This window comes from Ursus arctos, unplaced genomic scaffold (assembly GCF_023065955.2).
Source record: "Ursus arctos isolate Adak ecotype North America unplaced genomic scaffold, UrsArc2.0 scaffold_37, whole genome shotgun sequence".
Taxonomy (NCBI): domain Eukaryota; kingdom Metazoa; phylum Chordata; class Mammalia; order Carnivora; family Ursidae; genus Ursus; species Ursus arctos.
The window spans coordinates 22,786,855-22,858,943 of record NW_026623053.1 but is presented as its reverse complement, the minus strand read 5'-3'; the positions used below and the strand labels follow the sequence as shown (position 1 = coordinate 22,858,943).

Below are 72,089 nucleotides of genomic sequence, written 5' to 3'. Positions count from 1 at the left end.
TTTTTTTCTAAGTGGGAAAGGAAAAGGAGCGCTTCACAATTTCTTGGCTGAAGGCATGTGTTTGGTAGATTAGTTTTAGGAAATGGAATTCGTGCAAGTTGAGGATGTGGCAACTGCTTCCTTTAAAGCTTTCCATGTCATTTGGACGTGTGGAATGAATATACATCTATAGCTATAATTCTAACTCTATCCATAACTCTATCTACAGCAGTTTTAACTCTTTTCATTTCTCTTGGGATTGCCTGTTCATTGGTCTTCCATGGTAAATGTCCTGTTTACTTTTCTTAATGAACTTTTCCATAAAGTATAATATAGATTAAGAAAAGTACTACCATTAACAAGAGAAAGGATAAAAACCATGTGATCATGTCAATAGATACAGAAAAACCACTTGACAAAATTCGGCATCCATTCATGATAAAAACTCTCAACAAAGTAGGTGTAGAGGGAACATACCTCAACATAATAAAGGTCATACATGAAAAACCCACAGCTAACATCATACTCAAAGAAAAACTGAGAGCTTTTCCCTTAAGATCAGGAACAAGACAAGGATGACACTCTCACCGCTTTTATTCAACACAGTACTGGAAGTCCTAGCCACAGCAATCAGACAACAAAAAGCAATAAGAGGCAACCAAATTGGTATAGAAGAAGTAAAAATTTTACTATTTGTGCAGATGACATGATACTATATATAGAAAACCATGAAGTCTCCACCAAAAAACTACTAGAATTAATGAGTGAATTCAGACACAAAATCAATATACAGAAATCTGTTGCATGTCTATACATGAATAATGAAGTAACAGAAAGAGAAATTAAGAAAATCCCATTATAATACACACAAAAAAATAAAATACCTAGAAATACACTTAACCAAAGAGGTGAAATTCCTATACTCTGAAAACTATAAAATACTGATAAAAAAAAAAAAAAAAAAAAAGAAAGATGACATAAACAAATGGAAAGATTTTCCATGTTCATGGTTTGGGAAAACAAATATTGTTCAATTATCTATAGTACCCAAAGCTGTCTACAGATTTAATGCTCTCCCTGTCAAAATGCCAACAGCATTTTTCACAGAGCTAGAGCAAAGAATACTAAAATCTGTATGGAACCAGAAAAGACCTCTAATAGCCAAAGCACTCTTGAAAAAGAAGAGCAAAACTGGAGGTATCACAATCCCAGATTTCAAGATAAACTACAAATCTGTAGTGATCAAAACAGTATGGTACTGGCACAAAAATAGATATAGATCAATGGAACAGAATGGAGAGCCCAGAAATAAATCCACAATTATTCAGTCAATTACCATATGACAAAGGAACCAAGAATATGAAATGGAGAAAACACAGTCTCTTCAACAAATGGTAGTGAGAAAACTGGAGAACTACATGCAAAAGATAGAAACAAGGCTACTTTCTTACACCATACACAAAAATAAACTCAAAATGGATTGAGGACTTAAATGTGAGACCTGAGGCCATAAAATTCCTAGAAGAAAACATAGGCAGTAATCTCTTTGACATCAGTTGTAGAAACATTTTTTAGATATGTCTCCTTTGGCAAGGGAAACAAAAGCAAAATTAAACTATTGGGACTACACCAAAATAAAACGTTTTTGCAGAGCCAAGGAAACCATCAACAAAATGAAAAGGCAACCTACTGAATGGGAGAAGGTACTTGAATAGGATATATCCGATAAAAGGTTGATATCCAAAGTATATAAATAACTTACAGGACTCAGAGCAACCTGGTAGCTCAGTCAGTTAAGCATCTGCCTTTGGCTCAGGTCATGATTTCTGGGTCCTGGGCTCCCCGCTTTGCAGGAAAAGCCTGCTTCTCCCTCTTCCTCTGTCTGCCACTCTCCCTATTTGTGCTTGTACTCTCTCTCTGTGTCAAATAAATAAATAAATCCTAAAAAAAAAAAAGAACTTATAGGACCAAACACCAAAAACAAATACTCTGATTAAAAACGGAGAGAGCACCTGACTAGGCATTTTTCAAAGAAGACATACAGATGGTCAACAGACACATGAAAAGATGCTCAAAATCACTAATCATCTGGGAAATGCAATCAAAATCACAATGAGATACTATCTTATACCTGTCAGAATGACTAAAACCAAAAATTCAAGAAATAAGAGGTGTTGGTGAATATGTGGGAAAAAAAGAAACCCTTGTGCACTGTTGGTGGGAATGTAAATTGATGCAGCCATTGTGAAACAGTATGTTCTTCAAAATATTAAAATAGAATTACCATTTTATCCAGTAATTCCACTACTTCGTATTTACCCGAAGAAAACAAAAACACTATTTCAAAAAGATATATGCACCCCTATGTTTACTGCAGCACTATTTACAATAGCCAAGACATGGAAGAAACCCAAGTGCCTATCCATAGATTAATGGATAAAGAAGATGTGGTGTGTGGTGTATGTATGTATTTGTGTGTGTGTGTATATATATATATACACACACACACACATATATATATATACACATACATACATATATATTATACATATCCTTTTATATGTATACATACATATATTTATGCATGTATATATATTATGTATATATGTATGTATATAAATAATATGTATAATATACACACTCAATGGAACGTTACTCAACCATAAAAATGATATATAGATATATTAAACATATATTATACACACACACATATATTTATAAATACACACAATGGAGCATTACTCAACCATACAAAAGAATAAAATCTTGCCATTTGTAATAACATGGATGGATCTAGAGGGTATAGTGCTAAGTGAAATAAGTCAGTGAGAGAAAGACAAATGCTGTATGATTTCACTCATATGTGGAATTTAAGAAATAAAACAAAAAGAAGAAAAAAGACAGACTCAAATATAGAGAATAAACTGGTAGTTGCTAAAGGGGAGTTGGGTGAAGGGATGGGTGAAATAGATGAAGGGGATTAAAATACACCTATCTTGAGAAGCACTGAGTAATGTATAGACTTGTTGAATCATTATATTATACACCTGAAACTAATATGACACTGTATGTTAATTATACTTGAATTAAAAAAGATTAAAAAAAGAAAAGTGTGAATAACATAAATGAGTAGTGATACAAATTTTCACATACTTGTAAACCAGCAGCACTCAGGTAAGGAACAAGAGATTATAGTATACCAGAAGGTGTTTCTCTTCATTAAATTTAGGGCTTCTCTTCTGTCTCTCAGCAATTTTTTTTTCTAGTCAATGTAGAGACCTTGCACATCTTTTTTAAAGGTTTGTTCCTATGTATTTGATAATATTTTTTTTTAAGATTTTTATTTATTTATTCGACAGAGATAGAGACAGCCAGCGAGAGGGAACACAAGCAGGGGGAGTGGGAGAGGAAGAAGCAGGCTCAGAGCGGAAGAGCCTGATGTGGGGCTCGATCCCATAACGCCGGGATCACGCCCTGAGCCGAAGGCAGACACTTAACCGCTGTGCCACCCAGGCGCCCCATGATAATATTTTTATGCTACTGTAACGGACACTTTAAATTTTTCATTTTGTATTACCTTTCTACTAGTAGATAGGAATACAAATTAATTTTGTATTCACCCCTTATCTTCCTCACATACCAATTTTATTCTTATGTAGATTATTTTAGATTTTCTATACGCATGTCATATGATCATCAATGAAAGGAAAAAAGATCCAAAGAAAATATCCAAATGGAGCTTGAAGAGACAAAATACTGGCAAATACAAAGAGAGGTGAGAGGTAATGAAGATTGAGTGTAAAAGTCTAATGTAATTGTGCTTGGATCTGAAGAGGAGGCGAAAAGGGTGCCTGGGTGACACAGTTGGTTAAGACTCCAACTCTTCGTTTTGGCTCAGGTCATGATCTCAGGGTCATGAGATCAAAACCCCACATCAGGCTCTGGAAGGCTCCCCGCCCTGCTGGGCTCAGAGTCTGCTTGAGATTCTCTCTCCCTGTCCCTCTGCCCCTCTCACTTGTGCTCTTGTTCTCTCATACATGCTCTCTCTCTCTCTCTTGCTCTTTCTAAAATAAATAAATAAATCTTAAAAAAAAATAAAGAGGCAATAGAAAATGGAGAAGATGCAACTTAACACCACATTTTTGTAAAAATGTCTCCAAATCAAAGATGGTAAAATAATCTTAAAAACAGGCAGAAAAGGCAGATAACTTTCAAAGAAGTAGTAATAATGAGATCACATTATTCAACTGGAAAGTGGAATACAGAAGACAAAAAAATGCATTATTTTTGCTGAAATATAATGTGACAGCCTATAATTTTATACACAACTTATTATTCTATATTTGAATGTAAAATAAATATATTTTTAATAAAATAAAGCAGAATTTGAAACCAGCACATTGACATAAAAGGACATATTAATTGGCATTCTGAGAGCCTAAGAAAAATGAAAAAATTATTATAAAGGAAAAAGTTGAAAAAAAAATATATAGACCAATACATACAAATACAAATGATTTAGAAAAAATACCAATGTTGGTTTGGGGGTATTAAATTATATATATCATTAATAAATTAAATTATATATATCATCATTATGTATACATCATATATCATATATTATGTATAAATATATATTTTATATATATATGTAATCCAAATATACATCAAAAATGGCACATAAATTGGGAAAGAATTAAAGTAAATTAAAATGTTCTAATGTCTTTGTAGCATTTAGGAATATAAAAAGAATAATTTGTACTATATTTTAATTTGGGGGTGTCTAGTGTAAAATTTAAAATAATAATAGAGAGGATTAATAATCAATAGAAAGGAAATGTTAGAAATGTTAGAATTAAACCAGCAAATAGATAAACATACAACCCTCTCCTCATACCTCAATCCAAAGGAGAGTAAGTAAAGACAAAAGAACATAGCACAAGGAGGAAATGCAGTAATACTAACTGCTATACTGAAATACAAGTTGTTTGAATAATTGCATTAACTCTAAATCTGTGAAGAGATAAAGGATAAAATATAACTATATGCTACTAAAAGGAGAAGTAAAAAGCTCCACAGCTGCAGAGTAACTATTTTAACCCACATTTCTCAGTATCTATTATGCTCTTCATTTTAACTGATTATATCAAGTGTGGTCACACTAGAGTCCAGAGAAAGGCAAATCATCTCTCAGTATAGTAAAATACATATCATCAGTTTCAATATATAGACTCAGATTATGACAATAGATGAATTCCTATTTCTTGTGTACAGGAGATAAGTTTTGGGGGAAAAATCAACCAAATATTGATAAAGATATATAAATAAGTTTTAAATTCACTCTCATATAACCAATCACAGACCTAAGTGGGAATGCTTATATAATTTGATTATTTCTTAGCAGAAGTTACAGATTTCTAGAGAAACAGGTAGTTTGGGAATACAGAGGGAAGAATTTAAAGGATGACAAGGAATATACATCGTGGGTGATATAACCAGATTCAAATAAAATGATTAATTCCTACAATTCAAATCTCATGCCCCATGAGAAAAAAATGAAGAGACCTATTTTAGTAATTTAACTGACTTGATTCCCCTCTCCCACCCAACCTATGAAATACATGCCTTAAAAGAAGGGGATAATTATTGCATAAAAATATGGAGAGATATATTTGTATCATGCAACTAATACCATGCTTATAATTCTAAGAAAATGTCTAGGAGACAGTCTAGCCAATGAGTATTCTATATCCTAAATAAGAAAAGTTTCAAGTTAAATCTCTGGTCTGTTCTTCTGATCTCTATCCTACTTACTCACTCATTTACTTCTTTCCCACATATCCCTCTATTCAACTAATGGCTGTTAAATGAATACTCTCACCATTCACCTACAAGCCCACACAAGCCCTGTAAGCAGCATTTCGTGTCCTCTCCTGGATTCACCCCAGTACCTTTTCATTTCTGAGTAAAATACTTCCTCTGATCATAAAATAGTGAAGCTACCAAATCTTTCCATTTATGAATAATGTATGAGACATGACACTTATGGAGAAAACAAAATTGCTTTTATCCTATTATTTCTTCTAATAATATTTTTACTCTCCACATTTAAAACTACCATATGTTCAAAAATAAAAGGAATGAATCATCCAATAAGTCTTACTAATATCTTTTCAAAATGAAAGCTAGAAAATAAAGATTTAGCAATCATTACTCTGAAATTTAAATTCTTATGTACCATTAATAGACTACATATGCTCTTATTTGGCTTGGAATTGACATAAACATTGTTACTGTCACTATGAATCCCATATTTGGCAAGTTGATTACACCACAAATTTATAAACACTAATATGTACCAAGGTTTTAGAACCACCTAAAAGTCTTATTTCGTCCTCTTTTTAGCCTTTGAAACAACTCCATGTTTTCTCTACCCTTAATCCTAAAGCTGCCCTTCCACAACCTGATTCTTAGCATATAATCTTATTTTATGGTTCACATAAAAGATAAATGTCATCAGCTAAGAGCTTTCTCACCTTCCTGAGGTTGAATCTCCAACTCACCTCTATCCATAGCTGTGTTTTCCTTCCTACTTCTCATTAAATGGATGAAATGCCTTCTTCCTGCCATGAACCAATCATACTCTATATACAGCGGATCCTCACCATTGCTGGTGTCTCAGATACTACTTAAATTGTTACAGACTCTCCTATATCTTCAACCCCTTTCCCACCAACATCTGTCCCTGAAATCTCCAATTGCCGCTCTGATCTTATGGTCGATACCCTCATCTATTTCCTTTCACAGCAAAATGTTTCGTAGGAATTGTCTGTATATGTAATCTCTATTTTTTTTTCCCAGTCATATTTCCATTCAATTTAATCTGGCTTTTACTCCCACAGAGCCACCTAAATTGTTCTCTTTTTACGATCACTGTAGGAAACACCAGGTGAGATGGCTGTTGGCTCATGGCTCATTAACATTCCTCCAGTGAAAATTTCTTTTATCTTTCTGATATTTCTTGTCTAGGTCTGATTAAGATAAGTGCAGAGTCAGCTAAACCAAAGTGAACTATCTATAAATCTTTAAGTAGGATTTAAATACTAAAGAGTGAGATACAAAAACTAAAAACTGTCATTGATCAGTACTCCGCCAGAAATTGTCCATAAAATTCTCCACTGAAAGACCTTGGGGTGGGGTGTTCTTTTTGAATAAGGGAAGGGGTAGGTATAGGCAGGGAGAGAGAGGGGCCCCCTGGATGGGCTCTGAAACTATTCCTTGCAGGCAAAAGTGCTAAGCCAGAGAGAACAGGAGATAAGAAGACAGACCACCTGGCCCTGAATGTTAGGAAATTTTTTTTTTTACTTTGGTGGCTACAGTGTAATCATAGAATATGGCCAAACCTCAAAGAATTAAGTCATTAAGGGTGTTATCAACAGTCCATGCGCAAACCAAGACAGCACAAGAAACTCAAGGCCACAAGTGTCCAGTCAGTTCTCAATAAAAGACTGCCACTAAAAGTCCCCAGTGGCAATGCATTCGGGACCCCTCTCACTCTAGAGAGCTTTTTCTGTCTCCTTGCTTAATAAAACTCTATTGCTTTGTTCACTCTCCTTTGTCCACAAGATTCACTCTTTGACTCCATGAGACAAGAACCCTGCGATCCTGTAACATTATCATTCTTGGTCTTAGATACTCTGCTCTTATTTTACTTCATTAACCAGGACATTTTTTTTTTGAAAGCTAAGAAGGATGCTATTAGTCATTACATCAAGACAACATGTGTAGCTAAGACCCCCCCCACCACCAACAAAAGAGGAGGTATGATTTTCTTCTTATTCGTCAGTCATTTTTAGTTATACGCTATCAAAAGCATGAACCAAATCATTTATAATGTCTTCTACGTTGCTAAATATAGTGAGTAATTCAGTCTTTTTTTTTTTTTTTTTTTTTGAGAGAGAGTGAGTGAGTGCGGGCGTGGGGAGGGGCAGAGGGAGAGGGAGAGAGAGAAACTTGAGGCTCCATGCCCAGCACAGAGCCCAACACAAGGCTCAGTTTCAATACCCTGAGATCATGACCTGAGCCAAAATCAAGAGTCTACCACTTAACCGACTGAGCACCCAGGCACCCTGAGTACTTCAGTCATTACATGACTTTATTTCTTAATAACATTTTCCACCACTGACTTTTCTTTTTCATTATTGTAACACTCTTCTTGGCTTCTACATCTGCTTTCCTCTTGCTTTAACCTAGTGTTCTTTTCGGTCTCTTCACTTTTGAAAAACAATTTTTCCTTGGTCTTTGCATTTGCGTGCATCTCGTATGAGGCTCTAACTCCCCTCTGTTTTATTCTTGGACGATCAGAAGGTTGTGTCACTCTGGAAGTATGCTTAATGTCCAGGAAAATAAAGGTAACCTCTCCCTCCAAAGCAAAAAACAGGAAGGCTTAATTATTATAAGATATTTGGGTTTCCTTATCTCAGGGTTTCTGACCTGTCACACAGTCCAACGCACATGCGGGGTTCAATCTTGCCTGATTATGCTCTATGCTCCTTTAGGTTTCCTTGGAGAAAGACACCCTGACTCTCAAATACAAATCAGGACCTTCATTCTTCCTCAGTATTTTTTTTCACAGAACTTATAATTTGTTACTTTATATTTATTAGTGTCTGGGAGAAATTGTCATGGTTACCATGCCTCCTTAGTTTTTTAGGCTGAATAAATTCAGGAAACATGTGTTTCCTGCCTGGTACTCTAACTTATTCTCAGTGCCAGGCATAGTGCTTGACATAGCATACTTACTGATTATTTGTTGAATGAATGGAGGCAATAATTCTTCTTCATTAAAACTCTTCTAAGATTAGCCTAACCTCCTTTGTAAACAGGAGATAGATTTGTTGCCTAATGTAAAAATATTTTTATTTTCTTTGTGTTAAAGTAATTTATTGCTGGGCTATTTAAAAATACATAGAAGCAAGAAAAGAAAGCAAACACTAGTCATTCCTTTATTCAACAGTGAGGATTGCTAGTACTTTCTTGCATATCCCTTGAGAACAGTCATAGAGGATATATACGTGTTTATATATAGTCAACACATATCTATATTCATAAAATCGAAGTAAAAGCATGTTAGTGGCTAAACAGTAAATTATAGATATATAAAATTATATGTATAATTTAATAAATCTATTATTAGCCATTTAACATTCCCCTTTGCAGTTTTTTTTTTTTTTTAAGATTTTATTTATTTATTTGACAGAGAGAGAGCGCCCAAGCAGGGGGAACGGCAGGCAAAGGGAGAGGCAGAAGCAGGCTCCCTGCTGAGCAGAGAGCCCGATGCCAGGCTTGATGATTTCTTTGAATCTTTAATCTTTATTTAAATCCTTAGGATAGTTACCAAAAATATTTGCCTAAAATCAGTTGATATATGTCATTCCCTTTATCTCTCAGAAACAAAGCAATTCATCGGTTTATAGGCCCAAAGGGTGTGTTGGCTGAGTGAAGCTGCATCCTAACACATGCTTTCCAAATTCACCATGATACTGAATTGTGTTCACTGAAAACTGCATTCAGACGCTTCATTTTTTTACTTTTTAAATTTTTATTATTTCTATTTTTAAAATTTTTAAAATTTTAGTTTTTTTTTCAAAATTTTATTTGAATTCTAGTTAACATATAGTATAATATTGATTTCAGGAGTAGAATTTAGTGATTCATCACTTTCATATAACACCCAGTGCTCAACATAAGTGCCCTCCTTAATACCCATCATCCATTTAACCCATGCCCCACCCACCTCCCCTCCATCAACCCTCAGTTTATTCTCTATAGTTAAGAGTCTCTTATGGTGTGCCTCCTTCTCTTTTTTTCCCCCCTTCCCCTGTGCTCATCTGTTTTGTTTCTTAAATTCCATGTATGAGTGAAATCATGTGGTATTTGTCTTTCTCTGTCTAGCTGATTTTGCTTAGCAAAATATGCTCTAGATCCAACCACGTTGTTGCAAATGGCAAGATTTCATTCTTTTTTATGCCTGAGTAATATTCCATTGTATATAGATACCACCTCTTCTTTATCCATTCATCGGTCAATGGACATTTCATCTCATTCCATAATTTAGCTATTGTTCAGAATACTGTTATTAACATCAGGCGCCATGTGCCCCTTTGAATTAGCTTTTTGTACCCTTTAGGTAAATACCTAGTAACGCAATTGCTTGGTTGTAGGGTAGTTCGATTTTTAACTTTTTGAGACACCTCCATACTGTTTTCCAGAGTGGCTGCCCCAGTTTGCATTCCTACCACCAGTGCAAGAGGGTTTCCCTTTCTCCACATTCTTGCCAACACCTGTTGCTTCTGTGTTGTTAGTTTTAGCCATTCTGACAGGTGTGATATGGTATCTTATCATGTTTTTGACTCCCCAGTGAGCAGGGAGCCCAATGTGGGGCTATATCCCAGGATCCTGGGAACATGAGCTGAGCTGAAGGCGGATACTCAATTGAGCCACCCAGGTGCCCCTTCTGCCCATTTCTTAACTGGATCATTTTTCTTTTTTGGATGTTGAGCTTGAGTTCATAGATGTACGATACTAATATTTTATCAGATATGTCGTTTGCAAATATCTTCTCCCATTCCGTAGGCTGCCTTTTAGTTTTGTGGATTGGTTCCTTCACTGTGCAGATGCTTTTTATCTTGATGAAGTCCCAATAGTTCATTTTTGCTTTTGTTTCCTTTGCCTCCAGAGATATGTGTAGTAAGAAGCTGCTATGGGTGAGAATCACCTTTATTTTGTCAAGTACTATTTCACTTCGTTACTCTAAATTTCCCAAAGTTTCTTTGAAGTCACAATTAAAGATAGAGATTATACTACATACCTTTTCATATTAGTTTGTACCATTATGACATTGCTAATGTTTGATCATTTTGATCTATAAAACGAATGTATATGGCTTAACCTAATATTTCTTAATGTTTTAATACTAGGATTAGTATATAGTGAATTTTAATACATTTTTATATATTTGTATTGAGTCTTCAAAATTGAGAAGAAAATTTGCAATGGCAAAACCCAAATATTTGAAGATCTAAAGCAAAACAAAACAAAACCAAAACACCTCATCGTCATCGTTTCATTCCAAAAACATAAATTAGGTAAAGATGATTAGTTGTTACAGAAATTAAATTATCATCACAGTCAAGATCTCTAAATTTAACCAGGATAATATCTACAGTATGAGAAAGACTTACTATGCAAGTGTATTGTCACTATCAGCGACTCATTAGAATTGAGTCCTTAGTATTAGAGATATTTAATTTTGTCATTTTTCTAGATTAGCTGATAATACCATAGAGAAATCACAGTTTTTACATCTACAATATTGGAGATTCTTCCATATGGGTGATAATATATATATCAAAAATAATAGTCACTTGTTTTTATTACCTGGTATTATTTTTTCTTATATATATATTATTTTCTTTTTAAAAGTCAAGCCGACCATACCATATCTATCTTACATGATCCAGTGATATATATTAATTAGTATAAGAAAAAAATTAAATAATGTTAACTATTTTTGCCTAACCAGAGAAAAAGTCTAAAAGAATGCAAAAACATTAAATACAACCCTGTATTTTAGAGTCACAAATTGTTGCTTTGAAAGACTAAAAACGTATGATGATCTTACGTACATGATTGCTCTACTCTCACACTTCCTTGAAGATTGAAAATTAAAAACTGCAAAGCAGTTTATGCCATTTAAAAGCAGATGATGTATAAGAGCCACTTCAGTTGCAGAAGTGCTACCTGTCATTATATTTCCCACACCACTGAGAGAAATTAGGTGTTTGAAAAGCTGTAACGTGCCTTTTACTTGGCATGCTCAGGCTTTAATTTCCTCTCTGTGGAGTAACTCTGATGTGATGGTGCTTGTCTCTGTTTAATCTGAATATGATACTCTTTCTTTATAAAAGTAAAATATAAAACCCTAAGAATTCTTTTTTTTTCAATCTGCATTTATACTCTTCATTAAAAATATAGTACTTCTAACCATTTCCATTACATACAAAAATATGCCAGTCTTCTGTATTTAAAGTCTTTATAATAAGACATTAAAAAGGTCTCATTCTTCCTCAGTTTCTATCGAAATGTCAATGAGACAAAATTAGATACCAAAATGATTGTGAGACCAATATGCATATGGAGCTTTTCAGAGAAACTGGTCCACCACTTTTGAGTTTTAGCGCCTCCCCCAAGAATATTAAAAAAAAAAAAAAGGATCAGAATTTGAGAAGGGGAGATTTCGTAAAATAGTTCTATAAGGCTATTACCCTACTGATTAGTGATTGGAAAAATTAGAATATGTAAATATGTCCATTGCAGTTTACATCAAGGATTCAAGTCTGAGGCACATTTTAGAATGTTATAGTGGGATTGTGGATGAAGGTCTGAATTCCAACCCCCCACCTATTCAGGAGTTTCTAAAGTGGAAAAGTAATGTCTCAAGTCTCACTGTTTTAGCAACAGTCCAGATAATTTTTCCAGAGTTTGTGAGATGGTTAAATGTTTTCTTTGGGGGCGCCTGGGTGGCTCAGTTGTGGAGTGTCTGCCTTTGGCTCAGGGCGTGATCCCGGCGTTCTGGGATCGAGGCCCACGTCAGGCTCCTACTCTGGGAGCCTGCTTCTTCCTCTCCCACTCCCTCTGCTTGTGTTCCCTCTCTCACTGGCTGTCTCTCTCTCTGTCAAATAAATAAATAAAATCTTTAAAAAAAATGTTTTCTTTGGATCTTTGGCCCATAGTGGGGTTGCCATGGACCATTTTCAATAGGGCTCCCTGAGAGGGTAAGTAAATCTTAGCAAAAGGAGGCTGGATTTATTATACCAAACACCCAGTGGCTGATGAAGGAAAATGAAGTTACAAAGATTCAGGCATTTCTTTAAGGAAACTGCTAGAAAGTCCAAGGAGGACCTGCTGAAGAGCCACAACATGCTCATGAGTAAATTAGCAGAATCCTCTCTAGTCAGTTTAGGGAGACAAGCTTCAATTATCCACCAGACCCAGGGTACTCCAGGCCACCTAGCTTGAGAAGCACTGTCCCATCTCTTATCTCCTTTTAGCCCCCATTTACTCATAGCCTTGCTAAGAGCAAAACAGCTCTTGTGAGTGCAGGAGGGCTGGAGAGGGAAAAAGGAGGACAGGAAACCAAATCTGTCGCATCCATTTTCCACTCCAGATGCACCACACAAAAGAGAGGAAGAAAGAAGAGATAATTCTACATCGATTTCTAAGATCAAGATATAAGCATACATGTGATGAGGTGTTCTAATTTCTGGCTTGAGATGTATTCTTTTGTTATTAAAATGGCCTTTTAAAATCTGTGAATTGTAAGGGAAGTTATTGTCCTGTATTAGTCTACAGTAAGGGACAGAGGAGTTTACAGCATCAAATGTATTTGAAGGGTCTGTAAGGTACCAAAATTATATATATACACATATACAAATATAGAAAATATCATATATATATATGTATATATATGTGTGTGTGTGTGTGTATATATATATGGCATTTAAGACTTTTTCATAAATGTAGAATAAACTTTGTATTTTATTTTTTCTAACACAGGAAGAATTAATTTACTGATATTCTTTCCCATCCAACTCTCCCCATTAAAATTCAATAGTATAGAAGTGAAAATTGCTCTAAAGAAGAATTATTCATTGTTTGGCAGCCTTGTTAATTACGGTTACTTTAAATATATTTCTCTATGATATCAGTGAGTAGAGAAGCCTTGCAATTGTTTATTTTAGTACTTTTGTTTCCTTTCTTGTGTCCAAAAAAGAACTTGATATGTTTTTATAACTCTTTAATATATATCCTAGTCTATATACTGGTAATGGGCTAAATAAAGGTCTCCTAGAGATATCAGGTCCTAATCTCTGGAACTTGTAAATATCACTTTACAAGGAGGCCTCCAGTTATGATATAAGTTACAAGGATGAAAGGTATAGCATAAGGAATTCAGTCAATGGTATTGTGATAGCATTGTATGGTAACATATAGTAGGTATACCTGTAGTGTGCACACAGTAACATACAGAGTTGTCAAATCACTGTGTTGCACACCTGAAATTAATATAACATGCGTGTCAACTATACATCAATAAGTAATTTTTTTTAAGTGTCATTACAGATGTGATTAAATTAAGAATCTCGACAGGGGTAGATTATTCTGGATTATGTGGGTGGGCTCTAAGTGTAATCACATGAATCCTTACAGGAAAGAGGAAAGGAAAATTGTCAGGCACAGAAGAGGAGGAGGGAAGAGATGAAAGAAGCAAGGAATAGATTCTCTCCTGGTGACTCTGGATGGAGCATGGCCTAATTGGTTTAGGTCAGTGAAACTGATCTTGGACTTCCGGCCTTCAGAAATATGAGAATACATTTCTACTGTTTTAAGCCATGAACTTTAAACAATTTGTTACAGCACCCACATGAAACTAATGTAGTCCTTTAACTTTCATTCTTTCTCTTTTTCTAGGATTCAAAGTTGAAACAGACCTTGGTGGCTATTTATTCCAATAACTTTTAAACTGTGCTCCTGAAGCCTACAGTTTCTCTGTAGAAAGCTAACTAAAGGAAAACTGCTTGAGGTTGGTCAATAAGAAATAGTAAAAGAAGTCCAGAAAAGTTAAAAAAAAAAAAAGTAGAAAGGTGGTATCTCAAGTTTCATAGCACTGGTGGTTTACTCAAAAACCCTTCTTTCCCATGTGTCATACAAGCAAAGCCCCTATTGTTTACGGTGTCCATCGTTTTCCCTCAGACTCATTGCTGGATCCTAAAAACTGCTGCAAGCCAATCATTCGCTCTGGAAGAGATGGGTTTTGAGGAGGATATATAGCTGCGTTTTAGTCAAAAATACATGAAAGGAGGGATGCTTGAGATAGGGAGCACTGTGAAAAATTTGAAAAAACGTTTTGTAAAAAAGAAATATATTTATAATTTAGAAATAAATAATCCTTCTTCTTTTGTTTTGTGTCTACACCACTACACCCACCTTGTCAAGAGAGAAGTTACTGTGAGGATTGAAGGTGACACATTGAGGATGGCGGAGCAGAAGAATGGAAAGAAGCCAGACCCATGATATGACTGAGCCAATGAATTATTGTATCAGGGGGAATACAAACTTATTTTTAAGCCATTTTGAGTGAATTTGAGTTTGACTAGGAAAGAGTATCTTCAAATGTTTATCATTGATATCAGTATATCAAAATGTTTCTTACTGCTCATTTTTTAATACGATTTATTTATTTTAGAGAGAAAGAGCGCATGAGCAGGGTGAGGAGCAAAGGGAGACAGAGAGAGAGAATCCTCAAGCAGACTCCCCGCTGAGCATGGAGCCTGAGGTGGGGCTCAATCCCAGGACTCCAAGATCATGACCTGAGTGGAAACAAAGAGTTGGCCATTCAACCAACTGAGCCATCCAGGCACCACTTTTCCTGCTCATTCTTATAGCATCTTTTCCTAGAAGTAAACACCAAATGCATGAGACATTTGGAAAAATTATTAATGTCTCCAGCCCAGCAGCATTTTCAAAACTGCATTTAAAAAAAATAGAAGGATCTTGCAAGAAGATGCTCTCAAAAATATACATAATATATATGTAATATTAATAATATACCTATTTTCAAATATGTTTGTTTACAACTTTTATTGTAAGAAGTCATCATTTTGAAAATATATTAATCTTTGTTTAAGCCCATTATTCCTTTTTATAAAAAGAATGTCAAAGGAAAATTAAATTTATTAGTAAAGCTAGTAATTTCTCTTCTCCTATGTGGGAATTAATTAACCTGTTTGTTGTAGGATTTTTTTACCCTGGAGAAGAAATGTTTATGCAACAGTAAGTTATATAAAATGCTTTCTGATGTTAGGCGTGCATGTGTGTGTGTATAAAGAGAGAGAGAAAGCAACACATTTTAAGAGACTTGCATTATACAATATTGAGCAAAAAAGTTGCTTTCAATTAAAAATGGAATGACTGAACTGTTAAATAGAGGAAACATTTGATAAGTGTGATTTTACTTAAAATTTTTTATAGATGTTTGTTACTTTAGAGTCTCAAAATGTTTGTCAAAATAAAATAAAAATATCGTCATGCTTCCTTATCTTTTGACATGCTATGGGACTTTGGTGTTAAAATGTGGATCAAATTTTACTATAATGTTCTCTCTGGAAGGCACTATTGTGTGACAGTACTTAAGGCTGCATATGAAAACATGCTTGAATATCTGACTGGAGCTACCCAAGATTTAGACAGTGGTTATATGAAAACAGCAAACTTAAAAGAGGCATTTTAGAGAAAAATCAGTTTTGACACCAAATACCTCCCCTATGGTTTTATTTGTGGAAGAGAAAATGAAAATGCATTTGTTTAGTTTCTGAGATGGTAATTTTGGTAAACTAGAAAGAAAATGGGGTTTTAGAATATGAATTAGAGCTGAGTTCAAATTCCAGATCCACCATTTATTACTAAGTGACAAGATTTATAGACTTCAAATTTTTCACCACACAATTTATAATAACTGAAAGATGTTTTATGAAGAACAAATAAGGACTTATAGGTCAACACGGTACAGTGAGTTCTCAATTCAATAGATCTTCCTATCAGAGACATATAGACTAAAAGACAAAATTCAACAGATCCCAGAGAAAACTTATTGATGCACTGGAAGAAGAAAGGTCTCATAAAACACTGAGCACAGTTAAGACCGCATGTATATGGGGTTTAGGATCATGAAACAGGCGGATATATGGAGGTGCCAAAAGAACGCCCCTGTGTTCCTCAGCTCTGAAACTAAGTTCCAAAGCCATGTTTAGAGGTGGAAGTCAGGGATTTGGGTGCGGTGTAACCCAAACCCACTGTGAAGTAAGGCTGAGAGCAGCAGGAAGGTGGAAGACAAAGACATAGTCTTGCTACTGGGACCTAAGTCAACATCCTTGGATCTGCCATAATTCCAATACCTGGCAGTCACTCAGAAACGCTAAGATATGGTATTTTTAGAGGATGATATGAATTTATTATTATTATTACAGGAAGGAAGGAAGGAAGGAAAAGAAGGCAGAGAGAGAGAGATCCTGTTCAAAATGAGCTTAGAATAAAGATTCCAAAATACATGACAAAATCTGAAACTAAGAATGTTGGCTATCAAAATCCATAATTCCAAAAAGTGATTTCAGACAGTAAATTCAAAATAAGTATTTGAGTATGTTCATAGACATAAATGCAAATATAAAACAAATTATTAAACCACTTAAGTCAGAAATGAAAAAATATATTTAAATGGATTAAAAATCTTTAAATATAGTCATTGACATAAAATTAAATAGAATAAAATTAACTATATACATAAAGAAAATGGGGAGTTGCTGTTCAAAAAGTATAAAGTTTCAGTTAGTCAAAATGAATTAGTTCTGCTCTACAATATTAGGCCTATAGTTAACAATACTGTATTACGGAAGTACCATACTGTTTTTCACAATGACGATACCTCAAAAAATTAAAAATGTAAGTACCATATGACCCAGAAATCCCACTGCTGGGAATATATCTACAAGATATGAAATCACAATCTCAAAGAGGTATCTGCACCCCCATGTTCATTATAGTATTACTCATAATAGCCAAGACATGGAAACAACCTAAGCATAATTGATGGATGAATGAAGAAAATATTGGGTATATGTATGCATATATATATAGCATATATATAGTATATATATGCTATATATAGCACACAGATATATAGCATATATATGATATATATAACATATATATGATATGTATAGCATATAAATATATAATGGAATATTATCCAGCCATAAAAAAGAAAGAAATTCTGTCATTTGCTACAGCATGGATTTAAAAAAACAAATGAAAAACAAACAAACAAAAACAAAACAAAAAAAACTGGAGGGCTTCTGCTAAATATAATAAGCCAGAGAAATACAAATATTATATGGTATTACTTAAATATGGAATTTTTTAAAATGCCAATTTCATAGAAAGAATACAGTGATGATTGCTAGGAGCTGGGGTGAGGGTAAAATGAGCAGACATAGGTCAAATAGTACAAAATTTCACTTATATGATGAATATGTTCTGAGGATCTAATGTACAACCTGGTGATTAGAGTAAATAATACATTACTGTATACTTGAAAATTGCTGAGAGTAGATCTTTGTTTTTAAAGATTTAATTATTTATTTTAGAGAAAGAGAGAGAGAGTACATATGTGCAAGCATGAGTGGGGGAACCAGGAGAGAGAGAATCTTCAACCAGACTCTCCACTGAGCAGAGAGCCCAGCGCAGGGCTCAGTCTCACAGACTATGTGATCATGACCTGAGCTGAAACCATGATAAACAACCCAACTTCATACTTCAAGGAACTAGAAAAAGAATAAACAAAGCCCAAAGCAGTATCGACAACAAAAAACAAAGCTGGTGGCATCACACTCACTAATTTCAAATTATATTACAAAGCTATAGTAAGCAAAATAGTATAGTATTGGCATAATAACAGACACACAGATCAAGGGAACAGAACAGGGAACCCAGAAATAAATCCACACATATATGGTTAGTTAATGACAAAGGACCTGAAAATATACAATTGAGAAAAGATAATCTCTTCAATAAATGGTGCTGGGAAAACTGGACAGTGACATGCAAAAGAATGAAACTGGACCATTATCTTAGATCATACACAAAAATTAATTCAGAATGGATTAAAGACTTCATTGTTAAGACCTGAAACCGTAAGACTCCCAGAAGACATAATCAGTAAACTCCTCAACCTTGGTCTTAGCAATGATTTTTTGGATTTAATATCAAAAGCAAAGTCAACAAAAGCAAAAATAAATATGTGGGACTATATCAAATTAAAAAGCATCTGCACAGCAAAGGAAATTATCAATAAAATGAAAAGACAACCCAGTCTGTCTTCCAAATGGGAGAAAATATTTGCAAATCATGGTTCTGATAAGGAGTTAATATCCAAAATATATAAATAACTTGCATAACTCAATAGCAAAATCAAACAATTAAAAATGGGCAGAGAGGGGTGCCTGGGTGATTCAGTTGGTTAAGTGTCTGACTCTTGATTTCAGATCAGGTCTTGATCTCAGGGTCATGAGATGGAGCCCCACTTTGGGCCCCACGCTAGACATGGAGCCTGCTTAAGATTCTTTTTCTCCCTCTGCCCCTCCCCAACTCCCATGTGCGTGCTCTCTTCCAAAAAAAAAAACAAAACAAAACAAAAAAAACAAAAAAAAAAACACAAACAAAAAAAAACCAAACGAACAGATAATCTGAATTATCTGAATAGACGTTTGCCAAAGAAGACAACAAGTGCATGAACACATGTTAAGCATCACTAATCATCAGGGACCGCAATGATATATCATGTAATATCTGCCAGAATGGTTATTATCAAAAAGACAAAAAATAACAACTGTCGGAAAGGATGAGTAGAAAAGGGAACCTTTGTCCACTAATGGTGGGGATGTAAATGGTATAGCAGATGTAGAGAACAGAATACAGACCATTAAAAATTTAAAAATTGAGGGCTTTCCAAGATGGTGGAGGAGTAGGAGACACCGTTTTCAGCCGGTCCTCCAAGTCGAGCTGGATAGGTACCAGACCAGCCTAAACAACCACGGAACCAGCCTGAGACGCAGGAAGACGCATCTGGATCTCTACAAATGAACATCTCCAGCGCTGAGTATTGAGGTACGAAGCGGGGAGCCATGAAACTGTGCACAGATATCGGAAGATAAACGGAAGGGGGAGGGAGCCGCCGTGTTCGGGGGCCGGGAAGCGGCAGCCACTTGCACGGGAGAGCGGGCGGGGCTCATGGTCGGCACCCGCAAAACAGCAGACTGAGACCGTGAGCCGGGTGCGCGCGCCACCAGGCATCTCGCGGAACCCCGGAATCCCGGTGTGCTCACTGGATCCAGACTGAGACCGGGAGATCCCGAGCGCGCGCGGGGCGGCTGGCGGCTGGCGGCATTAGAAACACAAAGGACAGAGACGCCGGCCCTGGAAGTGAGGGCTGGGACGCCGGGTGTGGGGCGCACATCCCGGGACGCTGAAGGGTTGAGCAGCACCAACAGAAACAGAGTTAAAGTGGCCAGAATATCAGTGGAGAACGGGCCGCAATCCCTCTGTTCTGTGACAGAGGCTGAAATTTGGCCGCTGCTGCTCTGACTCTCAGAAGAGGCACAGCAAACCGCCAGGGAAAGCCGCCAGAGAAGAAAAGCCTGGAAAAACCGGCTCAGGGAGTGCCCATCCCCATCCCCCCTCGCAGGGGACACCGAGACTCTACCCAAACAGGGTTGCCTGAGTATCGGCGCGGCAGGCCCCTCCCCCAGAAGGCAGGCTGAAAAATCAAGAAGCCCACAACCCGGGCGCCTGGGTGGCGCAGTCATTGAGCGCCTGCCTTCGGCTTAGGGCGATATCCCGGCGTTCCGGAAAGGAGTCCCTCATCGGGCTCCTCCACTGGGAGCCTGCTTCTTCCTCTCCCACTCCCCTGCTTCTGTTCCCTCTCTCGCTGGTTGGCTGCCACATAAATAAATAAATAAAATCTTTAAAGAAGAAGCCCACATCCCTAAGATCCCTATAAAACAAGGGGCACGGCCTGGGACTCAGTCAATAATTTGGGCTCTGGAAACCCCGCAACCTCTCATCAGAATGACAAGAAGGAGAAGCCCCCCCCAGCAAAGAAAAGACAGTGAGTCTGTGGCCTCTGCCACAGAAATAATGGATATGGATGTAACCAAATTATCAGAAATGGAATTCAGAGTAACGATGGTCAAAATGATGAGTAGAATTGAAAAAACTATTAACGAAAAGGTTACTGAGAATATAGAATCCCTAAGGACAGAAATGAGAGCGAATCTGACAGAAATTAAAAATTCTATGAGCCAAATGCAGGCAAAACTAGAGGCTCTGACGGCCAGGGTCGCAGAAGCAGAGGAACGGGTTAGTGAATTGGAGGATGGGTTAATAGAGGAAAAAATGAAAATAGAAGATGGTCTTAAAAAAATCCACGCCCACGAATGTAGGTTACGGGAGATTACTGACTCAATGAAACGATCCAATGTTAGAATCATCGGCATCCCCGAGGGGGTGGAGAAAAACAGAGGTCTAGAAGAGATATTTGAACAAATTGTAGCTGAAAACTTCCCTAATCTAGCAAGGGAAACAAACATTCGTGTCCAAGAGGCAGAGAGGACCCCTCCCAAGCTCAACCATGACAAACCTACGCCACGTCACGTCATAGTGCAATTCACAAATATTAGATGCAAGGATACAGTATTGAAAGCGGCCAGGGCAAAGAAATTTCTCACGTACCAAGGCAAAAGCATCAGAATTACGTCAGACCTGTCTACACAGACCTGGAATGAGAGAAAGGGTTGGGGGAGCATTTTTAAAGCTCTTTCAGAGAAAAACATGCAGCCAAGGATCCTTTATCCAGCAAGGCTGTCATTCAGAATTGATGGAGAAATAAAGACATTTCAGAATCGCCAGTCACTAACCAATTTCGTAACCACGAAACCAGCCCTACAGGAGATATTACGGGGGGTTCTATAAAAGTAAAAAGGCCCCAAGAGTGATACAGAACAGAAAGTCACAGCCAATACAAACAAAGACTTTACTGGCAACATGGCAACATTAAAATCATATCTCTCAGTAATCAGTCTTAATGTAAATGGTTTGAACCATCCCATAAACGCCACAGGGTTGCAGATTGGATAAAAAGAAATGACCCATCCATTTGCTGTCTACAAGAGACTCATTTCAAACCCAAAGATGCATTCAGACTGAGAGTAAGGGGATGGAGTACCATCTTTCACGCAAATGGACCTCAAAAGAAAGCTGGGGTAGCAATTCTCATATCAGATAAATTGGATTTTAAACTACAGACTATAGTTAGAGACGCAGAAGGGCACTATATTATTCTTAAGGGAAGTATTCAACAAGTGGATATGACAATTATAAATATGTATGCCCCCAACAGGGGAGTAGCAAGATACACAAGCCAACTCTTAACCAGAATAAAGAGACATATAAATAAAAATACATTAATAGTAGGGGACCTCAACACTCCACTATCAGAAATAGACAGAACACCCTGGCAAAAACTAAGCAAAGAATCAAAGGCTTTGAATGCCATACTCAACGAGTTGGACCTCATAGATATATATAGAACACTACACCCCAGAACCAAAGAATACTCATTCTATTCTAATGCCCATGGAACATTCTCAAGAATAGACCATGTTCTGGGACACAAAACAGGTCTCAACCGATACCAAAAGATTGAAATTATCCCCTGCATATTCTCAGACCACAACGCTCTGAAATTGGAACTCAACCACAAGGAAAAATTTGGAAGAAACTCAAACACTTGGAGACTAAGAACCATCCTGCTCAGGAATGACTCGATAAACCAGGAAATCAAAAATCAAATTAAACAATTTATGGAGACCAATGAGAATGAAAATACAACAGTCCAAAACCTATGGGATACTGCAAAGGCAGTCCTAAGGGGGAAATACATAGCCATCCAAGCCTCACTCAAAAGAATAGAAAAATCTAAAATGCAGTTTTTATATTCTCACCTCAAGAAGCTGGAACAGCAACAGAGGGACAGGCCTAATCCACGCACGAGGAAGCAGTTGACCAAAATTAGAGCTGAAATCAATCAAGCAGAAACCAGAAGTACAGTAGAGCAGATCAACAGGACTAGAAGCTTGTTCTTTGAGAGAATCAATAAAATTGACAGACCACTGGCAAGACTTATCCAAAAGAAAAGAGAAAGGACCCAGATTATTAAAATTATGAATGAAAAAGGAGAGGTCACGACGAGCACCATTGAAATTGGAAGGATTATTAGAAATTTTTATCAACAGCTATATGCCAATAAACTAAGCAATCTGGAAGAGATGGAATCCTTCCTGGAAACCTATAAACTACCAAGATTGAAACCGGAAGAAATTGATTCCTTAAACAGGCCAATTAATTATGAAGAAATTGAGTCAGTGATAAACCACCTTCCAAATAACAAAACTCCAGGCCCGGACGGTTTTCCTGGGGAATTCTACCAAACATTCAAAGAAGAAATAATACCTATTCTCCTAAAGCTATTTCAAAAAATATAAACAGAAGGAAAGCTACCAAACTCATTCTATGAGGCCAATATTACCTTGATCCCCAAACCAGGCAAAGACCCCCTCAAAAAGGAGAATTACAGACCGATTTCCCTAATGAATATGGACGCCAAAATCCTCAACAAGATACTTGCTAATAGAATCCAACAGTACATTAAAAGGATTATCCATCACGATCAAGTGGGATTCATACCTGGGATGAAAGCGTGGTTCAATATTCGCAAATCAATCAGCGTGATACATCATATCAACAAGAAAAGACTCAGGAACCATATGATCCTCTCAATCGATGCCGAAAAAGCATTTGACAAAATACAGCATCCTTTCCTGATTAAAACCCTTCAGAGTGTAGGAATAGAAGGTACATTTCTCAATCTCATAAAAGCCATCTATGAAAAGCCTACTGCAAATATTATTCTCAATGGGGAAAAGCTGGAAGCCTTTCCCTTAAGATCAGGAACACGACAAGGATGCCCACTCTCGCCACTATTATTCAACATAGTACTAGAAGTCCTTGCAACAGCAATCAGACGACAAAAAGGGATCAAAGGTATTCAAATTGGCAAAGAAGAAGTCAAAATGTCTCTCTTTGCAGATGACATGATACTCTATATGGAAAACCCAAAAGAAGCCACTCCCAAACTATTAGAAGTTATAGAGCAATTCAGTAACGTGGCAGGATACAAAATCAATGCTCAGAAATCAGTTGCATTTCTATACACGAATAACGAGACTGAAGAAAGAGAAATTAGGGAATCCATCCCATTTACAATAGCACCAAAAACCATACGTTACCTTGGAATTAACTTAACCAGAGACGTAAGGGACCTATATTCTAGAAACTATAAATCACTCCTGAAAGACATTGAGGAAGACATAAAAAGATGGAAAGATATTCCATGCTCATGGATCGGAAGAATTAACATAGTTAAAATGTCCATGCTACCCAGAGCAATCTACACTTTCAATGCTATCCCGATCAAAATACCAAGGTCATTTTTCAAAGAACTGGAACAAACAGTCCTTAAATTTGTATGGAAACAGAAAAGGCCCCGAATCTCCAAGGAACTGTTGAAAAGGAAAAACAAAGCTGGGGGCATCACAATGCCGGATTTCGAGCTGTACTACAAAGCTGTGATCACAAAAACAGCATGGTACTGGCACAAAAACAGACACATAGACCAATGGAACAGAATAGAGAGCCCAGAAATGGACCCTCGGCTCTTTGGGCAACTAATATTTGATAAAGCAGGAAAAAACATCCGGTGGGAAAAAGACAGTCTCTTCAACAAATGGTGCTGGGAAAATTGGACAGCTACATGCAAGAGAATGAAACTTGACCACTATCTCACACCATACACAAAAATAAACTCCAAATGGATGAAAGACCTCGATGTGAGACAGGAATCCATCAAAATTCTAGAGGAGAACATAGGCAACAACCTCTACGACTTCGGCCAAAGCAACCTTTTTCATGACACATCCCCAAAGGCAAGAGAAACAAAAGATAAAATGAACTTATGGGACTTCATCAAGATTAAAAGTTTCTTCACATCCAAGGAAACAGTCAGAAAAACTAAGAGGCAGCCCACGGAATGGGAGAATATATTTGCAAATGACACTACAGATAAAGGACTGGTATCCAAGATCTACAAAGAACTTCTCAAACTCAATACACGAGAAACAAATAAACAAATCAAAAAATGGGCAGAAGATATGAACAGACACTTTTCCAATGAAGACATACAAATGGCTAACAGACACATGAAAAAATGTTCAAAATCATTAGCCATCAAGGAAATTCAAATCAAAACCACACTGAGATACCACCTTACGCCAGTTAGAATGGCAAAAATAGACAAGGCAAGAAACAACAATTGTTGGAGAGGATGTGGAGAAAGGGGATCCCTCCTACATTGTTGGTGGGAATGCAAGTTGGTACAGCCACTCTGGAAAACAGTGTGGAGGTCCCTTAAAAAGTTAAAAATTGAGCTACCCTATGACCCAGCCATTGCACTACTGGGTATTTACCCCAAAGATACAGACGTAGTGAAGAGAAGGGCCATATGCACCCCAATGTTCATAGCAGCAATGTCCACAATAGCTAAATTGTGGAAGGAGCCGAGATGCCCTTCAACAGATGACTGGATTAAGAAGTTGTGGTCTATATATACGATGGAATATTACTCAGCTATCAGAAAGAACGAGTTCTCAACATTTGCTACAACATGGACAGCACTGGAGGAGATAATGCTAAGTGAAATAAGTCAAGCAGAGAAAGACAACTATCATATGATTTCTCTCATCTATGGAACATAAGAACTAGGATGATCGGTAGGGGAAGAAAGGGATAAAGAAAGGGGGGGTAATCAGAAGGGGGAATGAAACATGAGAGACTATGGACTATGAGAAACAAACTGAGGACTTCAGAGGGGAGGGGGGTGGGGGAATGGGATAGACCGGTGATGGGTAGTAAGGAGGGCACGTATTGCATGGTGCACTGGGTGTTATACCCAACTAATGAATCATCGAGCCTTACATCAGAAACCGGGGATGTACTGTATGGTGACTAACATAATATAATAAAAAATCATTAAAAAAAAAATTAAAAATTGAGCTACCATATGACCCTGTAATTCCATATCAGTGTATTTATCCAAAGGAAAGCAAAATGCTGAGTCAGAAAGATATATGCACCCTCATATTCACTGCAGCATTATTTACAATTGCCAAGATATGAAAGCAACCTAAGTATTCATTGCTGTATGAATGGATAAAGAAATTGTCGTATACGAACACAATGGAATATTATTCAGCCATACATTATAAGGAAATCTTAACATTTGTGACAACATGAGTGGACCTCGAGGGCATTATGCTAAGTGAAATAATTCAGACAGAGAAAGACAAATGCTATATGATCTTACGTGTGGAACCCAAAACACAAAACAACAAAAAAATCTAACTCATGGATACAGAGAACAGATCGGTTGTTGGCAAAAGTAGGGAGTGGGAAGTGGGCAAAAAAGAGTGAAAGTGGTCGAAAGAAATAAACTTCCAGTTGTAAAATAATAATTCCTGGGAATATAATGTATAGGTTAATCACTACAGTAATAATACTGTATTGTATATTTGAAAGTTGCTAAGAGAGTACACATTATATAAGTGCTCATCACAAGAATATAAATTTTCTAACTATGTGTGGTAATGGATGCTAACTAGCTTTATCACGTTGATCATTTCAACATATATAGAAATATTAAATCATTATGTCGTACACTTGAAAGTAATATAACATTGGATGTCAATTATACCATAAATTTAAAAAGTCTGGTCATTAAAAAGAGTTAAAATTAATTTATACTATAAAATTTGGCATCGAATTAACATTAAAAAGATAAAAAACATAACCAAAATATTTGATTCTATATTTCCAATAGAACAGGCAAAATTAACCTAAAACATAAGATTTTCATTCAAAGAAACTACTTTGAGAAATCAGCCTCTATTGAATTTTGTCAATTATATTTACCGAGTTATATGATATCAGAATAGCTATTATCTAATATTAACATTATTATTATTGTTATTTTTAATTTAGTCATTCACCTTAAACAAAACTGTACTGAACATTTTAGGGCTATAGTACCAAACAAATGTACAAAGCACCTAAAACACTAAGATATATCAAATGTGAGTTTTGATTGTGATGGTGTTTTATATTTATTTGCTTCTTAGTCATGCAAAAAGAATGCCACAATTCATAGCTTTAAGAAGAAATAATTTCTTTTTTTTACTAAAGTCCAAAAACATTTATCTCTGGCTCCTGTATGGCTCTTTCTTCCATGCATTGTTGTAATTTATGTTGTATTATTATCTCCCCCAAAAGATGGCAAGTTTTTTGACAGTAGGTAAGTTCATTGTCTTATTCATTATTTCCTTCTCTCAATGACTATCACAGGGTAGGAGATATGCTAGACATTGATACAAATTATATATTTTAAAAGATGAGACTATAAAATGAAGTACCAACCAACAAAACATTAATAATCACTTATTTGAAGGCCATTAATGCCATTTGATTAGTATTTGAGGGATATTTAAACAAATACCCTGGAACAGCAGTCAGCATTTTCAGGAAAGCAAGAGTAACATCAAACTTACAAATATATTTTTTAAATTGCCTAGTTACATTAATTTAGATATTAGTTATTAGTTTTTCTCTCTTTTTCCCCCAATATTATCTTTTCTGTTATCTTTTTTTGGGTGGAGGGTATCATATATGTAATCACTATTTTGTTAGATGTGAAAAGTGAAATTGTTTTAGATATACATATATTTCTGAACCTTATTACATATAATAAGCACTTTTTAAAAAGGCTAATATGGGGTGCCTGGGTGGCTCAGTTGTTTAAGCGTCTGCCTTCAGCTCAGGTCATGATCTTAGAGTCCTATGATGGAGCCCCACATCACATTGGGCTCCCTGCTCAGCGGGGAGTCTGATTCTCCCTCTCCCTTTGCCTCTCCCCCTGCTTCTTGTGCATGTGCTCTCTCTCTCTGGGTCAAATAAATAAAATCTTTCAAAAAATTTTTTTTAAATAAAAGGGTTAATATATCGTGTAACTCACAGTCTTTGCTCCTACGCTTACCTCTTTCATACCTGTTCATGTGGTCATCTACAATTTTCAGTTTTCACTGTTTATGTAAAGAGAATGTAATAGCTTAAAGAGTTTAAGAGCTTAAATAGGCCAAGTTTATTAAAAAAACTGAAGGAAATTAAAATTCTCTAAATCATAAAATAAGGCATAGTATAATGTTCAACTCTTCCTTTGATTTTGTTTATGGAAATTCAAACTTGACTGCCGTTGACCACATTTTTCAGTCTTAATATTACAAAGAGATTTTAGAGTGGTTTGTGTCATAAAATTGGAAGAAATTGAATTTTAGACCTTTATGTTGACCCACTTTTCAACTGCTAATGAAATCATTTTCCTCCATATTTGGATCTCCTTGCAACCTTATCATTTACTACATGAAGGTGAGATCACTCAATCGTATTCTCCATGACTTCCTGCAGGTTTCCTGGCCTGTCACCTTTAGATCATCCTCTTGGTTAATGGAAATTATATGAGATCATAGGCTCCCAGGGTGTAATGAAAGCTAATGAGGAGTAGGACGTCTCTAAACTAACTTGAACTCCTTTTGGGAAATTTGTGTTCCTCTATCTTGCCCCTTAAAATAGTACTGATTTTGTAGAGACTTTGTGGCTTTTTGATATTCCTTGTAGAAAAAAAATCCTTGAAATATTGTTGTATAATGGTGAAATATTTATCTAGTTAAAATGTAAACACAAACAAAAAAACCACCTCAGCAAAAACAACAAAAAACCCTCAGAAGTATAAAAAAAATGGCATGAGAAGATCTGAAAATAAGTCAGAAATAAAACAGCGTTTAATACTTTATAAGAGAAGGAAATAAGTGACACTGTTCAAAGGCAAAAGGACACGTTAATATAGAAAATCTTGATATCACCAAGAGCATGACTGATTCTTTAGCCTTAGTATTCATTGGAGAAATTAAATGGTCATGCAATACTTGCAGACTTCTAGATGTATTTGTCTGAAGACAGGTGTATAAAATACTGAAATACCATTGACCCTTGAACAATACAGGTTTGAACAGCATGGATGCACTTATATGCAAATATTTTTGATAAATACAGTGCCGTACTGTAAATGTGTTTTCTCTTCCTTATGATTTTCTTAAACATTTTCTTTCCTCTACCTTAATTTATTGTAAGAATACACTATATAATACATCTAACATATACAATATATGTAAATCGACTGTTTAGATCCTCATTAAGGCTTCCCATCAACAGTGGGCTATAAGGAGTTACGTTTTTGCGGAATTAAAATTATACGCGGATTTTCAACTCTTCCCAACCCCTGTGTTGTTGAAGGATCAACTTCATATTTTAGTAGAAACAAAAATATTTAAGTAGAAACAAAAATATTTAAACAAAAATATTTAGTAGAAACAAAAATATTGTTAAAATATTTAACAAAATATTTGTTAAGAGACAAAAACACTTTAATGAACTTGGTTTTTGCATATTTCAGACAGTTCTTTGGGGTTTTTTTGCACTATCTTTATTGTGTTTCTAATTTTTCTCTAAATTATTTTCCCTCATCCTGTATGTGATAAAAACTTGAGAGGAGATTTTCAGTGTTAAAAAACTAAAGTGGTCTGTGATGTGCTAGTAGAGAAATTCAATATTTCCCACAAAACTTTTCTCAGTGTATCAAAAATAAAAGCTGTGTGACATACTTGAGAAAGTAGGAAGGCAAAGGCTGTAACTGCTTTTGGTCCTGACACATTCCAATTATCGGTAAACATTTCATTCCAACTGGTGAACATTACTAAATGAAATAATTTACACTTAAAGTCAGTTTGTTACATGGTCTGCCAAATTTATTTACATACTAAATGTGTGAAGAAACAACATATTTTCCAATTTATATGTATATAAATTGGAAACTATATATAGTTTTTTTTAATGTAAAGAGCAATACAAATCCCTGAGACAAGTTGTAAACTAAGTTATCCATAGTTATCTATCTTTCCATATATCTATCATCTATCTATATGATCTATAGTTTCAATATTCACTATGCATAATTGACTTTTCATTTCCTCCCTTCCTTTCCCTCTCTTTATATATCAATATATATAAATAAAGAGAAATATGTGTATGTACATATGCTCGTGTTTATGATAAACAAGGCATTAACATCCTTATTAACATTATTTTTGAAATGCATAAATATATTCCATGTATTGTTCTAGAAGCAACCATATAGCAATGAAAAAGAAAAAAAGAAAAATTCCTTTTTCTTCATGGATCTTCTATTTCAGAGAGGAAGGAAGATTAAAAAATAAAAATATATAGCATATTAATGTTCAGATTTCTATGAAGAAAAATGAGTCAGGAAAGAAATGATGGTGTTGGAGGAGGGCAATTTACCCCTGACAAGTTAATATTTGAATAAAGGCATGAGGAATACAAGAAAATACACCATACAGTTACCGGGAAAAGGTAGTTTCAGCAACAGGGAGCAACAAGTGCAAAGGCTCTGGAGCAGCAAGAAAGCCAGTGTGAGGATGATGGGAAGTGATGGGAGTCTTAAAAGGTAACTTCAGTGAGTTAACTGGGATGCAGATCGTGCAGGGCCTCGTAGGCTTTTAAAACTTTATATTTTACTTTAACCAATACTAGAAACCTTGGAGGCTTTTTAGCAAAGTGGTAAGATCTGCTTTATTTTTTTAACAGGATATCACCAGCAGCTGAGTGGAAAGTCAACAGGTGAGGACCAAGATTTGCATCAGACTCTAAGGTATTTGTGATTTCTCAGGTGAGAGATGACTGGGATTTAAGGTGGTAGAAGTAAGGGCAATAAGAGGAGGTAAGATTCTAGTTCTATTTTGAATATTGAGCCAATACAATATTGTGGAAGGATTGGAGGTCAGATGGGAAAGAAGGAAAGGTTCTAGATGCCTCTAAAATTTGGCCCAAGCAATTGGAAAGATAGAGCAATTATGAATTAATATGAAGAAATGTTGGAAGATGCAGACAGGGAGTCGGGAGTAGAGCTAATTTTGAAAATGGTGAATTAGAGATGGATAGGAGATTCAGTAGTTGCTCAAATATGAGTCTGACATTCTTGGACAAGGTCAGGGGACGGAGTGTGAATTTTCAATTCACAGTGGATAGATGGATTTTAATGCTGTGAGGCTGGATGAGACGATCAAAAGATTAAATGACATAGAAAGTGAAGAGGTTCAAGACTGGAAACCTGGAAACATCAGCAATAAGTCTGGGGACAGGAGGAGAAATAAATAAAGGTAATTAAACACAGTGAGTCAGTAAAGGCAGAAGAAAACTTGAGGAAATCATAGTATCCTAAAAGCCTCATAAAGTGTCTGGATGGGGGGTGGTGAGAATGATAGGAGTCTTCGAATCCTACCCATAGATGTAGTTGAGATTTGAAATAAAATTGAATGCAAAGAATTCAACAGTCATTTGACTAAAATTTTCATCAAGCATTCATGAAGATAAGCACTGGGTAATATATTTAAGTGGTGAAACACTAAATTCTACTCCTGAAACTAATTCTACACTGTATGTTAACTAACTGGAATTTAAATAAAAACTTGAAACTAAAAAAAAAAAAAAAAATGCAGTAAAAACAAAGGAAGAATACATTTGCCAGGGCAGCATTATTTTAAATAAAAGTGTAAATTTTATAATGTTTTAACATGCAAAAAAGAAAGAAAATGTAAGATTTTTTAAATTGTAGGTTAAAAAATCAATATCTTTTATCAAATAAAATATTAAAGTAAAACATATGTATGTAAGGCTCACCAGTTCTGTTAGTAGGTCAGTGCACCCATACTCCAGTTGTTGTGAGTGTGGTTGTTCATAGCTAATGGCTGCCCCACTACTATGATGGATTGCTCATAGTGGACATGGCTGACTGCAGTTGCCTCCCCAGGAAGGTTAAGTCCTCAACTCCCCCCAGTGATTGGTTGGCACTGACCAAGAGCCAAACCTCTTGTTTCCTTGTTTCAGTGAAAGATGGCTCCCCTGGCTGATTCATGTTCCACTTCCCAATTTCCAAACTCCACAATGTGTACATATATGAAATAGTAATGCATAATAGTGAAAAAACAAGGTCCAGATAATTTGCATGTTATGGGACCATTTTTTTAAAGTTTAGAATATAAATATCTTTCAGTAAACAAAGAATATCACTAAAAGTATACACAGGGAGAAAATATTACCTACCTCTATTTGAGGTGTTGAGGGAAAGAAAGAAATGTAAGGAAGAAAATTTCTTTTAAGATTTTATTTATTTATTTGACAGAGAGAGAGAGAGCACAAGCAGAGGGAGCAGCAGGCAGAGGGAGAGGGAGAAGCAGGCTCCCTACTGAGCAAGGAGCCTGATGTGGGACTCTATCCCAGGACCCTGGGACCATGACCTGAGCCCAAGGCAGATGCTTAACTGACTGAGCCACCCACGTGCCCCTTTCTTTTAAATGCTGTACCATGTGCATGCATTACTTGTTCAAAAGTTTTGTTGATTTTTTTTTTAATGATAGGAGGTGCTTCCATTGTTAAGAATCAGAGATAATGTCACGAAAAATTAAGTTGTGATATCCTTGGCTCTGGGACAAATAAAGTAAGTTGAGAAGGAACAAGTGCTGCTACACATGGGTCCGCTGATGAGTTGGAAAGCATCACAAGTTCAGATCAGAGTTTGGGGAGGTCAGGTGTGGGTCCAGCTGTCCAGCTGCATACTAGATACCTGAATTCTACCTCGTTTATGAATCTGGGACATTGGAGCCTATCTACTTAGAGGAACAAGCTTCGTGTCTGTATTTGATTTTCTTCACAGTATTCAGACAGGTAGTCAGGGAAGAGCTGTGAGTTTAGCAAATGGTTGATGGATGAATTATACATATTTAATGAATTATGATATTTTTATTGAATAGTTCATACTATGCTTACTATAAGGTCAAAAACAACTTGTGAATAAGGAAAATATATAGAAAAGTCTTTTGGGGAGGAGAATAAAGATACATCAGAACAGAAAAATATTAAATGAAGGCATTTTAAAAAATTATGTGAAGTAAAAGCAAAATTACATTTGTCTAAACAAACTATTGAAAATGAAGATTGTGTAAGTGATTTAATCAGTATCTGTTAAGCTTTCCAAGATATTTACTGAAACCCAAATTTAGCTATTTTGGAAAGCCAACACACTTTGATCATGTTTATATATACTTACTAATATACATACTTACATATATTACTTATATGTAAATAAAAATTTTGCTTTGTTTTCTTTTGTTTTGAAAAACAAAATGTCCACTGTGTTACTGAATAACAAAAGCTGTGATTAATAGATATGAAAAATGTCACCAGGATAGGGATTTGGAAAATAACTTTTAGACATGTGAGATTAAACACTATAAAAATATAGTGCTTAACCTTAAACATCCCTGAGAATAATGATTAGGTTTAGACACTTTCTGTGATAAAGATCATACTATGTATCCATTCCTAATAATTTTATAGAATAGTGTCTCTGAATATATAAATGCCCTCTATCTTAAATATTTCATTAAATTAGTTTTTAGCTTTTTAACATTCATCTACATAGCTTTAATTTACAAGTATAGTTTATATGCCAAATATGTGTCTGGCTCTCTGCTAAGGCATACAAATGTGTAAAATGTTTTTAACAAAAGAGCTTCACAATCTAGAAAAGAAATGAGATAGACTAATACAAAAAGGCATTATGCAGTCATTATTCTTGATAAAGCCTGCATCATTTTGCATCATGTTACTTAGAAATGTAAAAGACATAACAGGGAGCCCTGGTTACTGGTATTTATATAGAATGTTAATATTTTAAAACACTTCAAGGAAGAGAGTTTTAAGAAATGGTTTCTTGCCTGGTTAGCTAAAAAATTCACACAGTATAAAATGTAAATGTGTTTTGAAACCACTGGTTTTGCATCACGATTTGATAGCGTTTTTTGTTGCATACCCCATGCCATTATCAACAGAAAGAAATGTTACTTCATAGAAGAGGAGAATAAAAACTGCAAGCTCTGTCTTCAACAAAAACGAAGAGAACTAAAAGCCACAAAACGCAAATTAGGTGGCAGAGCTGTCAAAACAGAGGAGATAAACAAGACAAAGGGCTGTGTGAGGAAAGAGGATTTTTGGAGTAGGACCTCTAGAAGGGAGGGGCATGCCTATGTTTGCAACAAATGTGGGCACTGTCTCTAAGAGTTTTTCTTAAATGCGATTTTGGCCTAAGATGCAGCAGAAATGGACCTAAATGAAAAATACTATAGGCAGGCCATATTTACTTATAGGACAAATCTGTTCCTGCAGTTGGAAGGAAAAAGACTGCATATTGGACAGCTCCACAGCTACATAACCCAGGTAACTGGACAGGGATTGGGGGGGGGGGGGTGAGAGCTAAATGTACTCAGTAGGCTTACATAAACAGAACTCCTGGATTTCAGAAAAATACTTGTGTTCTAGGCTTGGGAAATAGCCAACCCTCCTCTTCCCACCACACACACACACACACACACACACACACACACACACACACACACACACCCCTTACATGTACACTTCTCTCTTACTAACAGTTAGTCCTGGAAAAATACTCATCTATTTCAAAGAAGATAAATGATCTAACAAAAAGCCAGAATAAATACTCTTATACTAGAAAGGAAGGAAGAAGGAAGAAAGGAAGAGAGGGAGGAAGGGAGGGAGGGAGTACGAAGTAGAAATATGTGACAAAAAAGAAATACTGAGGTAACAGAAAGAGGTATAGAAGCTGGCAAGCAGTGGAAAAAATTTAAAAATCATGCAAAAATTTGCAAAATGCACAAAGCAGTTGCGATGCCTCTGCAATCATTGGAAATGAAGTCTAGAGAGAACAAAAATGAAAAAGAATAACAAAATGATATGGGCAAAAGTAAGCATTAAGATGATTAATGAGATTATAGAAACTAGAGAATAAGATTTAGTTTATGCATAATTGGCCTCTCAAAGTTAATTAATAATAAAGATTCAATTATTAAAAATATAATTTTGTAAAACCTTCAGATCTGAGACGGAATATCTTCAGATAGAAAAGCTACACCATGTTCCAGGAAAAACTAATAAAGTGCATTCAACATTAAAATATATGTTAATTATTTACTGGACTTCAAAGACTGAAAATATTTCAATTAAAGCTTTTAGCCATATTATAGGATACAGCACTTAGAGGTTTTAAAACCCCAGAGATCTTTTCGGACCTTTCCTAACCACTATTACAGCATACATCCATACTGATTTTGGCTGGTACTCATTAAGAAATAAGCATGAAAGCATCTTGTTTACCATTTTACTCCAACATCAATAGTTTTTGATTAAACAATCGATAAACATTTTCTGAAGTAATGAATCAATAAATAGTTTGGTTAATTAATTTACCTTACAATAAATTGGATTGTTTTAGTTCAACTATTGTCTGGTAATTGTCAAAGTATATGTACCTACCCTCCATCTATAACACAGAATTTCTGCAATTCAATGAATTGTTGGATAATACAGCCTGGAACTCTATTGTCCCATTTAATCAAAACACTGTTTTAAATAAATACTATAGAGATTTTACTTGAAAGATATACCTTAAATACTTTTAAATTTATAATATTACATTTAAATTTTATTCTGATAAAATAATTTAATTACCTTATTTATGCACAGTTTGGCCCCTTGTAGTACTTAGGAAGTTTTTTGATATTGCTGCCATCAGTCTTTAGTTAAAGGGATTCTAAGAAAAAGCCCTGTGTCTGATACTAAAATCATAATGTTCATTGCTTAGAGAAGAACAACGGAAATTTTCTTAGGTCTTATATTAAAGGGAAAAAACTGTTCCTCTCTTTTTGCATTTATAGACAAGTGCAAAAGAAAGTAAAGAAGTTTTAAAGATATTAGATACTGACAGTCTTCAAGAGCACATTGAATTTGAACAAAGTCTTGAAGAACAAATACAAAAATCAACAAATGCACCTCCAAAGACAGAGTCTTTTGTGTATAACATCTGTTAGTGAGGAGTGGTTTCATCTTGTCTTATAATAGGTTGTTTGTCTAATTTGGAGCAGCAGCTGAGATGTCTGGACGTTAGTATCTGTGAGCCTGAGCTCCCACGCTGGGATGCTTACAAATACCCCTTGTAACCCACCCAATAAAGCTATCTCTGTTTCTGTTACCAACGCTATTTGTTGAAGGTACACGTTTGTCCAGTCTTCCGTTTTCATTGACATGCACAATAGACACCCCCCAAAATGTGGAGTTTCTGATCTCTGTATCTAGTTATGCTGAACATAGGTCATAAACTTAATCTATTTTAACTTTTTTAAAAATTTTTTTTCTGTCTCTCATTCTCTGTGTGTATATGTGTCTGTCTCATCTTTCTCTTTCTCCTTTTCTCCCTCCCTTCCTGTCCCACTGGAGCATTGTAACATTGTAACAATGTTACAAATGTTACATAATATGTATCAATTTTATTTGAGTTCTGGTGATTTGAGAATTAACCAACTTTTTATGGCTAAATGTCCATTACGATAGCATAATGTTATGGGATTTTGCAGGATGTTGAGATTGCTGCTGAGTAGATCAGCCTCTCTCCAGGCAAGCACCACAGTGTGCTAAACCTTGCAAGTCTTGAAAAATAATGGAGGTTGTTATAAAACAGTGCTCTAAGGTCTGAGAGGTAAGGACACCAACCGAGAAGGCAAGGATCTATAGGTATATACTAGAACAATATTGCTTGAGCCTTTATAGGCTTCTTAACTATACAGTACACTATACCTAGTCCACATCTTTTTAAATGCTTGATTACATGATTACCCAATAGCCAATTGGACCTAGTGGGAGAATTCATACATATGTATTAATATCATACTTTTTTTTTTAATTAAAAAAAAAAGTCCCAAGGAATTAAATAATGATAAGACTGTAGAAATGCAGAAACACAAACTGGAAAGGTCTTAACAGAGTCAATGCTGACAGTGCCTGTGTTTTAATCTTTTGCAAATAGAAAAATAACAAGTTTGAAGATGTAAACTATTTTAATAACTCTTTGAATTGTAAACTGATACAACCTGAAATTCCTAAACGTGAGACTCTTTTAATATGTTAGAAAAACAAGAGTGACAAATGATTGCATGTCACCCTGTGATCGGTACTATATTAAGGGACATGACTGTTAAATTGGGGAACATAGATATGAAAACATCAATACAAACATAGAATAAATTTTTAAAAGGAAGGAAAGAAGACCTGGGATAGAGGAAGAAAGAGAGGACACCGAAATTGGGTTTTATAGACTGCAAATGAAAATGAAAAAAGATTAACTTTAGGCTCAGATGATAACGTAAGCAGCGGAGGACTAAAAACTTATAGTGATTTAAGGATTCTAAGTTAAACATGGTAGTGAAGTATAAAGTTGCAGAAGAAGTACAAGCTAAATTGGAACAGATTATACAGGGCTGTCTCTGCTATGGAAAATTGTTTTGTTGTATTTGCTGTAGAAAATGAAGTAACATTACGTGCCTTTAAACAGGTAAAATATTTTATTTATTATTTATTTTCAAGACTATCTATAGTGTTATATTTAATTATTAATGAAATCCGATATAAAATATAAAATAGTCCATGTTTTTGTAATCATTAAATTTTATTAAATATGGTGATTTTGCTATCAAAACCTTCCTGTCCTTTCCTTAGATGCCCACTAGCATCTCTATTCTTTGAACTTCAGCTTCTATTCTTTTTTTAAACATCTTTTTAATTGAAGTGTACTTAACATACAGTTTTATATTAGTTTCAAGTATACAGCATACTGATTCAACAATTCTATACATTACTCAATGCTCACCATAAGTGTAGTCACCATTTGTCACCATGCAACATTATTACAATATTATTATCTATAGTTCCTATGCTGTGCTTTTCATCTCTGTGATTTATAACTGGAAGTCTGTAGCTCTTAATCCCCTTTATTTCACCCATCCCTACACACACCTCCCTGTCTCCATTCTTAATCCTTTCATATGTATCCTCCAGAATTCAGTTACAAAAACCTTTCTAAACTTAAATATATGATTTTATCTTTTAAAAAATAACTTCAGTAGCCTTCCTTTCCTCCCACAAAAAGAAGCACTACTCTTAAAATACAGATTACAAAGCTCATTATGATCTCAATAATCAGCTCCATCTGCTACCTCATTCCATGGGGCAACCATCAGGCTCTAAACTCCAACTCTACTCATTATTTCTCAGTACTATTAACTGATTCTTCATTTTCCTGATTATTCTTTTTTCCTCCTGGAGTATATCACACACTCTTGCCATATCCAAGCATCATAAAAATTTTTTGACTCCCATTATATAAATGAGGAAGTGAAGACAGAATTTAATGACTTACCAAATCAAAAAGCAAGTGAGGACCACCATCTGAGCCTGAGGAATTTTGCTCTCGCGCTCATACCAGGTCTCTGAAAGGAGGTTCCCAGGAAATTTTCAGAGGCAGTATCCCACCTAAATAAGTGTATTGGAAAACACACCACCTGCAGTGGAGAAACAGGAATATGCGCATCTAAAATTCAACTCTACCCGATGCATCACTTGTTTGTATTTGCCCCTTAAATTATATGCATTTTTTTTGTATGTGTGGGAAACTGGTCTCAGTGCTCTCCTACACTAGTTTGATTTCAATGTGTTCTAAAACCTGGGTTCTTTATATCAATGTGTTTCCCTCCTTTCACAAATTGTGTCTTTGGGCTTACAGTTTCCACCCATAACTCATAAAATGCTTTCAAGCGATAGTGCTGGACTTGTTGCAAAAAGATAAAGGGTGTCATGCTGTGTATTAAACTGCAAGGTTTACAATGGTTTGGAACACCCTCAAGGAAATGCTCAAAGCAACACAGAATAACACTTTTGCCTTGATTTCAGAGAATATGAAGAGAAATGAAAAGAGATTTTTACATAAAGTGTAATATTTCAATACTAGAAAATTAAAAGGAAAAAAAACACTCTTTGAAAGGCTTAGCCTATTATTTGTTTTCAGAGAAAGGCCCTTAATTACTTTAACGTATTTGATTATCAAAAATGAAGTTGCAGATTCTAGAAGCACCTCAAAAACTAAAAGCTGAGACTGCTGGTCCAGTCAGGCATGTAAAAAGCTTGAAAATTATCACTCTGTCCTAGCAAGTCAAAAGCTAAAAATACGAAAGCATCAACAAGAGAAGTGAGGTGACAGGGCAGAATGCTACCCCCAAATTGGAGAGATTGGTGGGAGAATACAGAAAAATCACAACTTACCTGAGCGGAAATCCACAAGCTGAAACCTCCATGGGAACCAGCGTCAGAGTAAAGAAACCTGAACTACAATTGACAAATTTCTGGAGTCTCAGCATGAACGACTCAGAATTAAAAACTCCAGGAAAGCAAGTTTTGTCAAGGCAGGAGGGCACACATTTGCGAGTTTTACCGCCTGTGGTTTTACCCAGTTCTCAGAGTGAGTGGTGGAGAACAACTCCCTCATGCTTCCTGCGGGAAGAAGGGAAAAGGAACCATTTTGAAATTTGCTAGAGCACGCTGTTCTTCTTAACAAGGTATGCCCGCAGGAGAAAGTATTTAACTAAAGCATGACCTGCTGGGGTTTAATCAAAGCCTAACCAACAAAAGAGAAATAGCCAATTCCAGGTGACTCTAGCCTTCCACAAAGAGGAAAAGAAATACCAGAATCCAGCCTACTCTAGCCACCCTATCCCCCCTAAGGCAGGAGGCACTGAGAAGCACATGTCAAGTTCACCGTCCAGAAACACAGGTTCACTAAAAACAGAGCTAATAAAACAACTGTAGAATGCTTCCCCTCCCCAACACCTTCCTACCACATTGCTACAGGCTTATTTACAGCAGTTCATTTGACTTAGTCAAATGAAAAATCATGTTCTGCTATCAAGAAAAGAACTGGAAGATATACTAATGGCAAAAACACAGTTTGGCCATAGCAAACATACTGTGTGTGTGGTGAGAATGCTTAATATTTGCTTTTAGCAAATTTCAAGTATACAACATCGTATTATTAACTACAGTCAACATGCTGTACATTAGATCCTCAGAGCTTCTTTATCTTAAAACCGAAAACTCGTACCTTTTGATCATTATCTTTCATTCTCCCACCCCCTAGCCCCTGGCAATCACCATTTCCCTCTCTGCTTTTGTAAGTTTGACATTTTCTTTCTTTCTTTTTTCATTTTTTTTTAAGACTCCACCTGTAAGTGATACCATACAGTATCTATCTTGATCTTTCTGGCTTATTTCATTTAGCGTAATTATCTCTAATTTCTTCTATGTAGCAACAAATGTCAGTGTGTCCTCTTTTAAGGCTGAATAACATTCCATTGTATATATATGCCAAGTTGTCTTTACCCATTCAATCTACATTTCACTACCCGTACAAGGGTTCCCTTTTCTCAACACCTTTGCCAACATTTATTATCTCCTGTCTTTTTGAAAATCACTATCGTAATAGGTCTGAGGTAATAGTTCGCTATGGCTTTAATTTACATTTCTCTGATAATTAGTGATGTTGAGCATCTTTTCATGTGCCTGCTGGCCATCTGTATGTCTTCTTTAAAAAAGTCTATTAAGGTCCTTTGCCTATGTTTTAATTGAACTTTTTGTTCTTGTTTTTGTTTTTGCTACTGAGTTGAGTTCCTTATATATTTTAAATATTAACGTTTTATGAGATTTATGGTTTGCAAATATTTTCCCATTCCATAGGTTGTCGTTCACTTGTTGATTGGTTTCATTGCTGGGCAGAAACATTTTTAATTTAATATAGTTCCACTTTTTAAAATTTTTTTGTTATTATTATTTTAGGTGGGAAGGGGCAGAGGGAGAGAGAGAATCCCAAGCAGACTCCCCGCAGAGTGTAGAGCCCAAAGCAGGGGCTCAATCCCAGCACTCTGAGATCATGAACTGAGCAGAAACCCAGAGTCAGACGCTCAACTGACTGAGCCACCCGGGTGCCCCTCCACCTTTGTACTTTTGAATTTTTTAGTTTTGCTCCTGTTGCTGATTTCTACTTTCATATTACTGAGATCAGAAAAGATATTTGATATGATTTTAACCTTCTTAAATTTATTAAGACTTGTTTTGTGACCAAACACATTCTGGATAATGTTCCATGTGCACTCCAGAAGAATATATATTCTGGTGCTATTGAATGAAATGTTCTTTATACGTCTCTTAGGTCCACTTGATCTATAGTGTTATTCAGAAACACTATTTCTTTATTAATTTTCTGTCTGGATGATCTATTCAGTATGAAATTGGGCTAATGAAGTCCCCTCCTATTATTGCATTGCTATCTATTTCTTCTTTCAGGTCTGTTAATTTTTGCTTTAAATATTTAGGTGCTTCAATGTCGAGCGCATACATGTTTACAATTGTTACAACCTCTTGGTAAGCTGACCCTTTATCACTCTATAGTGAAGTTCTTTGTCTACTGTGACTGATTTTTATTGAAAGTCTATATTATCTAAGTATAGTCACATCTGCTCTCTTTTGGTTACCATTTGCACGGAATTTCTTTTTCTGTACCTTCACTTTCAACCTTTGTGTGCCCTTAAAGCTAAAGGGAGTCTCTTGTAAGCAGCATATTACTGTATCTTGATTTTTTTTTATTCAGTAAGCCATTTTGTATCTTTTAATGGGATAATTAACCCATTTTCAACTACATCTTAGAAATAGATAAGGCATCGCAAAGACCTTTGAGCAACTCTGTCCGGACATTTTCATTGATTTACTCACCTGACTTTTAGTATAGCTTTCTAGTATAATTTACTTGCTGATGCCTTAGCTCATACCTAACTGATTTTCTTAGGAAAAGAGTAGACCTATTTAAAATTGTTTTTTTTTTTTTTTAATATACAAAAAAAAAAAAAAAAACCACCCCAAAACAAAAAATCTCAGTTACATAACACCCAAAAAATAAAGGAGAATATTCAAAGAAGAGATAACAAGTAACACCTATATAGTCCTTACTATGTACTCAGTTACTAAGTGCTGCAATCCTACCCTGTCAGATACTCGACTAAGTACTCATTTAATTCTCACAGCAATACTTTAATATAAAGTAAATAGCATTATTTTATTCCAACATCGGGCAAAACACATCCCCATACATACCCCAAAACAAAACAACAACAAAAAAGTAAAACACAGATTATGCAGCCAAAGAAACAAAGGAAATATCACAAAGAGTTTATAATGGCATTTCCTCTACAGCAAAAATTTGTACATATATTTTGAAGATAAACATATAGCAAGGACATGGTTAAATACATGGATTGGTCTAGACATGGCATTATTGGAAAACATAAAACCCTTCACCTCCCCTCAAACATTTTGTTGGATGTCTTTCTCCAACATTGTTAACTCCCTTTCACCCACATCTTGGCAAGATTCTATAGCTTTCCAGCCACTTTCAGGCATTAAAATATTTTGCACAATCTAAATAAGTCTTTAGTCTCATATTCAATTCAATGTTCTTTTAGTTTCCCCAGCCAGGTGATAGAATAGCGGAGAGATGGAAGGATTGATTATTTTCACCCTTTCTCTTCTACCTCCTTTTTTCCTTGCTTCTGCAACTCAACCCCAAGGATAAAATGGGAGAAATAAAATTTCCACAGGGAAAGCATTTTTATTTAGTCCATGCTAATAGTAATTTTATCTCACATTTGAATTCTCTCTTTTATGAGAGGCATTTAAATACAAGTATTTCAATGAGGGTACATTAATGGGTTCTTAGGATGACTTCATCAACACATCAGCTCCAAACCACAGCATTTCCTGAATGTTGCTTCCTCTGTTTGGCCTCTTCAGAAGTCCCTCTTTGTGTTCACTTCAGTTGTTACCTGACATCTACTTTTCCTAGCGTTTAGCATTTCAAGATGCCATCCTTATGAGACATGCCTTATACCACTATTTCCCTCTATTTTTTTTTCTTTTGTATGGTTATTAAGATTGCTCTGCCCACCCTCCTGCCTTCAGGTGAGAGTCCAGCACCTTATTTCTCAAGATACTAATGACAAGAAATCTCTTGTGTTCTGTTCCCATGGCAGGGTGAATCTGGCCTACTAATTTTTGAAATTTGGTAAGAATTCAACCTGAGATTCTGATGTCTATTGTAAGGGCAAATGTAAGCTAAACATAAGAGGTCTTTCAACTTGTTGATAATAAGGGAAAGTAAAGGATAAGTTTCCCTTCTCCCTTTTTTTAGAGCATTTACTTTAGAGGGAAAAAATGTAATAGAAAGTTCTTCCTCTGTATCTTTGAAATATGTTAAATTTTCAAAAATGTAAATTAGCCTCTTGCCAGCTTTATGACCTTGGAATTCTTTCTCAAGGACATGGTCACCATCTCTTTGGAATGTAAACATCAAGGCAAATAGTGTCCTATCTTATAGTTTCTGTGGGAAGGTAAAGGACTAACTTCTTTAGGGTGCCTAGCTTTAAGGTGCAAAACTACCTTGTATCATAAAAGGATTGCCTTTGTAATTTCCTCACAGATTGCCCTCATATTCTGGTTTAATGCATATTCAGCATAGAATTGTTTTCTTTCTCTTCTACCTCTCTAGATAGGTCTGCTGGATTTGAAGGAAATTCTGTGTTTAATTATATTTCTCCAACATTGTCCTACTGCAAGCACCCATTCTTTTATAGCCCACTCCTTGCCTGGGGATGCAAAAGCATCCTTCCTTTCCTCAATAAGGAGACGTCACAGTACTCTCCAGAATCATGAGATTTTTCTAAAGGAACTTCTTATATAGATTGGACTTTGGTGTTGAGAATGGATATCCGAAGGTTTCATTTTAATCTCCTCCCTTAGTCACGGGGGGAGATTCACTCTCAGGAATCTGACAATATTTGTCACTCATTAAATTCTCACAGGTATGCACACACAAGTGCATTTCTGGAAAAGAGGTCTGGAAAATCATCAAGGAATATATATATATATATATATTCCTTTCTAAATGTCAATTTTATTTATTTATTTTTTAGTAAATATACATAGCATAAAATTTAACATTTAACCATCTTTAAGTGTACAGCTCAATGACATTAAGTGCATTTCTATTGTTGAGCAACCATCACTACTATCTCCAGAACTTTATTATCCCAAACTTTGTACACTCAGTAAGCAATAACTACCCATGATCACCTCCCCAAATCCCCTTGTAAACATTATTCTACTTTCTTTCTCTATGAATTCGATTCTTTTAACTCTCTTTTTAAGTGAAACCAGACATTATTTATCCTTTTGTGATTGGATTATTTTGCTTAGGATAATGTTTTCAGATTCACTTATTTCGTAGCATGTCAGAATTTCCTTTATTAAAAGCTGAATAATGTCTTCTTGTCTGCATATACCACATTTTGTTTATTCATTCATCTGTCAATGGACACTGGGATTGCTTTCATCTTTTGGCTATTGTGAATGATGCTGCTGTGAACATGGATGTCAAATATCTATTTAAGTTTCTGCTTTCACTGCTTTTGTGTATATACCCAGAAACAGAATTGCTGGATTATATGATAATTCTATGTGTAATTTTTTGAGGAATCACCATACTACTTTCCACAGAGACCACACCATTTTATAATCCCACCAACACACAAGGGTTCATATTTCCCCACATCCTTTCCAACTCTTGGTATTTTCTTTTCGTTTTTATAATAGTCATTTTAATGGGTAGGAAGTAGTATTTTCTTATGATATTGGCTTTTATTTCCCTAATCATTTGGTGATGTTGAGCTTCTGTTCATGTGTTTATTGGCTAACTTCTTTGGACACTATCTATTCAAATCCCATGACAACTTACTAATGGAGTTGTTTGTATTTTTGGTGTTGAATTTTAGGAGCTATTTATATATTAATCCCTTTTCAGATGTATGATTTGCAAATATTTCTCCCATTCTCTAGGTTGCCTTTTCAATCTGTTGTTAGTGTTCTTTGATGCACAGAAGTTTTTAATTTTAAGTCAATTTATCTATTTCTGTCCTTTATTGGTAGCGATTTAATGTCATATCTATTGGGTGCTGAACCCAATATCTTGAAGCTTTCCCCTGTTTTTTCTAAGGCTTTTATAGTTTCAGCTTTTATGGCTAAGTATTTATCCACTTTGAGTTAATTTTCATAAATATTATTAGGTAAATGTCCACCTGTATTCTTTTGCATGCAGATATTCCATTTTCTCAACACCACTTTTTGAAAAGACAGTCTTTCCCCACTCAATGATCTTGACACTTCTGTCAAAAAGCATTTGATGATAACAAACAAGTTTTATTTCTGGCAGCTCTATTGTACTCCATTGGGCTACATGTCTATGCCAGTACCACACTGTTTTGATGAATGTTTCTTTGTAGCAAATTTTGAAGTCAGAAAGTGTAAATCCTTCAATTTTGTTATCCTTTTTCAAGATTGTTTTGGCTACTCGGTTTCTCTTAGATTCCATATGAATTTTAGAATGGATTTTTCTATTTCTTTAAAAAACATCATTGAAATTTCAATAGAGATCAAATTAAATCTGTATATCACTCTGAGTAGTATTGACATGAATCAAGCTAAATCTGTTACCTGAGTTTAACATTTCTATCTTGATTTATGTCTCCAAAATTTCAATAGAAGCTCATATGCATTTTGAATAAAAATAGCATTAAGGAGGGGGGAAAAGATGTGTTTTAACTGAGAAGAAGAGATCTTCGTTCCCTTCTATGACTACAACCCAAGACGTACTTTCTTTTTCTAATAAATGCTATCAATGACAATATAGGAGATGTAAAGTTACCTGGCTCACTGTTTTGCCATTCTTCTTCAACCAAATCACTTGTGGAAGTGGATATTATTGTTGTTACTACATTTGTCAAAGAGACATTTGAAGCATTCTGTAGGCTTTCATTTATTAACATCGATAGATTGTTTAATTTCTTTCACTACTCACATTATTAAAGATTGAACAGTAGTGGATATTAACCAGAACAAGAAACCTCTATCCATTTAGATTCTGGTTTGATGTAGAAAAATTCCATTTGGCCTTGGTGAGGAATTTAAAAACATGTTATAAACTTCTGTTTTGTCTGCTGGATGAATAAAACATATCATATTTCAAGCTTGTTTTGAAGAATAAACTTTTAACTCACTTTTTAAAACTGAATGTTTGTCCATCATTAGACCATCACCCATCCCATCGCAATACCCTTCCCCAAACAGCCTATATTCTTTAGTGAAGAATACAACTGAGATTTTTGTCTTTATAGCTGTCTCATTTTTAATATTCCATTAAGTGTAGCAAAATCAATAAAGAAATTTGGATGATGTCTTCTAGCATTTAACATAATATTTTAAATCCAAGATTTCGGGGGCACCTGGGTGTCTCAGTTGGTTAAGCATCTGCCTTTGGCTCAGGTCATGATCTCAGGATCCTGGGATGGAGCCCTGCACTGGGGTGGGCTTCTCCCTTTCTCTCTGCCACTGCCCCTGTTTGTGCTCTCTCTCGCTCTCAAATAAATAAATAAATAAATAAATAAATAAATAAAATCTTTTTAAAAATCCAACATTAGAATTTCAAGTTGCCTAAATTGTGTGTGTGTGTGTGTGTGTGTGTGTGTGTGTGTATGTGCTTGTATTCATACATATGACAGGGAAAAAACAACTTCCTGTCAAAAGGTCATTAAACATCATAAATATGAAATAATATATACTTTATTTTAGCTGGCAGAATGACTTGTTCTACCTTGAGTAACATTCCAATTGATTTTAAGTACAAATTTATTATTAGGAAAGAAAAGAGGAATAGAGCAGAGATTTTAAGTGCTTTTACCTCTTACTACAGTTTATTTTCTTTTGCATATTAAGTCTTGATATGGTTAATATATTAATAGTTAATATTATTCTAATATGTTTTCAACAATCTTTTAGAAAAACTTGAAAACTGTTTTCAATGACTTAGGTAGGATGGCCTAATAAATGTCTGTATTTGGACTAGACTCAATTTTCTCATGACCGCTGTGTATCATACAGAGCTACTCTCCTTTTATCCCATGATTCAATCTAGTGTTCCCAGGTACTACAAAATTCCCCTGTTCCCTAATCAGAGCTTTCTGGTTTTGCTTGTATATAACTGGGGGTGGAGAAGAACAAAATAAAGTCACATTGAGGGCATATTAATCAAGATTCTCCAGAGAGACAGAAACAACAGGATATAGCCTATATACGTGTATAACCTGAGAAGTCTCACAATCTGCTGTCAGAAAGTTAGAAAACCAGGGAAGCAGGTGGTATAATTCAGTCTGAGTCCAAAGGCCTAAGAAGCAAGGAGGTTAAGGGTACATCCAAGTAAAGGCCCAAGACTGGTGCACCAATGATGTAAGTCCTGGTCTGAGTTGAAAGGCCGAGAACCAGGGGTGCTGATGTCCAAAGGCAGGAGAAGATGGCTATCTCTGCTCCGCCATCTTTTTTTTCATCCAGACCCCCTGTGTATTGAGTGATGCCCACTCACACAGGTGAAGTCAATCTACTGATTTAAAGGTTAATCTCTTCCAGAGTCACTTCTCACAGACAAACCCAGAAATCATGTTTTATCAGCTATCTCAACATCCCTTAGCCTAGCCAAGCTGACACATAAAATCAACCATCACAGAGGGGGGAGACAGAACATAAGGATATGATGTCTTTTCTATTTCTTCTCCAGATCATGTTTTCTCCATACGTCAATTTTCCTCTGTCCCCTTGTCAGATGGCCTACCCTGCAGTCCCTCTTAGACTTCATGAGCTGGGAAAAATAGACAGTAAGATCTTTTTACATTTTTAAAACATTCCAAATATGTCATCACTATCATGAATGACCCTTCTTCCCTATCTCCAAACTAGTAAAATTACCCCCCAGAAAAGTGGGAATAACTTTTTAACTAAGACTCTTTTATAAAATTCCTCTAAAAGTTCTGTCTGTCAGAAAAATGGAAAAGAAAGAGGAATATTTTTATACAGAAAGACAAAGATGGTGAGTGACATGCTGGACGGTCTTCTGGATTCATGCTGGAGCCCTCCAGAAGGGAACTAAGAAGTACAAGTAGCATAAGAAGTAAGACTTGCTCCTTTGCTCTTGGAGTGCAAATAATACCACACTTCTTAATTTTCTTACACTTAATAAGTATAAGACTCTACCGCTAGCACACCCAGATTGGTTAAAGTCTATTCTGCATCTTTTGGGTTTCAGAGTAGAAGCCGGGCAGAGTGGTTAATAAGAAATCCTAGAAAGAGGCTCCCAGAATTCCAGATGTTAATGAAGAATTTGTGATTGATGCTGTCCCTCCCCCCTTGCTGATATGGTTGTGAAGTCTCTGGTTCAGTCCTCTGTCAAAGCAAGCAAGACCTTCCCATGGAGAATGTCTCTGATGTGATCCCAGTTCTTCTATACTAAATGCAAGCATTTGGGCTCCTCCTAACCGTGTTTCTTCTCGATGTTTGTATGATAGGGGAAACAAATCTACCATACACATATACACATAACTTTCTAATAGGCTATATTAAATCCTCAGTACATTAATGTAGTGACTCAGATTTTTTTTTCATATATTGAAACTAAAACTATTTTATGTTCCAAAAATCATTGATAATGAGTCCAGGTAGATTTGATTTTCTGAGATGTGGGAAGCCGTATTAGGGAGGACGTTATTGTGCTTGTTTGTTTATCATATACCCCTCATTATTATCAACGTATTTGCCTTGCTTTCAATTTTGCTATGAACCTAAAAACTGCTCTAAAAACATAAGTCTTAAAAACCATAAATCTGTTAGGGCTTTTTCCCATCTTTATTTTATAAAAGATCTCTTTGGACAAAAGGAAAAAATATTTCTACTGGATCAGTTTCCTTGACAATCTACATGTCTGTGTTTTTTCCACTGGTAAATGTATCATTTTAATTATAAAGAATTAGGCTTTATATATTCTTGTTCCAAATTTAGCTAACCCTTACATTAAAAAAATAAACCGAAATGCAGTTGTCTTTTCTGCTAACATTGAATAATGAAAAAAATACTTAAAAGCGTCATTGCTTGCACATGTGCATAAAAAGATGTTCTTGCCTTTGGTTGTATCATTAGCTAAAGATCAATATCTTATGAAATATATTTTCTTTCATGTTGTGAATTATTTTCTGCAATAATTCACTGCTATTGAGTTTGCAGTAATGTTATATATTATATTTCCTGAGGTTTACAGATTTCATGTTTATCTAATTGCACAAGTAAAAAATAAAAACTAATAGACATTTTAATTCCACTATATCTTGAAGGCTAACCCTTCCTCATTAAATAATGCATCCCTAAATTGCAATCCCATACTGAGTGGTTTCTATTATATATGTTCCTTGAGAATATGTCAACAAATTTTTCATTCCCTAGTCACCTAAAAAAAATTTTTTTTCAAATAAGAAGAAATTGCCCCCATTGGTACAGAGCAATAACTATTATGTTGATGCAAGCTTTGATATGAAGAGTGCATAGACTGGTGAACCCGTGGGTCCACTTAGGAAGGCTGCTGAGTTAACAGAGTCTGCAAAGTTAGACCTTCCTCCTATGTAATTGGAATTGGCCTTCAAGGCCCCATATGGACTCATAAATGGTATAGAATGAGTACCTAAACTTAAGCCTTTATCTAGTATAATCTTCAAAGAATAAAGTATTTGTGTTCTTCTGTGAAAGGGATTAATAATATTAGTTTACCCCAGGAGAGGAAAGCTTCTATTTCCTCCTTTCGAAGGAAAACATTTCTAAGGACTTTATGTATTTTTGAAAAAAATAGTTCAACTGTATCTTGCTGGAGGGGATCAGCAGAGTGAGACCTCTTGACATTGAGAGGCCCTTCGAAGTCTTAAGGATGTGATTCCATCAGGTACAGAGTTTGATTAAAAGGAAGCACAAAATGGATTTGGGTGAGGTAAATGTTAAATTTGTCTTCATACAAAAATGAAGTAAGAGGGAAATTGTGCGTAGTGCTTTATAAATATTTCACCGTGTATGTGATAGAATTATATCACAGCCACTTTTTCTCCTTTCAGAGAGAGATTTTTTTTTCTTCTTAAGCATCAGTTTATGGGCAAAGGCACTCAGATCTGAGGAAATATTTCTCACACTTCTGGCTCATACTTAGGGGATGTGCCATGTCGTATATAAAGGAGCCTGTGCCAGGAATCACTGCGCGGAATCACTCTCCATCTGCTGCCCAGCAGCTCTGCTCCAGGTAGAGCTTTATTACCTTTAGCCCGGTGCCAGTATTAGCACCTGGATGCAGTTTAACTTCAGTCACTAGACTGTATTTTAGGCAGAAACCTGACAGAAAGGGAAAACAGATTGTGGGGAAGTGCAGAGTGTTTTACTTTTCTTTTATGCTTAGGAGGCTGGTGATGACAAGCTTGCTGAGAATTTGACCTACAATATAAACACAGGATTTCTGTAGTTCCTGTCTAGGTAATAGCCACACTCTGGAACAAAATCTCCTCATTGTATGACATTTACAGGATGTTGCTCAGCTCTCTGCAGTTGATAGTTGAGCAATAAAATGGTTCCCCAAGGATGGTTTGCGGACTTGACTGAGGTCAGTCAGGAGCTGACCCTGGTGAGCTGAGTCGCCTGTGCTCCATTATAAATGGCCTTAGCTTCGGGGGTCCAACCTTCCATGCGACTCCTTTCAGGATACATAGGCACAATGCCGCTTATTTGCTGAAAACAGTTTTTCTCTTTGTTAGATATGCACACATCTAATCCAGACATTTGAGCTGATGGTCCTAAGGAGGTGATTCAACATTGTGAGGCTTTACAGATGGGTGACTCTTTTGGATAAGAATTTATAAAATAGGTGTGAGTTTGCTCTATAATATTTACACACATGAAATAATGCTTTTTAAAATTATTTTTAAGAATCTAAACTTGATGGTGAAAGCTAATAGTAACTTTGCAGGATTCCTCTCTTTTTTTTTTAGGTATTATTTTTTCTATTTCCGCTGTAACAAATTACCACAAACTAGGCAATTTATAACAACAACAAAAATTACTGTCTCACAGTTCTAGAGGTCAGAGTCCCATCACAGGTTTCATGGGCCTAAAATCAGGTGTTGACAGGGTTTCATTTCTTTCTGGAGGCTGTAGGGGGAATAGCTTTTCCAAGCTTTTCCAGATTCTGGAGACTGCAGGCATTCTTTGGCCCATAATCCTTCTCCATGTCCAAAACCGATGGCAGGTTGAGTTCCTTTCACGTGCCTTAGTTCTGACTTCCCTTGCCTCCTTCTTTGACTTTTAAGAAGACTGTCATTTCATTGGCCCCACTGGGATAGCCCATGATAATCTCCTTATTTTAAATTCAACTGATAAACAACCTTTAATTCTATCTGCAACTTTAATTCCCTTATGCCATGTAAAGCTAAATATTCAAAAGTTACCGGAAATCTGGATATGGGCATTTTTGGGAAGGGAGGCATTTTTCTGCCTACAAGGCATGTATAATCTCAGAATCTTATTCAAGTTGGACAGGCTTAGTAGTAAGGCTTAAGGGGCTGCTGTTACTACCAGCATTGCTTCTTGCTTCTGCCATTTGAGAATGTTTTCCCTCTGTTGGGCACAGTGTGCTCCACTTGCTCCTTCACTAGGTTTCACCACCTGCTTTCTTGTGCGCATCACACATCCTCTTCCCATGTGAAGGGCGCCACCTTTGGAGCATTTTGTGATAGTGTCTCAGTTACTGCCAATGACAGAATCTCGCGGGCAGGTTTGCCCCAGTGTTGGAGTTGTCTGGTCTTCTAGTGTCTGGCCTAAGGAATAGTCTTCTAGGAACTGATCATTCCTCCTCTTCCACCCAAGTCACCAGCCTCTCCTCTCCTTGCCCTCATCCTGCTACACAAGCTTAATTCTTTAATAAAGTTCATCTTAAAACTCAAAGGCAGGGGTGCCTGGGTGGCTTAGCTGGTTAAGCATCTGCCTTCGGTTCAGGTCGTTCAGGTCGTGATCCCGGAGTCCTGGAATGGAGCCCTGTGTCAGGCTCCTTGCTCAGCAGGGAGTCTGCTTCTCCGTCTCCTTCTGCCCCTCCCCCCACTCATTCTCTCTCTCTTTCTCTCTCTCTCTCTCTTCCTCTCTCTCTCTCCAATGAATAAATAAAATCTTTAAAAAATCTTCAAAGGCAAAAGGTGATATTGGGAGGTGTTCTCCATGGTCCATTAACCCAGGATGGTCAGAAGACCTTGACTTTAGAACAATAAGGCTTAGTTGTTGTTCTAGGAAGAAAAATGTATGAAAGGGAAATTTTCAGCGTTTCTTTTTTAAAATTTCCTCTCCTTTCCTTACTCTCTTTTTTCCCCCCTCTCTTCTGGTTCCTTTCAGAAATTTTTGTCCTTGACTGGCTTCTGCTATATACAGAGGAGAGGGAAGCTATCCTGGAAAAGATGATTTATTCTTATTGTATTTATTCTTACATCATATTAATGACATACATACTTCCGAAATTGTTTTGTTAGTTAGTTAGTTAGTTCTTTTCTCTGGGAGCTAATATTTTATTTATTGCAAAGAATGGTGGGGGCATAAATATGCTTTTTTTCCTGTAGTAGACGGAGTGAAAAAAATTAGAGTGAAAAATTATTAGATAACCACATCGAGAGGGTGTATAGTAATATAGCAGTGGAGAAAGTAAGAGCAGAAAATCTTTTGAGGCCCGTTATGATCAACTTACACCACAAGTGAGATAGGTATTCAATATATGAAACTAAGATAGAGTGATAGGATTAGTGAGAATGACATTGAAAATGTTACTTAAAAAAAGAAAAAGAAAAGAGAGGGAAAAGAGGAAGAATTCAAGAGGAAAAGGGTAGATGAGAAAAGAAAGAAAAAAGAAATGAAAGAAAAGAAGAAAAAAGAAGGTGAAAGGAGAAAAGCAAGTCCTAAAGTGAAACAACGTTTTCCTAAGAATATGTTTGTCTTTAAAAGGGACACTTTAAAAAAAATAATAAAATAAACTTGTGCCATCAAATATTACTGACATGACCACATTCCAGAATAAGCTTAGAGAAGTAATACCAAGCAGGAAACACAAAATGAAACAAAGTAGTGGCATCCATATGAAATCGATTAGTGCATTATTTAATGCACAGCTCGGGCAATTGCTACAGCACACAGCACAAGGAAATCCATCGTGCAGTCACTGCACTACATATAAATTTAAAATTGAGCGGAGATTCGATTTTGAGATACCAAAGATGCTTTTAGTAGTGATTTGCTTTAGTAGTATTGCCTTAGGATACCATATTTTAAATATAATAATTACTCTAAACAATTTATAGCTATGACCAAATTATTTTTCTTGTCTTGCCTTTTTCCTTTCTTAGTGATCTGTAATTGTTTGTGCAGTGGTTCAACTTGAGACATTATGCTATATAATGAAAAAGATTTTGATGTTGTCATTGCTTTCCTGGTATCAATGGAGCACAGTGACCTAGCTATCTATCTCCCAGGTACCGCCTGAATTACCCCTTTTTACAATGTCACTTAAAAGTCATGACCTTGTTCTCTGGATTCTGTTACTTTAAGTATTGTGCTACTCGCAGAAAAGTAAAACAACTTGTTTTAAAACACTTAACTTTGGGGATGCCTGTGTGGCTCAGTCAGTTAAGCATCTGCCTTTGGCTCAGGTCATAATTCCAGGGTCCTAGGATCAAGTCCAGCATCGGGCTCCCTGCTCAGCAGGAAGCCTGCTTCTCCTTCTGCCTGTCCTTCCCCCTACTTGTACTCTGTCTCTCTCTCTCTGACAAATAAATAAAATCTTTAAAAAAATAAATAAAACACTTAATTTTTTCTGCTATTGCATACAAAGAAAATAAATTTTACAATTCTGTAATTACAGGATGTGACAAACAGTATCTTTCAATTTAAACAAAAAATATAATTGTCTGCTAGATATCTACCATTTGCCTTGCTCTACAGAAGAGTAATTTATCTTTTTTTGCTGCTATATACCCAAATCTATTAGAAGATTACTTGGCACTTAATGTGTTGTCAAAATCACTTTTGAATATGATATATAATATTTCATAGTGGCTCCACATTAATAAATAAGCATATATTTTCTTTTATCTACATGTAAAAATCATGGAGAAAATGGAGAGTTCATGTCTCACTAATATGATTAAATTCACTCTTTAAATTTATTTACGAATCCTGGGAGATTATGGATTGAATATTGTTAGAATTATAATAACTAAAGTTATGCAAGGGGAAAGCTTTCCACATTTCTGTGTACTTGCGAACAGAGGATTGGTCCAAAGGAATAAACAACCCTCAAAGCCACAGTGAACAAGGCAGATTCGCATTCAGGGATGAAGATTTTGTATCCAGGAACTCTAATGAGTGGCCAGCACTCTCTGGGCAAGTCTATCTCACAATCCAAGGCAAAGATTTTCAGTTGTAGGACCTAACATGGATTCCCTTCCCCTTCCATTCATTAATTCTTCGGCTTCCTGATGAAATGGTGAATAAGGCCCAGTCCTTGAATTGGAGGAGCAGAAGCTATGGTGGCAAATAGAAAAAGGAAACACACAGTAGGGCTGCACTGAGCATGAATGGAGAGCTAGAGTGGATGCAGAGAAACAATTTCGAGGAGCACCGAGAATAGGGCACCAAGTTTTACGGAAGTTGATTTCCTAGGCCAGTGAAACAGTGACATCAACTCTTTCACACTGAAAAGCTGAGGGAGAATGCTGTTTTTCCAAAATCAAATGCTATAACTCTGTGTGTAAATATTGGAAAGAAATTCAGTTTTCTAAGTTCCATCATACGTTCCCATCATTCTGGGTGATTGCAAGTGAATAAAAATAGTAAAATAATGCAGATTATTTTTGTCTTTGTCTTTGCCACTTCTAAAATTACGTTTCCTGAAAATTCCCCATAAACCTAAATCAATTACACTTATCATAAAAAAAATCATTTTTGTTTGTATTTTTAAAAATCTGAACATGATAATAAAAGTTAAGTTTCCTAAAGTTACATTTTCCTCCTAGTTCCTGTCTTCTGTTTCCACTCCAAAACATTCCTATTTTATCTCTCACCTTATTTATTTTATTGTCTGCTTCCCACTTGTACCGTCATGCACATGCTCTCCCTTTCTGATGCCTGCAGCCTGATTTTCCTTTGTGCCTTACCTGCCATTCCCTAATTCTGACATACAATTCCTTGTCACTCACACTCTTCATAGATACATTATCTTTTTAAATAGCTTGTCTCTTAAAGTTCCTCTCTTCATATTTCTGCTCTGTCACTACCTACTTATTCCCACTTATTATCTGCCTCTCATACATATTCCCAGGCTAATGTCTAAATCAACAAAGCCAAACATGCTTACATTCAAAAAGTCAGCGGTGTCAATGCACCACATTTCAACTGCACAGCCATGTCACCAAGTAGTGACCTAGAAACAGACAACTGTCTACAGCGCTAAGAAAGTACTCAGGGAATCTCAACACTGACCCAGTCTCTCACTTAAGTGCACACACACACATAAACCCACACCACGTACGCAGAGATAACCCGTACACACACCCACACCTGCATACACACACATACACACACCACTCCCAGTGTTGGTTAGCTCCATTGTTCTGTCTAGGGACAAGCACTTGCAGTGAATTAAAGTGTCAGTGGCACTGGGAGAAGAGAGGACACGTGACATGGCCTAGATTGCAGTGCACGGTACATGGAAGAAAAGGAACAATACTGGGGGTCCTATTAGTTTGTGAGTCAAATATCCTCAGGGAGAAGATGCGTGAATAGGACATCTGTGTGACAATGGAATCAAGGGCTAAGGGGAAGTGGAATGGAAACTGCTTATCTATATATTTTATATCGCTATTTCTTTTAAAAAGACAAGATAGTATCATCAAACTTTATCTGGCATTATTCTTATTCAAGAGAGATTACAAGAATTTTCTGCAGGCAAAAGTTCAAAGTGCAACATATGTTTACAACAAACTAACAAGTATTTCCTCATGATAAATTTTAAAATAACATTGTCATTGATTATCTTTACCGAGGAATAGGGTGCTTTTTATCATGTTCCCTTATAAATACAATGTTTGGAAGGAAACATATCATCACATTCTACGGGAGTCTCAAAATTAGCTAAGAGAAAGTGATGTAGCGATTCAGCGTTACTCTTTCACCAGACTAGAACAATAAAAGTAAAATTAGATAAGTCTAAATGGGAAAAAAGGCTGCCTAAATTCAAATTAATGTAAGTTGAAACAAAAATTTACCTTTCTGGCTCACACTGGAAAGATCTGAGCACAAACTCTTTTAATTTTTTTTCTAATTTTCATAAATTCTGAGTAATGTATCATATACCAAGATGAATACTACGCACCAAACACAGATTACTGAAAGCATCTGGTATCGTTCAAAAACAGCGTGGAAGTATAATTAAGCAGATTTTGTATCTTCAGGACTGAACATGCATTCGATCTCTTCTTGTATATTTTCTCAGAGTAATTGGAATTTTTTACTTCACCTTGCACTGATACAAGTGATAATGTTGGGTTTTTTTTTTTTTTCTATGTAGGGTTTTTGTTGGCCCATGTGCTGAGGTTATTAGGTATATTATTTTATTTTATTAAAAATGTATTGTACTGTATGTATCAGGAATTAATAAAGCTTCATTGTTTTAAGATAGTTTACATGGAGGCACTACAGTTATATTTCAATATCCCTGAATTAAAAGGTTTTGCTTATTTAATTTTTTTTCTTCCTTAAATTATTCTGTGACTTCTGAGCATTGTATGGTCATTCCTAGGTACAAATAAGATGTTTTGCAAACATGTTTTTAAAATTTCTTGGGCTAATCCACATCATTATTATCCCTGTTCTTGCTTCTTCATCCTCTCCTGTGTGAAGATCCAATGTATCTCCCTTGTTCACCATTCTGCTTTTTGTCCATAATGTCTCCCCGTGCAGCCTGAGCTCATCTTTGTAGAATGCAGCTTCCACTGTGCTTCTCGCGTTGCAGCATTTATGAAATCAGGTGCATTTTGTCACATCTATATAGTGATTCCTTTTCCCTTCAAAAAACTTATTAAATCAGTGGTTCATCTTACATTAACTGTGCCTTAGAATCAAGGAAATGTGGCACGTGGGATTTGCAGGTAGTCACTTAACTACCTGCATTGCTTCTAGGAATTATTTTTCTCATTTTCTTCCAATATCTAGGCCTGCGTTGAGGGTAACATGGTATAGAAAAGACTGCACTATTTTTTTTCCCAAGTTTTTATATCTCTGACCACACTGGGGTCGTCCTCAACCTCCCCTCCCTGCTCATTCATCTCGTTTTGATCATTCTCTCTATCACAGTCTTCTTCATCTTCTACTTCTTGCAGGTATTTTTAGTGGATATTTTTAGAACTTTTATTACTTTTTAGTCTTATGGAAAATGGAAAAATATATTCTAGAGATATTAAAAGCCCTGGGAGTCTCAGAGAGAAAATATTATGGAAAAGTGCTTTATAATGTGATGCAATAAATATGATACTAGAAAAATATGTGTGGATGCCAAGAAACACAGAGTTTGTGTGAAAAAGGTGTTGCTCAGAGTCCAACTCAGGCTTTCTTAAAACCAGGCAGACTGACGCTAAACATAGGCATGACATATAAGCTTTATGATAATTAGAGCCTCTGGTTCTTCCCTCCCCTTGTCTGTGCACTGCAGACCTCAGGGCCACCCCCTGCCCTTCAGATACAATTTTGAAAGGTCTGGGTATATGTGGTACAGGGAGCTGGGACTGGGAAGCTTTATAGATCTAGGGCTTTAAGGGGACCTCGAAGCGGTTCTCTTAGGATAGGCACCAGTTCACACCTATCATCCAAGCATAATTGTCCCTCTTTGTAAAGTCAGTTTTGTCTTCATCCACTTAGTAAGAGGACAGAAAAGCTGTACTCACTATTCCATGAAAGCAGCAAGTAATCTTGCCTCTTCCTAGAGCTCAGAGGAGGAAACAAAATGTATTCAAGGAAATTGCTTCCTAAGTTTGCAAGTTTGGAGTGATAGTTACACTCTTCTGGGACCCGTAATAATAGCAAACCCTTACCACCCTCAGAAATACTTCTAGAATAGGAGATGCCAAAGACCTCCATAAACGGGAAAATTTGGGGATAAAGATGTGTATATAATAAAAGTAATTTTCACATAAGGAAACACATGAGGAAGATTAAGCTGATTTAGGAAAAAAGAAAAAAAACCCCACAAAACTTAGGAACTTGAGATAATTAAACCTTCTGCACAGACTGTGGCTCTGCCAGTCATTTCCTTTCCCATTCTTTCTAATGAATCTCTCTCTCTCTCTCTCTCTCTCTCTCTCTCTCTCTCTCACACACACACACACACACACACACACAATCACACAATGATGCATATAACATACCGTATGATTCAGAAATTCCACTTCTAGGTATATACACAAAATAATTGAAAGCAAGGACTGATATATTTGCACACACATTTTCATAATATTATTCACAGGACTCAAACAGTGGGAGCAGCCCAAGTGCCTATTGACTAATGAATGGCTAAAGAAAATGTGGTATATACATACAACAGAATTTGTTTCAGGCTTAAAAAAGAAGAAAATTCTGACACATGTTCCACAGATGAATCTTGAAGACATTATGCTAAGGAAAATAAGCCACACACAAAATTAAAAATATTGTGTAATTCTACTGAGTAAGATACCTAGGGTAGTCAAATTCATAGAAACAGAAAGTAGAATGCTGATTTCCAGGAACTGGGAGCAGTGGTGAATTAAAGTTACTATCTAATAAATAAAGAGTTTCAGTTTGGAAAGATGGAAAAGTTCTGTGGATGGATAGTGGTGATGGTTGCATGATAACATGACTGTACTTAATGCCCCAAAACTGGACACTAAAAAAATAAGTTGAATTGTAAGTTTTATGTTATGAGCATTTAATCACAATTTAATTCCTTTTTGTGTTTGAGTATAGTGGACACAGACTGTTACATTAGTTTCAGGTGTACAACATAGTAGTTCCACAAATTCATACATCATGCTGTGCTCACCACTAGTGTAGCTACCATCTGTCACCATGCAATGCTGTTACAATATCGAGGGCTATATTCCTTATGCGGTGCCTTTTAGTCCCATGACTTCTTCATTCCATAACTGGAAACCTGTGTCTCCCTTCCCCTTCACCCATTTTGCCCAATTTAAAAAAAAAGAAAGAAAGAAAGAGGGAAGGGGTGTTCATTTGCATCAAATGCAGCTCAGACAATGGATACTGTGAAAACACATAAATTGCCATTGAACTTAGCAAAATGAAGGCTTTAGAAAGTCTGACAATAACGTGCTTAGTAGTATTTCTATGGCATTGTATTTATACATATAAATTTATATTTAAATTATTGTGCAAGAATTTAAATAGTACAATTCTTAGCTACCCAAAATGTTTTCATTGGAGAGAGCATATTTAATTCTTCGAGTCCCCAGTAATTTCTGACACAACACAATGTATTTAGGTGGAGCTCAAAATTATTTATGGAATTGATACCCACCAACAGAGAAAAATTAGTTTTCAAATTCACAAAAATATATCAATATAAAAATTCTGAAGTGATATGCCCCTGAAATGGAGCCTGATTTATTAAATAATCCATGTTTTTCCTCACAAATCAAGTTGTCACTTTTCTCATATCTTAAAATTCTATTGGGCATTATGGGACTTTCCTATTTTTCTGAATTTTTTCTGTTGAACTCTCTAGTAATATGACCGTGCCACACTGTTTCATTTCAACTGCATAGCATAGCTCCAGTGTGCTTTATTATCTTGCTTATTCTTATCACTTTTCTTTTTCAGATTTTTATTCTAGCTATACCTGCTTGTTTATGTGTCCAAAGAAATTTATTTAGTGGTAAAAACATTCTGTAGTTAATTTACTTGAGATTATGTTTATTTATTGGTATTTGGTGGAAATTGGCAACTTTTTAATGTTTGTCCAGAACATGGTACACTCTTCAACTAAATCATGTCATGTCATCTTATAGATTTAGAAACATAGACTGTCTTCATATAGAATTCACTTATTTCTTGTTAATATTATTTTATCTTTGGGGTTCCTATGGTAATATACAAATACATGCTTGTTTTTAATATGTGAAAACTATTGTTTTAGCTAGTTAATTTTACAAGCAATCACGTTACTGATTTTTTTATATAAGCAGTTTTGTGACAACTGGGTAGTTTTTTGGAAAAATAAATATAATTGGGCCCATAGCTCTCATCTTACGTTCGGCTATGTACCATATCAATCGAATATTTTTGAATGTGAAAACTAAAACTATAAGAGCATTTAAAAAGTCTGTAGAAAAATTATCCTTTAATTATTTTAAATATGTAGTATGTAAAGTCTTTATATCTTTAATGCAACGCCAGAAAACATAAAAATTTAATATCTTCAACTACATGAACACATACATTCTGCAAAGTGAAAGATGAATTACCATAGAATAAAAGATTTTGCAATTTATGTCACATAAAAAAGGACAGTTTCTCCAATCCATAAAACATTTCTTTTTTTTTTTTAAAGGTTCTATTTATTTATTTGACACAGAGAGAGAGCACAAGCAGGGGGAGTGGCAGGCAGAGGGAGAAGCAGGCTCCCCGCAAAGCAAGGAGCCCAATGAAGGACTCGATCCCAGGACCCCAGGATCATGACCTGAACCAAAGGCAGATGCTTGACCAACTGAGCCACCTGGATATCCCTAAAACATTTCTTCAAATAAAAGAATTCTAGCTACTAAATAGAAACATGTTGTAGAATGTTAAGAAAAAATTAAGAGAAAAAATTCTAAATATATAATGAAAGTATTCAATATTTTAATTTAAGTAAATACATATAGAAATTTTAATGAGATATAATACTCCTCTTTACTCAATTTGTGGAGGAAAAGTCACTCTCAAATATTGATGGGAGTATAAGTTAATATAATTTCTTTGTATGGCATTTTGGAAAATCAACCCAAATTATAACTGCACATTTCTTTGACCAGAACTTCCTATTGGAATTTTTATGTTCTCTACTCACTATAACATTGATATAATACCTAAAGATTGATAACAACATAAATGTATGACATCATCTCCAATATATACTGTTATTTTTAAAAATTGCAGAACATTTTGTGTACTATACTACAACATGTGCAAAAAGAGAGAGCACAGAATATCTTTGGAATTAGATTTTTATGTGTGTCATCTTTGCCTCTTTGAAAGTATATGTATGATTTCCTACTGAAACTGTAAGTTGTTTATTTTGAACAGGGTCATATAATTCAGTGTGACTCCAATCTCTCTCATGGTAGCACTTTATTCTCTTTCCAGTTTAAGTCCCTCCGAATACCATGAAAATCAGACTCTTGTCAGGAAAGAGTCAGCTTACCACTACAACTTGGCCCCTGTTTTAAAGATATTTGTCCTGATCTGTCTCTAGATATCTTATTTTGAGGAATGTTCAGATTCTGTGATATTTAGAATGACAACATGATGTCTGCATCCTTCACCTTTATCAACTTCAGACAAAACCTCCAAATCCTATCACTCTAAAATATTAACTATAAGAAGGGTGAAGAGAATTCATATAACATAAAATTGTGACGGTCTGCACTCCATGGCTGTACAACATTATTTAATTTGGGAAAATAATGAGAAGACCATTACCCAAAGCAGATTTGCCTCTAGACAGCTGCTGCTTAAGCCAGAATACAAAATACTCCAACTTTTGGTATATATACCCTTAACATATTCTTCCTCATGAAGTTTCATTAAATTTGATTTAAACAAACAAAAAGAGTTCAGCGTTTCTGCTTTTCCTCCTCCCTTGCTTGCAGTGATAACGATGATGGTAGGTCCGTCCCTTTCATTATGAATGGCCAAGAATTTCCCTTCACAAACTAGGAAGGTGATCATCTTTTCTCTGGAATTTGCTGAGTAATTAAACTGATAGATGGATACAATAATTACAGAATATAAAAATAGGGCACACATGGCAAAACTGATAGAAGGGAGTGCAGGAAACCTCTGCCTTTCTTGTTTGAGCTGGAAATGATGAGAGGATTTCCTCTGTTGCAATAGGATCAAGCTGTTTGAGCTTAGGCTGTCCTGCTGGAATAACCAGAGCTGAGCATAGCGTATCAAATAAACAAATGGCCCAAAGTAGCAAGAGGACATGGTATAGACCCTCATTGTTGGGGTGAGGGCTGTGAAAAAGGACATGTCTTGCCAACGTGATTTAATCAAAGGAATTCTGGAAACATATCCCCGGTGACTCCCAAAATCATCCAAATGCCACAAAAAAGTACAAAATCAGATGACATCTGAAATCTATAGAGGTGGGCCAAACCTGACCTCTCTGGTTTATATACATTTTCTGCATTCTGAGAAGCTTTCAAGCTGCTTTCAACTGGATATAGAATTCCTGATATTGAGATTACAAACTAGATGGTTATTAACTTTTTAAAAAGATTTTATTTATTTACTTGAGAGAGAGAGAGCACAAGAGCGACAGGGAGGTGCAGAGGGAGAGGGAGAAGCAGACTCCCCCTGAGCAGGGAGCATGATGGGGGCTCAATGTGGGGCTAGATCTCAGGGACCCAGCCCCAGATTCATGACCTTAGCCCAAGGAAGCTGCTTAACCAACTGAGCCCCCCAGGAGCCCCAGTGGATAGTAATTTTTAAAGTAAGTGCTCTTTTATAAATATCTCTGCGTGAGAAAGACTAGGACAAAATGAAGATTTTTTTCTTCTGGCATTTAGGCAGACTAGTGGGATTTAGGACCCAGAAGAAAGAGTTCATGCAGTTTTGAAACTGTGTTGAAACTGTGTTTGAAACAGTTTTAAAACTATTTAGTGCAACCGATATAATCACATTATCCAAAATTAGGTATTTGTTATTTTTGTTGGGTTTTGTATTAAGAATTTCTATGGCTATGGGAGGTATTGCTGAGTAACTTTGGCAGGTAACATGTTTTCTAGTTTAAATGGTGGTGTAGTGCTGCTCTGAAAGAGAATGCTTGGAGCCACAGTCACGGTCTCCTGGGTAGGGCTGTCCTAGAGCAGTTTTATGGACAAAATACTGGTCTGACCATAAGAACTCTCTATGGACATCTTTTTGGAATTGTTGAAAGTTTTCTTTTTATCAAAGACCTTCACTAAAATTAATTTTATATAGTCGTAAAGCAGCAATCTGTTTATAAATAGCAGATTTTTAAAATTCTTTACATCAATAACTAACCAAACAAAATGGAAGTGGCAGAGCATGGGATGAGAGTACTTTTTTGGGAAAAGATCTGAAGTGCATGTTTAGTGGAATTGAAATCATTACAATTTGCCTTTACATGCCATTAAAAAAATCAAGAATGGGGGTGCCTGGGTGGCACAGCGGTTAAGCGTCTGCCTTCGGCTCAGGGCATGATCCCGGCGTTCTGGGATCGAGCCCCACATCAGGCTCCTCCGCTAGGAGCCTGCTTCTTCCTCTCCCACTCCCCCTGCTTGTGTTCCCTCTCTCGCTGGCTGTCTCTATCTCTGTCAAATAAATAAATAAAATCTTTAAAAAAAATCAAGAATAAAGGAGACCAGAAAGGATAAAAATTATTAAAAGAGATTGAAGTTATATTGAATTAAAATCACTCAAATGATAATAATTAATGTTTCCTACATTTATAGAGGCATGATCCATTACCAAGGATTAATTTTCATTTTCAGAAGTCTAATCATGCTATCAAGTACTCTCTGATTTTATTTAAATTGATAAAATGAATAGTAATAACTGACATGCCAAGTAGTAACAAACAAATTTCAAAATGAGAAAATCCATGTAACCTGCAGTAATTAGAAGATAGAGGAAACATGATTTCACTAGAGCATCACTAGCAGAAACCTCTGAACTAGCAAAGAATGTCTTGGTCTATGGATACATCCACCAGTGCCTTTTCTCCTGTGGACATTTCAAAATAGACACTTGTAGTCACACTAGCATGTACTAGCTAAGAAGGTAAAACATAAGAAGTCAAGTCCAGAGGCAAAGGAAAATTTTAGTTTCTTTGACGTCATCAAATTTTGTCAAAATAAAACCAATTAAGACTGAGTGAGTTAAAATTTAAGGCATCAATGGTTCACTGATTTATTTATTTTTTTCCTCATTTTGAAATGATTCAGTGACTGGCAAATTTATTTGTAGTGGTGATGGGGGAAATGCCAGAAAATGTAGAGCTATTTTTACTAGTTTAACAAATCCTTGCCGACAATTAAGTTTCAGTGGAACCATAGGAACAACCATTGCACAATTAAAATAATCTTCGAGCAATTCTCATGTTAATCCTGAAGTGTTAAATTATAATAACCATATTTATTTTTTAAACAAAGAAACTGGGGAAGAAAGAGGCTAGTGACTCAGACCTAATTATGAATTATCAGCTTGGATAATGCTAAATTTTAACCACTATTTGAATTATGTGGCGACCTCTCATGATTAGAGCAACACAATGGCAAAGGTACACTTGCTTATTTTTATTGAAATATTGGAAATAATTCTATGGTCTGTTCTCCCATTTTAAAATGTATCATTATTTTAATTCTTAACCTTTCTTTGAAAACCTATTACCATGCATAAGTCATACCCATCAGTTTTAATTATGATAGTAGTAAATTCTCTGAAAAGAGGCCTCTGAGAATGTAACTAATTCTGTTCACAATGTCCATAATCTCATAGTTTTACAATGTCACAGTAAGATAAGAAAAATATTAAAATTATGAAATGGAAATTAACTGTATAAATCAGCCTGAAGTTCTTCTCCAAGCTGTTTTTAAAAGAAAACAAATTAAATGGTTGTAATTGTAGTTATTTAAGAGCTTAGGGTTCTTTTATGGTTTTGGTCTGGTTGTAGTGGAGGATTCTCTACTGCCAAAATTATAGAGAAGAAAAATAACATCAAACTTATAAATGGAATGAAAAGTGATTCCAACACTGGGTAGAATGGGTTTATATAACTCAGCAATGTTTTTAATATCTTCTTTGATATTTTTCCATAGTTAAAAATAGTTATTTATATTATATGTTTCTGTTATTTGAAACGTACATGGGTTTCTTTACTCCTCTTCAACAAATGACATTATCATGTCTTAGCAATTGTTGTAAAAATATTCATTGCTTTTGAAAATCCTTTATGTGACCTATTTTACAGGGCTTTTCAACATTTAGTGATCCCTGGAGACTCCAGTTTGTCAATGTTACTGTCAATGTTAATAATTTATACTTTCCCTAAATGAGAAAAGCACTGGGGAAAATAAGAGTGATAAATAAGACAAAATAAGAACAAAGGTTCTATAAATTTGAAGAAAGTTCAAAAATCTAAGTAAGAAAGAATTGTGTGTGTGTGATAAAAATTAAAAGAAGCAAAAGCAAAAAGGAGAGGATGATTAATTTATAATTTTGAGATTGATTCTAATATTAAGAAGCATAACAACTATTTAGGGGAGACAAGCATTGTTTACACCTTAAACTCCCAGAGTAACATTGTCTATGGCTGTATTACCTTTTGAGTTTATTCCTTCGTTCTGCAAATATTGGTTAAATACTTTACCGCCTTGGAGCAGGAGGATCCTGTGATAGATGTCAGAGGCATCAACATCTCCAAAGAACTTAAGGTTTAGTAGAAATATCTGAGTAAATTAATTAAAATTGGAAAAATACTATTTTATAAGTATTGTGTGGGTATCTATGTGGATTCTGTAAAAGGAAGAACAAAGAAGTGTCCCATGCTTACCTACAGAAGCCATGATGAACTTCATTGAAGAAGAGTTGGGAACTTAGACTAGGATCACTAGAAAACAAAGACAGAAAGACAGAAGCTTATTAATAAAACTTTATTAAGGAGTAGAATGCCTGGAAAGGAGTAGAGGAGATAGACTGAAAGAAGAACATATAAAAGCTGGCCATAACTTTCTGACAAGCTCTTTTTTCCTGTTTCCCCAGAGATCTTCACAAAGGCCCTATGAATGGTTCATAAAGCGGAGGGAAAAGAAAGACAGCCATACTTTCAATTGCCTCTCATCTCCCCTTCAGCAAAATTTGCTACCATGAGTAATAATTCTCCATCATTTCTAGGTAGCATGCTGATTACCTGTTGAATTTTGCTACTTCTCATGCTGGAGGAATAATAGGGATGCCCCAGATTTGGAGGCAAGAGGTGGCAGGAACATTTGTGTGAGGTGTGACTCTGTAGGGTATAACTGGAAGCAAGGAGAGGGATCGGGAATAGAGGCTTCAGAGACCCCTCAGCTTGTAGCAATAGCTGTGGCAGTAGCCGCAGCAGCAACTCATATTACCGTATTACCCAAGTCTATGCTGGGAAGGTTTGACCAGACAAGAATTCAAGTGTACAGATCTGGAATGATCCATAAACTGAATCTTGTATATGCTGCTTAACATTAGTATTGAAAAATAACTAGATGTTCACCAAACTGACAAAGGAAAATGTGGATGCAACTAGAGGAAGCATCATTAAAAAGTGCATGATTATGTGTGACAATGACTATATTACTCCTGAATCCATCCATATTTCTCCATTGATACGGCCACAATCCTTCTCCAGGTGTTTAAATTGTAGACTATTAATTTGTGGCCTTCTAAAAATCACTGTTTAATTGCTCTGTCCATATTTAACCTTTCCTTTTCCCTTTCATAGATCCATTGTTCATCCTCCAATGGAAATCTGGTTGTGGCATTTCAAATCTTAAAATACTTCAATGCATTTCCATTCATTTAGGATAAAATTTCCAATCCTTGACTTACCAAGATTTTCTAGCACTAACCTATGTTTTCTCTTAGCCCTAACTTTGATGGCTCACTGTGTCCCTCACATGTGCCAAGATGTTTTCCATTCCTGTACCCTCAGTGCCTAGCAGAGTGTCTGACATATATCTATACAAATAATCATGAAGGAAATGACTATAATATTGTCCCTCAGAATCTCCATTCAACAGGCAAGGCGATTTATGGATATGTCAAAGATTGGAATGGAATCTACATAACACTACGTGGAACTTTTACTGTATCCTGCTGTGTTTTTGAAGAGGAGAAGGGCATTAGGAAACCTTTAGAGCATTAACCCGTAAAAATGTAAAAGTGAACATTTAGTTATTGACTGAAGGGCATTCTAAAAGAAAAATACAATAGCAATTTTTGGAACTGTGAAGGCCTATGGCATGATCAGAGTAGGGGGAGTAATCCTGTGTTACTGGAACATGGGTTGTCGGGGGGGATATTCTAGACAGAAGACTGGAAGGGGAAGCTTCACTTTAGTGTATTTTACTTTGGCAGTCCCAGAGTTATATTTTCCCATGAAAATATATACCTTCATAACAAGCTATTCTTCAATCTATCAAGGCCATTTTTTATTATAAGGTATGGACTTACTATGGTATGCTTCAATTATAAATCTTATCCTATCATACTTAGCATTACTGTAAGATTACATTTACATCCTTGTGTTAAAATCTTCAGTCCCTTTGGATTCTATTCAAATCCCATTTTAGGCCTATAGCTCTGTGAGATCAAAACTACTGCCTTTCACTTCCCTGTGATTTGTCTTGATTTTGTTTAAATTAATGCAGTCACTGTTATTCTTTCTATGTCTAGGCAGCTGTTCTGTAAAATATTTTCTTTCACAGTTTTATTAGCCCTTGTGAATCAGTGAGTCTCTTTCCAAACATGTGGCACACATTCCTCTAGAGATACATTTTTTTATTTCCTTCCTAATAGCTATTTTTTTCTGCAATCATAAGCAATGACCTGAAAGAAGAAAACCCGTTCTTTGACACTTTCTATAAATACAAGTTCTTCCCTGCTCTGCTATCCTTTTTATCCAAAAACAGAATTAAACTAAACTAAAATAAAATAAAGATGTGTTGGTAATCTTTTTAAAAGAAACATGAGAAGATATATATATATATATATATATATATATATATATACACATATATATATAGAGAGAGAATATATATATAATAGAAATGTATTTTATATTGAGTAGTAGAGAATATATATATACATATGTATATATGTATATATACATATATATACATATATACATATGTATATATACATATATATGTATATGAGAATATATATACATATATGTATATACATATATATACATATATACATATATGTATATACATGTATATACATATATACATATATGTATATACATGTATATACATATATACATATATGTATATATACATATATATGTATATGAGAATATATACATATATGTATATGTATATATATGTATATATACATATATATATACATATGTATATATACATATATATGTAGAGAATATATATATACATATATGTATATGAGAATATATATATACATATATATATGTATATATATATATATTCTCTACTACTCAATATAAAATACATTTCTATTATCCCCATACATTGGTAATACCCAAGGATCAAAGCAAATATATATACATATATGTATATGAGAATATATATGTATATATATATATTCTCTACTACTCAATATAAAATACATTTCTATTATCCCCATACATTGGTAATACCCAAGGATCAAAGCAACTAGAAATAACTAGGTAGTAATATGTTCAACATGAGCCAAAAATGAAAAAATGTAATAATCATATTATAGTAATAATGATAACAGTGAACTCTTTTTCAAACACTGTTCTAAGCATTTTGTGTGGATTCATTCAAATCTTCAAAACTCCCTGTGATGTTGATAATAATACAACATCTTCTGTTTAAATTAGTTGTTGTTAAAGTAGAGAGCTCTTTAGGAAAAAAGATAAGTAAACTTTTATTACTGAATTACGTAACTCCGGTCTGCAGGTAGTGATAATGTTATATGAGCACAAATTGCCAGAGTTTACTTGCTCATTATGTTCTACCTATTAATACAATCTCAATACTTAGTCCCATTGTCAATTTGTCCCAGTTGATCATGGCATCCAAAAACATTTTTAAATATGTTATTTAGGAGAATAGTACTCTTGAGTGCAGGTGAGGTGAATGGCAGTGGTGGTGTGGACATCAGCTCTATGTATACATCAAATAGGTACCTTTATTGTGTGAGTGGATATAAACATGAAAAAAGAAATTATTACAAATGGGTATTACCAATTTTGCAAATGTGAAGATCCAGATGCAATCAGTCTGTGGCTTTAAATTCTTTGCATTTGTTCTTTTCTTTTTGAAGATTGAGAAAGTCCAATGGGAAGTTACTGGCATAATATTTTTTTGCATAAAAAGAGATAAAATCATTATTTCTGGACAATTAAACTAAATGTTTAACTTCTATAAAGCATTCCTTAAAATGAAAAAAAATTGAATTTAATTTTTAAAGTCATAAAGACAATACATTTTTAAAATGCATACTCAGGCGGCACCTGGGTGGCTCAGTCAGTTAAGAATCTGCCTTTAGCTCAGGTCATGATCCCAGGGTCCTGGGATCAAGCCCTACATAGGGCTCCCCTTCTCAACGAGGAGCCTGCTTCTCCCTCTCCCTCTGCCTGCTGCTCCCCCTACTTGTGCTTTCTCTCTCTGTCAAATAAATGAATAAAATCTTAAAAAAAGAAAAGAAAAGAAAATGCATACTCAGAATAATAGTTTTTGACGTATCTGATTTCAAGTCACAATTCAAAAGCAGTAATATGTTATTTATAAAGCATTGAAAAATTGTGTTTGATATTCCCTGAGAATAAATTAAGAATAAAAATTTTATTTTTCAACCTCAAGTAAAAAATAAAATAAGTAAAAATAGATAAGTACTGTACCATTTTACTTATAAGTAAATAACTGATCTGCCATGCATTACCCTATAATACTGTAGCACTTCCTGGAGTAAAATTCAGGTCACTTGTCTCCCAATTGTATGCTCTGTCCAGTAGCCTGGTATCTTTCAGCTGGATTACTTCATAGATGCCAGTTGGAAGATTTGCACGAATAGACTTCAATACCTGCTTTGCCCAGAAAAGTGTTATAGCTCTCCTCTTATCTGATTTTACGTATTTTTTAAAAGAAAAAAACAAGAAATAAAATGGAAACTGTTTGAGTGAATATGCATGTTAATTTCCCATTAAAATATTTCTCAAAACTCATTCATATCATTAAATATTTGTTGAGTTCTAACTGTATACTATTTCAAAGATGGTTTTAATAATGTCTACTTTAACTAGAGGTTATTATATTGTTACCAAATTTGCACATTCTATGACCTGGATAGTAATAGAATAATAAAAATTCCCAATTCAATCTTTCAATTCATTAGCAAGCATGAAAATAATCAGGACTAATTGATAACCTTAGAAATGTACATCAATGGCACAATATAATATTTCAAAAATAAATGTAACCATCAAAATTTAAAGATGAAAATGAATGGGTCGCCTGAGTGGCTCCATTGATGAAGTAACCGACTTTTGATTTGGGCTCAGGTCATGATCTCAGGGTCGTGAAATCGAGTTCTGCACCAGGCCTGGCACTTAGGGGAGAGTCTGCTTAAGATTCTCTCTCTCCCTCTTCCTCTCCCTTTGCCCCCGCCCCGCCACCCCACACACGCTTTCTCCCTCTCTCTCTCTATCTCAAATAAATAAACAAATAAGAAAAGGGTATTTCTCACATCATTAGAAATTAATAACTGCTTTTTAAATTAAATTTGATCCAATCATCCAAAATTAAAATATAAATATTTGGAGGAAAATGTAGCTAAATTATTAAGCAACTCAGCTTTGTTATGTTTGTTAAAGAAGTAAAAATTCATCAATACAATTGCCATGCCTGTTTTACTCACTGCTATATTCCCTGGACTTCTCTTAATGTACAACCCATAACAGATATAATTGTTCAACAAATGAACAAACACACAAATGAAAGGCTGGCACTAATCCTTTTTAAAATTTTTCATTTTCTTCACATTTTCCATTTTAATATAAACTCGTAGCTCAGAAATCTAGCACTTTTTTTTTTTTCCATCTAATCTCGAATGACTTTATAACTAGTCAGTTCAGGACTACATGCCATATAATACATGAAGAAATACAGTAGTTTTTTATAGTCTTACCATAGTATTTGCCACCTTATTAATTACGAAGTTGATTAATTTACTTGTTTCTCTCCGATATGACACTGGTGGAGTTTGAAGCCATTATTAGTGCTTAGGTTTTTTTGTTTTTGTTTTTTTTTAATTCAAGTTAGTTAACATACAGTGCAGCACTGGTTTCAGGAGCAGAATCCAGTGATGAATCTAGAATTCATCATCCATATATTACACCTAGTGCTTATCCCAGCAAGTACCCTCCTTAAGACCATCACCCATTTAGCCCATTCCCCCCACCCACCTCCCCTCCATCAACGCTCAGTTTGCACTCTATAGTTAAGAGTCTCTTATGGTGTGCCTCCCTCTCTGGTTTTCTTATTTTATTCTTCCTTCCCTTCGCCTATGTCCATTTGTTCTGTTTCTTAAATTCTACATGAGCGGGGACGCCTGAGTGGCTCAGTCGGTTAAGTCACAGGAATAAAAGGCATAGAATAAGGAATATAGACAATTATATTATAACAGTGTTATATGGTGACAGACGGTAGCTACCCATGTGGTGAGCATAACAAAATGTGTAGAGTTGAATCACCCTGTTGTACACCTGAAACTAATGTAACATTGTGTGCCAACAATATTAAAAAAAAAAACAACTTAAAAATGATTATATAAAGCTGTTGTCAAATTATCATCTTTTATGTAAAGGAAGATTTCATGGGAACTCTCCTTGCAAATAATTTAAAAGTGGTTGAATTTAACAAAAATTTGTGACAATACCAGTTAAGTATACTGATACACAAATAGTTCTGAAATATTGCTAAGCATCAGAATAATTTGAGAACCCTGTTAAAAAATCTGAGTCCTCTAACACCTGTTAAATAAATATCTCCAAAGGAAAGGGCTGCACATCAATATTTTATGTAATATAGATTCTATGTGATTCTGACATGCAGCATAATTTAGAAATTACTACTATAGAAAATGTATTTATCCTGCATGGATTTAGGACT

General features: G+C 35.4%; 1 pseudogene; it reads right to left on the bottom strand.

Moving 5' to 3' along the window:
* Nucleotides 1-56,739: 56,739 nt before the first annotated feature.
* Nucleotides 56,740-57,593, bottom strand: LOC130542542 (mitochondrial transcription rescue factor 1-like; annotated as a pseudogene).
* Nucleotides 57,594-72,089: the final 14,496 nt, after the last annotated feature.